Source organism: Xenopus laevis, chromosome 3S (genome assembly GCF_017654675.1).
Source record: "Xenopus laevis strain J_2021 chromosome 3S, Xenopus_laevis_v10.1, whole genome shotgun sequence".
NCBI classification, from domain to species: Eukaryota; Metazoa; Chordata; class Amphibia; order Anura; family Pipidae; genus Xenopus; species Xenopus laevis.
Window position 1 is genome coordinate 125132826 of NC_054376.1, and position 61602 is coordinate 125194427.

Sequence of the window (61602 nt, forward strand, 5' to 3'; positions counted from 1 at the left end):
AAAAACAAAGATTTTAACAATTGTTAACTTTTTCATAAAATTTTCATTTAAAAATGAAAAAAAACTATGAACCTCCAAATTAAATCCAGAGGATTTGAAATCTTCTGAAAACCGCACACTGTACGAACGCTACCATTTTCTGGAAAAAAATCCCCTGGATTTTAACAATCGTTACTATTTAATAAAAATTAATTGTTTTAATGAATTAATTTTCATTTCCACAAAATAAATAAAACTAAAAACTAGAAATATTAAATTCAGAGTGCATCTCCTGAAAACCACAAACTGCATGAACACAAGCAGTTAGCATTTTCTGGAAAAAAAATCCCCTTACATTAAAACATATGTTAGGTTTTTTACCATCAAATTTTCATTATAATTGTTATCCTGTATATTTATTCATACACTTGATGAATTGTATACAAGTTGCATGGAGATTATGAAAATCATTTTATTTCAGGAGACATTTTTTGGGTGGTTCAGAGTTTTTCAAATAAGCATAGCAGTGGGTTTGATTTTTTTCCCTTCGAAATTTTTTTCAAGTGAAATAGCCCCAAAAATAATTAAAGGGATACTGTCATGGGAAAACATGTTTTTTTTAAAACGCATCAGTTAATAGTGCCGTTAATACGTTTTTCAAAAGAGCAAACTGTTTTTTTTTACATTTGAGTTTGAAATCAGACATGGGGCTAGACATATTTTCAGTTTCCCAGGTGCTCCCAGTCATGTGACTTGTGCTCTGAAAAACTTCAGTCACTTTTTACTGCTGTACTGCAAGTTGGAGTGATATTACACCCTCCCTTTCCCACCCAGCAGCCTCACAACAGAACAACAGAACAATGGGAAGGTATCCAGATAACAGCTGCCTGGCAGATATAAGAACAACACTCGATAGTAAAATCCAGGTCCCACTGAGACACATTCAGTTACATTGAGTAGGAGAAACAACAGCCTGCCAGAAAGCAGTTCCATCCTAAAGTGCTGGCCCTTTCTGAAAGCACATGACCAGGCAAAATGACCTGAGATGCACCTACACACCAATATTACAACTAATAAAATACACTTGTTGGGTTAGGAATGAAATTTTACATGGTAAAGTGTATTATTTGCAGTATAAACAGTGTCATTTAGAAATAAAAATGACATCATAAAAATCATGACAGAATCCCTTTAAATGGCTATTATCAGGAAAAGGGCAGTAATAATTCATTGGGGTGTGCTAGGAGTTTGTGGGGGGAAAGCGTGAAACAGGTAAGGGAGCACAGCATTTTTAATATAAAAAAATACACATGTAAATAAATTAAAAATACAATAATTCACAAAGTGCCCACTGCAGCGCCCATAATGAGCCAGGATGAACCCAGAGGCACTGATAGGGCAGCACTACCATAAATCTTGCATAGAAATAGTGGAGCCCCATAGACAATATTTATACTATATATTTATATATATATCTATATATATAGTGTGTCCAGATAAATATATTTCATATTTATGAATAGACGTATGCTTCTATATGAAGGTAAGACAGGCGTGGCATGACATAACCAGGTGTGGCACAGGCTGATGGCATCAAATCCCAGGAGATTACATCATAGGTTGGCCAGTGATGTCACACGCCACGAGAGCATAGAGTGATATCTCAGAGGAGAGGGGGGTGATGTCATGCAGAGGGTGTGTCAGAGACCCGCAGAGCATAGCTTTGGAAAAGTCACCCCTAATCTTCATAGAGCAACACTCTGTTGCTAAGGACAGCCCTGCATATAGTCGTTCTGTTTACCTCTTTAGTATCTAGCGTGTGTGCGGTTAATTTTTTCATACTAATTGACAATTAAGGCACAGCACAAACACACGGACACACAGATACACACAGACACACACAAACATGCCTGTGCAACCCCTGCTACTGAAAAATTCTGCTGGAGGGGGGCAATAAGGCTCAAATCAAGTATCCCAAAAGGGGGCAACTGCTCTTTCTATCCCTTTTTCCACCCTCCAGACATGGAGGAATAAATGAATGGGATCATTATTAGAAGCTCTTTTGCATCCTGATATCATCATGTTACACTGTCAGATTAAGAAGGGTGTTGGCTAGTGGGTGTGGGCACTCGATGGGTGCTGGAAGGTTTCTCAGAACACACCCTAGCCTGGGCATCACTTGGAGCCCCACTTACTCTGATACTTGTAGGGGGTCCCTTAGATTGCTCATTTTCTTTCAATTGTCCATTTGTCGGAGTTAGTGAAGGTACCATGCTCTCAGACTGACCTCTCTGGTTAACAGCTGGAATATTGGCCGGTGCCCATATCTGGACACTTTCTAATTCTCTCCCACCCTTATTACTCTGCGATGAGAACTGTAACTGGTTGCAGTCTGCTGCTTTATTGTTGAGAAAAGCGTTCGGTAGTTGCTTAAGAGCCTTGTCAGTGCTACTCACTGAGGCAATAGTGATCACCTTTGCAGAGGCACTTTCTAGACCACTGACTCTGTCAATAGTTGGTGTAACAGTGGTCACCTTTGTCTGGTCACTCTCTCCTGCAGTTGGTCTGTTAACAGTCGGGGAGGCAATTACTACTCTTTTGTCACCCTTTATTTCACTGAGTCTAGTAACCATTGGGGCTACAATGGCCACTTTTTTTTGCTCTACTTCTGCTCCCCTTGCTTTCTTAGTATCCTGAGCTGAACTGAACATGTCTATCTTCTCCATCTCCTTATGAACCACATTACAAGCATGGCCAGTGGCAGCTCCATGTTTCTGATTATTTTGTGTTTCACTCAGTCTATTAATGTTTGGGTCAATAGTGGTCCCCCTTGTCTGGTCAGTTCCTTCCCTATTGATATTTACAGGTGAAATTGCTCCTTTTAGAGGAGCAGGTTCTTGCACCCCAGCAGTATGGTCAACTTTGGGAGCTTTTGCTAAATTGGCCTTCTCCCCCTTAATACTAATAAGCTTAGAATCTGGTGGTTTAATTGAATCATGCTTTGTACCCTCTGTGCAAAGAATATGCCTATTTACTTTATCAGCCTCCAGCTTACTACTAGTATTTGGGGGTAGTTGAGAAGAAGTGCTTTTAATTGATGGGCACGAAGATGAAGAACCTTTTGGAAGGTCAGTATTTTGCTCCTTGGCCAAATGAGGGAGTTCAGAGAGGTGAATAGAACCATTTTGCATTGGTTCAACATTTAGACCCTCCTTTACAGGATGAAGAGGAGTAATATGGCAGTTCTTTGGGTCTTGGCCCTTTTTAAAGTCAGCATCTAACCATATCCCTTTGAAAGAACCAGGCTGGTCTAGAGTTGTACCTGGAGGGGGACAGTATGTGCTCTTTGTGGAGTCAGCCACAGCAACTTTACTCTTATTTGAGTGGGAATGGTAGATACTAGAGTCTGCTGTGAGGTTAGAGGGAGTAGTTTTGCTCATAGCATGCGTGCTGCTTTTACCTACTGTAGTCAACTCTTCTACCACCTCTAGATACCATTGTTCTCTTGTTCTTCCTTGTTCCTCCTCATAATCCTCTCCTCTCTCTCCCTTTCTTCCCTCTCCCTCTGCTCCCCCATCCTCTCCTTCTCCTCTTCTTCCTTCATGCTCTTGTACTGGACTGAGGGTTTTCACTTGACACCTGCCTACCATAGCAAGGGAAGGGTCACTTTGAGGGGGGAGGACTGCACTCGATGTGGCTGTGGGTTCCTGGGGAGAGAAGGGGGGAGTAGTCCTTGGTCCAACTCCAACCTTAACTGTTGCTTGGACTTTACCCTCACTACATTTCAGACTTTCTGCTAGTGGTGATACTCCTATCACTCCTTCCCCCTCCGGCCTCTCAAAGGTCTCTCCTATCAAATGTTCCCCTCCACAAAGACTGAGTGGAGACTCCTGCCTACCCACTCTTCTTACTGGCTGACTTCTCACACCTAGCGCTTCTGCTAATTCTCCATCTATTGTTCCTCCTCCTCCTGGCTCTTGTTTTCTGGGTGACCCACCACTTCCACCCCCACCTAGTTTCTCCGCAGACTGCACTCTCTTGAGAAGTGGGGATCTAGGAGGCTCTGCACTCTTTGGGCGAGGACGTGACACTGGTGGAGAAGGATGCAGTTTTGGAGGAAAGCTCTGAGTGGTCAGGCTGCTGCCAATGATGTGACCTGGGAGGAGAGGGGGTGAGGCAGCGGCAGTAGGTGAAGGAGTGTGTGCAAGTGGTGAGAGTGGCATATTACCCGCAGATTTACAACGTGCAGAGCGATATTGACGGTGCAGTTTGGGAGATAAACCATGCAAAGTACTGGGTCGAATGTGTGGGGAAGGGGGAGCTGGGGTAGTTGAAGAGGAGGCACAGGAAGAGGTGGAAGGAGGGGGTGGTGGCGCAGGGGAATTAGGGGTACTGGAAGAAGGAGAACTGCCTTGTGAAGAAGCACCTAAAAGAAGATCGTAAAAAAAAAAAAAAATTACCATACAGAATCACCACATTATTAACATCTGCCCAAAGACTTTTTTCCTCTAGCAATCAAGAATGAACCTTTATATGCCTATGGGCAGGGCTGCCATCAGGGGATCACAGGGGGGACAGTTGTCCCGGGCACGCAGGATTTTGTGTCTAAGGGGGGGGGGGCTGGCCATGCTTCACTTACTTGATTAGCTGGGCCCCTATGTCTTCAGCATGCTGCACAGCAGCTCTGTGCACAGAAGATTTTCTCCTATTAAGATTTCCTGTAACCTCATTGGTCCTTTAAGAATAAGTCCTGGTAAATCTGCATTGGGTTTGGATCACCTTATCCAATTCCTGTACAGCTTTACCGGGACTTATTCTTAAAGGGATACTGTCATAGGGAAAAAAAAATTCAAAATGAATCAGTTAATAGTGCTGCTCTAGCAGAATTCTGCACTGAAATCCATTTCTCAAAAGAGCAAACAGATTTTTTTATATTCAATTTTGAAATCTGACATGAAATCTAGACATATTGTCAATTTCCCAGCTGCCCCAAGTCATGTGACTTGTGCTCTGATAAACTTCAATCACTCTTTACTGCTGTATTGCAAGTTGGAGTGATATCATCCCCCTCCCTTTTCCCCCCAGCAGCCAAACAAAAGAACAATGGGAAAGAAACCAGATAGCAGCTCACTAACACAAGATAACAGCTGCTTTGTAGATCTTAAGCTGGCCATAGACGCAAAGATCCGATCATACGAATCAACTTACGATCGGACTTTCCCATTTCCCGACCTGCCACTAACCATTCAGATCAAAGTCTTACCATTCCGATCAAATAAGAAAAGATCACCCAATGTTCTGCCCCTGACAGCAATCGTACGATACTTATGTCTGACAACACTAGTGACAGTCTCCCACTGAAAATCGTACGATCGGCAATACACGCAGAGATATTATCGGCAGGCGACAGAAATTTTCTAACCTGTCCGATCGACCAAACGACCGATCTCCGACGGTCGAAAAATGTCGGGACTCTCCACACATGGTCCGAAAATCATACGAATCCACGATTCGTACGATCGGATTGTTGCGTCTATGGCCAGCTTAAGGGTAAGGCCAGACAAGGAGATTCGGGGAGATTTTGTTGCCTGGCGACTTATCGCCACGTCTTTTGCGCGACTATCTCCCCGAACTGCCTCAGCGTCTTTTCCCCATAGGCTACAGCGCACTCCCCGAATCTCCTCGTCTGGCCTTACCCTAAGAACAACACTCAATAGTAAAAACCCATGTCCCATTGAGACACATTCAGTTACATTGAGAAGGAAAAACAGCAGCCTGCCAGAAAGCATTTCTCTCCTAAAGTGCAGGCAAAAGTCACATGACCAGGGACAGCTGGGAAATTGACAAAATGTCTAGCCCCATGTCAGATTTCAAAATTGAATATAAAAAAATCTGTTTGCTCTTTTGAGAAATGGATTTCAGTGCAGAATTCTGCTGGAGTAGCACTATTAACTGATGTGTTTTCAAAAAAACATGTTTTCCGATGACAGGATCCCTTTCAAGGAAATCTTAATAGGATAAAATCTTCTGTGCACAGAGCTGCTGTGCAGCACGCTGAAAGCAGGGGGGCCCGGCTAACCAAGTAAGTGAAGCATGGCCGGGCCCCCCTTAGACACAAAACCCTGGCAAGCAATTTTTTTAAATATTTGGGGGGATCTGGCCAATTATTTTTTTACTTGCAGGGGGGCCCCTGATCACCAATGGCTTTTTATAACTTGTGGGGGGGCAGGCCTTTTTTACTTGCAGCGGGGCCCCTGATCACCAATGGCTTTTTATAACTTGTGGGAGGGCAGGCCTTTTTTACTTGCAGGGCGGCCCCTGATCATCAATGGCTTTTTAGAACTTGTGGGGGGGTCTAGGCCATCAATTTTATTTTACTTGCAGGGGGGCACCTGATTACCAATGTTTTTTTAAAAAAAACTTTTATGGGGGCCCTTGTGCCAATGTTTTTTTTTTAACTTATAGGGGACCCTGATCACCAATTATTTTTTTTTAACTTGTAGGGGGACCCTGATCACTAATTATTTTTTTTTAACTTATAGGGGGGCCCTGATCACTATTTTTTTTTTTTAACTTGTAGGGGGGCCCTGATCACCAATTATTTTTTTTAACGTGTAGGGGGGGCCCTGATCACCAATTATCTTTTTTTAACTTATAGTGGGGCCCTGATCAACAATTATTTTTTTTAACATGTAGGGGACCCTGATCAACAATTATTTTTTTAACGTGTAGAGGGGCCCTGATCACCAATTATTTTTTTTAACTTATAGGGGGGCCCTGATCACCAATATCTTTTTTAACGTGTAGGGGGCTCTGATCACCAATTATTTTTTTTAACTTGTAGGGGGGCCCTGACCAGCAATTTTTTTTTAAAAAAATTATGGGGGGCCCTGGCACCACAGTTTTTTTTAATTTATAAGGGGGCCTGACCATCAAAAGCTTTTTATAACTTGTGTGTGGGGGGGGCTACCTTTATTAGCACTGATGTCTATGTGGTCTTTTAACTGTAGTGTGGAGTGGGCGGGATCTGGGTGGGACTTAGAAGCTGGGGTGGACGGGGCCCTGAACATTTTGTTGTGATTTCTAATGGCGGCCCTGCCTATGGGATAAGGACTTTACCCCTTCCCTATAGCACTTGGTTACTACATTACCCATTCTACTGACCCCATGCAAACCATGAATAACCCTCTATAGACCATAACTCCACCAATGCACTTGGCACAAGACACCAGTAGAGATCAAACTTACCAAGATAAGCAGAGTCCATGGAGCGGTGGCTGTGGGTAGGGGAGCGGGCCGAGAGGCTGTGAGTGGGCGATCCTGGAAGACTGTCACTTGAGGAGAGAGACCGGCTCAGAGAAGAGAGGGAACGGCTGGTGTGCAGAAGATTGGATTGCTTGGTGATCTTACGGAACAGAGAATTGCGCTTCTTACTGTTAGATGGAAGGGGTGGGAGAACGGAAGATGCAAAGAACAAGGGATTGGTGAGATGAAGAATAAAGATGGATGTCAAGCCATAGGACAGAATACATTTAACCAAAGCCAGATCTCAGTAGTAAAAATGTAGATACCACCAGTCTCCTGCAGCATGACTCATCTGAGCACTTGTGCTCCCTCCTTGCTTTTTCTTACACCCTTTGTTAAGTGCAACATTAACCATAAATGATTAAAGGAACCCAGACATACGATTCTTAGCTACAACTAATATCAGGCTTCACACTGCACCTATTCCCACATTACGGACACCCTATATAACTGGGGTGCTGTCTTCCAGGTCTCCTTCCATTCAACACCCCCTCACCTCTCCTGCCCCTCTCTCCCAGCGCTCCGCTTGTTCCTCCGTGCCATTTTGGATCGATAACTGCTTCTCCTAGCTGGGCCAGTTCGGATCGATGTGTTCTCAAAAGGGGTGGTGGTTACTAACACCTTGTTACCACTCTACAGGAATACAACAGGGGAACATTTCATTCATGGTGTGACTGGACTTACAAATTATTTCTACAGAATGCACATGTGTAATTTAAACTCTAGTCTCCAACAGGATTCTGGGAAAGCTTACCTTTAAAATCAGCTCCACAACTTCAGTGTGGACTAGGCCATGCACTGGCTCCCCGTTAATATGTGTAATGAGGTCCCCAGCACAGAGACCTGCATCATGTGCAGGTCCTCCTTCTTCCACGTGCTAACAACCGAGAGGGAAGAGAAAAAAGGGAGACAACATTAAACAAAGGGGTTAGGCTATTCACTTGTCATCTTTTTTATTTAAAAAATCTACATTTTAATTATAAAGCATTGACAGATCTATTATTACACAAACTTCTGCCAGGAGAGTGTATTTAAATATAAATAATGAGCTCTGTATATAAAAGTATGCTGTGTCTCAGATTTACAGGTCAGGAGGTGTTAATTATTCTCTTACTCACCCAGACAATGTGCTGCACGCTGTACACATCACTTTCCCCCATGTACACTCGGATGGCCCTCAAGGTGAAACCATATTTTTTCCCAGAGCGCTGGATACAAATTGGGGATCGGAGGCTGCTCACTGCCGGTGTGTAATCACGACTCGGGGAGGAATCTCGAGAGGAGGGATTGGATGAGAGTGAGCGGGGGGACATTGGGCTGACCAGAGGGGAGCTGCTGTGCTGTTCAACTGTGGAGGAGATTGTGGGTATGAATTAAGGAATAAATGATGCTTGATTATCTGCCATAGAGACCAGTGTCGGACTGGGGGCCCACCATAAAACCTTAGACCAGGGCCCACTCTCACTACTATTATTCTTCGTCTCCTCAATCAACCTCTATTCTCCTAGTCTGTTTTCATTATATACTATAATCTATTATTCCATCTATTTAGCCTCTTTGTTCTCATAGAAATAGGGAATGACCATGAAATAGGCCAAAAGTTTAGCAGCATGAGGGGCCACTGACAACTTGGCCCACCAGGACTTTTCCTGGTATCCCGGTGGGCCAGTCCAACACTGATCGAGACAACCAGAATAATAAAAGGAGGCAGGACTGGACTGGGAGTCAAAATAGGCCCTGGCATTCCAATACAGAGAGGCCCAATCAGCTCCCCACCAGCCCACTAAATAGTGACTTTCAATGGCATCTTATGGCAGCCCCTCTGGCATTTGCCAGAACCCACAGATTGCCAGTCCGGGCCTAAAAGGAGGTAACATGAAAAATATTCCCTTTAAAGTCATACCTGTAGGTATTATAACAGACAGTGCGGTGGTAGATGCCGACTTGATGACTTTTCCGCCAGTTCTCCTTCGCTCTGTATCCCCGGAAAGGTGTTGGTGTCTGGCTCTGCGCAGGACAATTTCATTCGTGGCACGAGGGGAGGAGTCCGATTCATGGGGGGGCTGAGCGTCGGCAGATTTGTCTACTAGATAGAGGGATGGGGTAAACAGGCAAAAGACAGATTGAGAGGAAATTTGAGGCTTATGAACAATACTGTAACGATGAACAATACTCAGGGCAGCCATCAGGGGGGGACAGGGGGGAGAGTTGTATGGGGGCCCTGAAGGTAAGGGGGGCCCGGCCACGCCACACTTACTTGATTAGCCGGGCCCCCCAGCTGCTGACTTCGGAAAGGCATGGACGTGTAACGGCCCTGGCCACCAATTTTCTCATAATGTGGGGGGGAGCCTGACCACCAATTTTTTTTTCTCATGTGGGGTCCTAGCCACCAATATTTTTTAATGGGGGGGCCCTGGCCACAAATGTTTTTTTTTTATGGGGGGCCCTGACCACCAATATCTTTTTATTTTTTATAAACATGTGGGAACCCTAGCCACCAATATTTTTTGTTTTTTTACTGTGGTGGGGGGCGGACCTGTGGGGTGGGGAGGGCGGAACTGTAGGTGGGGCTTGCGGTGGGTGCAGCCCAGGGGGCCCAGGAAATTTTGTCGTATGGGGCCCTGCGATTTCTGATGACGGTCCTGACAATACTACATTGTCCCCATTCTGCCATGTAACCTCTCACCTGTCTCCAGCTCTCCCAGAGGAATCTTGCTTTGGGTGGGCAGGGACACGCTGCTTCCCCTCACTCTGAACTCCACCTCACCTTCCAGGGGAGAAGTAAAGCGGGTCGAGTCCACCAGGGCAGAAAACCGTCGCCTGGCAGCCAGAGGGGGGCTGGATTCTGCTTCTGCAGCATCTGAGAAATGTTTCCTGCAACAAATGCACCATATATGAACAATCTAGAAAGTCTGAAGAGTAAAACCCATTCTCAGAGCAAGGGCCACCAAACTAGTGCCCCCACCGTACAGCCTTCTATAGGACATGTTACCAGCACAACCATGGAGGGCATATCAATTTAAAAGAGGAACCTGTTTATTTAAAGTGAGGGTCAGTTATCATTCTGTAGGCTCTAGGAGAGCTGGGTCCATCCACCCAAGTTGACTGATGTCTAATTCTGGCCAGTTGGGTACATTGGTCAGGCCAGTATCTTTATTCATCATCAGAATTGGTCCTTGTCTCTCCTCACCTTTGCTAGTCTGTATCTGCCAGTAACTCAATGGGGTTTAGTGGGATCACTGGGAGCAAGAAGGGGATGAAGAATTACACTCTTTCCTTTGATGGCAAAGCTCCTTAGCATATTAAACTTAAAGTGGTAGTTTACCTTTAAATTAACTTTTAGTATGTGTTATTTCCGCAGCTATATGGTCTTATTTACCCAGGCAACAAGGCAATGAGACTGTAATATGAATAGGAAAGGGCCTGAATAGCACAATAAGTAATAAAATGTATTATTAACAATAAAAGTATAACCTCAAAAAGCAATACTGTACTGGCTGTCAGTGACCCCCCCTTTGAAAGCTGGGATAGGGCAGAAGAGGAAGGCAAATAATTAAAAAGCTATAAAGATAGAAAAAATGAAGATCTAATGCAAAGTTGCTAAGAATCGGAAATTCTATAACATCTAAAATTTAGCTTAAAGGTGAGCCATCCCTATAAATGAGAAGGAAAGTGTAAGTGACCATAAGGAGATCCTTTAATTTCTATGTGACTGGACCTCCGGGGTGGGGTTTATCCTGACCACACCAATGTAAAAATAGATCTGCACAAAATGAAATCATGCCCCCCAAGCAGGTTCCCTTGCCACAGTTCTTACATGGGCAAGAAATAAGTGGACTCCAAAGCAGTCACATGACTCACATTTCAGGAGAGACAGTCCTCCAGCAGCGGTCTCGCAGGGTGACACCTCCTAGTGTCTCCCTCTTGGTCGACTTTTCAGCCCTTTCTTGTCGAGGAGGAGTGGGGGGTTTCTGCTCCAGCTGGGACAGCTGCTCCATACTACTATATACCTGCCACAAGCAAGATATGGACACTTACAAGGTAGGTATATTTTATTACAATGGATGATAAATACTACAACTCAATGAACCCACTGGTGATGGCAACAAGGCCCTACATACAGGATTTGAGCCTATCAGATAAAGATGCTGTAGGCTCCATTACATAATTTTTAAAATAAAGCAGAATGATGGTGTCATACACACCAGTCTATGGAGCCCGTGGCCAGAAGGGAGCCATAAAATACTTTGGAGGCCCAAATCTAGCCTAATGCCTCCAGTTGGACATCCCTGATCTAAATTTCTATTCTGACAAAGGCGTAGTGATATCAAACCCAGAGCAGTGTCAGGAGCGCCGGATGGCGATCCCGTATACGGCGGCGTTGGATCCAAAATGGCGGTGCCCATGACCAAAGTGGGTTGACGCCAGTGCGATGATGTCACACGCCTGGCACAAAATTTTAAGATAAAAGCTCTTCCAGGTCACCGGTTCAATGCCCGATTATAGGATTTGTTTGGTTCATTCCTGGGTGCTTTATAATTCTTGTTATATTGATTCCTGGGCTTCTGACCCTGTCTGAACCTTGACCTTGCTACTAATCTGCCTATTGGACTTCTGCCTGGATATTGACTACGAATACGCCTGATCCTATTTGTTCCACAAAACTTGGACTTTAACACCTAAGCTTCCTCCTTGGTCCAGACTACTCCCGCTGGCAGCCAATAGGCCCACTGACAAGCAGTTTGTAGGAAGAAGTCAGCCAATAGGAGCACAAGCATGGGGAGGAGCCACAGAACATCTCTGGTGGGAAAAGCATGCTCCTTCTCTTTCCTAGGGATACGGGGTAGACAGATGGATACTCACGGTGCCTACCTACAAAGGGAGGGACTTACTTTACTAAACCTTGGTGTACAGGATGAAAACTGCCTGATCTCCACCGAGTCTTCATCATTTGTATCATCCTCATCGTAGGAGTTAATGTGCTGATACCGATCTGATCGAGCTGAGGAAAGACAGAGGTATCAGTGATTTCTTAGGCCTATGAAATATTGGGCATTTCAACAGCAATGGCACCAGGGTGGTTGAAATCCACAGGTCTGACTGGCTTTCAGAATTGGTCCCCTCCCTCCTTCTGCAGATTTGGGTCCCCCATGGTCAGCAGCTGCACTTACTGTCAAAGTAACTGGTGTCATCTTCTGCCTCCAAGTGGGGGATAAATTCAGCTTTCTGCCTGAGCAATCCATTCCAGTCCAAATCAGTGAAAAATCTATGAACTTTCACTTCGATCGCTCCCCCTAAATCAGTGACACACGAAGAGTGTAGGATTAATGGAACAGATTGGGGAGGGGGCATTTGTAAATGTGAGGCAGAAGTCCCTCGTAGTACTCTATAAATAGAGCTATTATCTGGGCAAAGCAAGATAATGTAGGGTCTGTTTGCAAAGGCTTACAGGTCTAGACCCACAGCAACCAATCAGATGTTCACTAAATAGCAGACCAGTATAAGTGACCTGTTGCTTGGTTACTATGGGTTACAAGAACTGGGTCTACAGTTAGCCATGGCAGGAGGAGTTGCCCAGAAAATCCTCAGATGTGTTTTTTCTGGGCAAATCCAACTTATAATGCCAGGAAAGAATACACTACCTGTGTCAGAAGTTTTAAGGTCACAGGTATCAGACTTACTGGCCTGTGCTTATTTGGTTCCATTGCTCTTACAGACTGACCTGTTCCAAGCCTTTGCAAGGGGTCTGTCTGCAGGAGGCAGGAGATGAGGTTTTGGGCATCGGTGGGAAGTGCTTCCTCTGCTTCTGGCCAGACAATGTCATCTATAGGATGGGAAGAAATGGAAAGTAGATGTGTAAATGTGACATTAAAATGTGTGGATATTACTGTTGTTAATTTATTATTAAATGAGAAGTCAAATCTAAGTCCAGTGAGCCCAGGGTCATGGGCACTTCCAAGGTTTTAGACTTTTCCTTTAACCCATTTCAGCAACGCAGTTAGATATGAGGTTTGGTAGCAAGATACAGTCAAGGAAGGTGTAGTTATATTAAAGAGTGGGCAGCCTTACCACTGATCACCTGACCAAACAGCTCTTCTGGGGTGTCGCCGAAAAATGGCACGCAACCAACAAGGAACTCATACAGAATTATGCCCATCGCCCACCAGTCCACTGGCTTCCCATAACCTTGCCGAAGGATAACCTCTGGTGCAATGTATTCTGGGGTTCCACAGACCTGCAACACATTTGGAAGCTGTAACTATATAGGACATGGGTCTGTCCCTCCCACTGCAGGGTGATACAGTGACACAGACAGGAGGGAACTATGGGACATGAGTCTGTCCCTCCCACTGCAGGGTGATACAGTGACACAGACAGGAGGGAACTATAGGACATGAGTCTGTCCCTCCCACTGCAGGGTGATACAGTGACACAGACAGGAGGGAACTATGGGACATGAGTCTGTCCCTCCCACTGCAGGGTGATACAGTGACACAGACAGGAGGGAACTATGGGACATGAGTCTGTCCCTCCCACTGCAGGGTGATACAGTGACACAGACAGGAGGGAACTATGGGACATGAGTCTGTCCCTCCCACTGCAGGGTGATACAGTGACACAGACAGGAGGGAACTATGGGACATGAGTCTGTCCCTCCCACTGCAGGGTGATACAGTGATACAGACAGGAGGGAACTATGGGACATGAGTCTGTCCCTCCCACTGCAGGGTGATACAGTCAGGAGGGAACTATGGGACATGAGTCTGTCCCTCCCACTGCAGGGTGATACAGTGACACAGACAGGGGGGAACTATGGGACATGAGTCTGTCCCTCCCACTGCAGGGTGATACAGTGACACAGACAGGAGGGAACTATGGGACATGAGTCTGTTCCTCCCACTGCAGGGTGATACAGTGACACAGACAGGAGGGAACTATGGGACATGAGTCTGTCCCTCCCACTGCAGGGTGATACAGTGACACAGGCAGGAGGGAACTATGGGACACGAGTCTGTCCCTCCCACTGCAGGGTGATACAGTGACACAGACAGGAGGGAACTATGGGACATGAGTCTGTCCCTCCCACTGCAGGGTGATACAGTGACACAGACAGGAGGGAACTATGGGACATGAGTCTGTCCCTCCCACTGCAGGGGTGATACAGTGACACAGACAGGAGGGAACTATGGGACATGAGTCTGTCCCTCCCACTGCAGGGTGATACAGTGACACAGACAGGAGGGAACTATGGGACATGAGTCTGTCCCTCCCACTGCAGGGTGATACAGTGACACAGACAGGAGGGAACTATGGGACATGAGTCTGTCCCTCCCACTGCAGGGTGATACAGTGACACAGGGGCTTAGGTGGAGGAAATAAGGGATCTATAATTTTCTTACCTGCTTGTCCAGGAATTCCCTTGCTTCACTCTCGATGTGTCCTTCATATAGATTAGTGGTGAGGTTCATAAGTCCCATTTTGGACAGGCCAAAATCTGTAAGCTTTATGTGACCCATCGAAGTGATTAGGAGACTAAGAGAAGAGAGTAAATAACAAGGAGACAAAAGTGAGGAGGAAATTTGAAGAAAGGAAAAGTATGCACATGAATGAGTTTATGAATGGAGCGTGAATGTTTGAGTTCTAGAATAAAGGGAAGGGAATGAATGAGCACCAATGAGGGAGTGAAGATATGTGTAAATGAATGCGTGAGTGTGTAGGTGTGTCAGGCAGTAGGTGAGTGAGTGGGTGAGTGAGTGAGTGAGTGAGCATGGGAAGTAGAGTGAAGCAGAGAAGTATAGGACAGTAGCAAAGAGTGAAGGGAAGATCATGTAGAAGTAGAATGGTAGATAAAGGGACATGCAAAGAAAGAAAAGAGAAGTAGATGTGTATCATGACATACTGATAGTGAGAAGAACAGAGGGGAAATAGTACAGCAGGGATAAAGTGCACATCAGATACACAGTCAGATAAAATACAATACTGGGCACTGCAAACACATTCAGTTACACACTGCATTACATACAGAGAGGGCTGCTTACTTGTCTGGTTTCAGATCTCGGTGCACAATCCCATAATTATGTAGGTATTCCAGAGCTAGAATCGTCTCTGCGAAATATAACCGAGCCATTTCCAAAGGGAGAGCACCAATGTGCTTCAGTAGGGTGGCACAGTCACCCCCTGTTAGTGACAGGGAGGGAGTCGGTGGGACAACGGAGCAGAAGAGAGAGGGAGGGAGAGGAAAGGAGGAAGGGGCACCAGAATAAATTAGTGACATGAAATGATTTGGTTGGATAACAGAGCGAGTGAGAAAGGGGAAGACAATAAGGAGAAGTTAGTGGCATGGAAGAAACAGATGGGAAGAGACAAAATGAGAGAACAAGGGAGAATCCAGGAGGAAAGGACATCACATAATACATGAGATGAAAGGAAAGAATTGGAGAAAGTACAGGATAGAAGAAGGGAGAGTGCGGGAGTAATCAGACAATAAATGTGATGGGAGGAATGGGTGTGAAAAGAGAGCAGGGGAGACAAGAGGAGATTAACAAAGGAGGGAGCATAACGATTGGGTGAGATGGAAGGAATGGGTTGGACATTATATCAGGAGAACATAGGGTTAATAAGATGGTGAAAAGTAAAGGAATAGGTGGGATAAGGCAGCATTAAAGAATTTGACAGGAAGGTGCATTAGATAATAAATAGCATAGGAGGAATAAGTGGGACAAGAATTGGGAGATTGAGCAAAATGGGGAGAAAGCAAAGTTGAAAATAAAAGTAGTAATGGAGGAATTAGTTGGAGAAACAACAAAATACATGTGATGCAAATTATGGATAACACCATGAGAGAGAGGGACAGCAAAAAAAAAGAAAGAAGAGAACAGACAGGATACATGACATGGTTATAAGTCATAGTGGGGAAAGAAAAGATGAAGCATTATCAGAAGATACATGACGTGCAGGTTATGAGTGGGAGTAGCAAGAGAGAAGGAGGGAGAGTATAAAGAATGGGGCATAAGATAAAAAGAGCCCAGGAAGGAATGGGTGGGAAAAGAGCAAAAAGAGAAAAAGGAAGATGAAAGCAGAAAGGGGCATCAGGTAACAATTGGCGTAGAAGGAATGGGTAGTGCAAGAGCCAAGAGATAGAGGGAGGGTAAAAATAAATGAACATTTGATAATAAAAAAACAGGGAAGGAATGGGTGGGACAAGAGCAGAGATAGAAGTACGATGAAATAGGGAAAGGGCATTAGATAATTAGCATGGAAGGTGAGGGGTAGAAGGAAGGAGACAGAGCAAAGAAGGACAGAAGAGAAGGACATGGTGAGAACAGAGTGTATAATAAAAAGTGTATAATGGAGAAGCAAGAGGCATTAGGGAATAAATTAGTGACGTGGAAGGTTTTGGTGGGAAGAGATACCAAGAGAGAAGAAAGGAGAGTAAAGAAGAAGGGACATCAGAGAAATAAAGTATAAACAGCTTACAATAAAGAAATCACCATTATCTGAATTAGGGATGCTCAGCCTGCAGCCCTCAAGTTATTGCTAAACAACCGCACCCATCATCTTCCGACTGTCAAGAGTAACAGCCAACAACAGCTGGAGGACTGCAAGCTGGGCACCTAAATGAAGCAGACAAAGCTACACGTGTGCATACATATAAACAGTAGTGAAGCAATGTAAACAGAAGAACATATAAAGTAGGGTGTTATTATACCTACCTTCTACATATTCCATCACCATGCAGAGGTGCCTGCGGGTCTGGAAGGAGCAGAACATGCTGACCACGAAGGGGTTCTGGGCAAAGGTCAGAATGTCTCGTTCCACAAAGGCCTGGTGGACTTGTTTCCTCAGAAGCAAGTTCTGCTTGTTAATCTTTTTCATGGCAAAGCGTTGGCGTGTCTCCCGGTGACGCACCAAATACACCGCTCTAGGGGAAAAGATATAATCTTATTTGGGTAGCACATCTCATAAATCTAAAGCCATGTTGCATCACCAATGGGGGATCCTCACTGACCAAAATCCACTGGTTGAAAATAGCACCTGGAGGTCAATAAGGTCTTCTTCTGGCAGGTCTTGATTATTGGTTTCAATGTAGTAATGATTGGATCAACCTGATTTGGTCCACCTCTTTGGTGGCCATATAAGACAAAGTTCTTATTTGGTGACCTTTCTAAATAAGTGGATCTTCTCAAGTATGGACAATTTCAAGGTTCATATACATTGGGTAAGCAAAATCATCAGCTCATTTGCATGTGTATAGGAACAAGAATAGTGACCCCATCAGATAATTTCCAACTTTTAAATGTATATTAAAATCCGGTTGGTTCACAGTCAATGAGTTTATATTGATCTAATGGCTGGGACAATTTTAGAGAAGGATGTCAAGGTTTTGTCCTGGACCTCTAGTATAACATGAGCTACTCTTCTAATGGAATATATCCCAGGAACCCCATTATGAACTACACAACTGAATATACTGTTTATATTACCCATAGGCTCCATTACTGATGAGCTTTATTGTTTCAAAGTCACTTTCCTCAGGAGGTCTTATGGGTTTAGCAGCTGCCCCACTCTTTGCCTATAAAATTGAAAAGAATGGTGTAAAATGGTGAAAGATGAAATGAGAGGTGGTTACATGGGGAGGAATACAAATATATAGATGGAGAAAAGAAAATTGACCATGGCGGGCTACAAATGATTCTTACCTCTGTGCTGTCCTCGGGTTCTGGGGTATGTGTTTCCACAGTCAGTGGTTCCTCAGGAGCAGCTACCTCTGTTAGGTGGACAAACATCAAACACATGGTCATGTTAGCTTCTTGTCCTTATGTTATGAATCAGTAATATGGAGAGGGGCTCTGTAGGTTACCTGGGAAGGAATCCCTGGTTAATCCCAACTGACTCAGGATGTATTGGGGTATATCTTTTGTCAAGTTTCCTTCCTTCACCTGGTCCTCAGCTACCTCCAGCATGTGATAGAATTCTTCAGGGTTAAATTCCTGCCCACAACATACACAAGTAATGAATATAGTATTGTATTAAACTGAACACTGTATATTTTAAGGAGACAATTCAACTGGCAGAAAGGGAATATGCAAAGGCTCCCCCTCATAACTTTACCAGGTCTCGAAACAGCACCTCTATTTACTTGACAAAACCCAAAAGAAGAGCCTGTACTCTATCTCATTTTTGAGAAAGGCAATAAATAGGGGAAGCTACTGGAAATCCTCTTATGGGGATCCCCTGCTCTCATTCCCATTACAGAGGTGCGGTGGGGTATCAATGAGGTCTTTGTTTAGTTGTATAAAATGCTCTATACATCCACACAAGATGTACATTCTGAGGGTTTCATGGAGTATTTCGACTCTCTCTTCCCCTAATGAGAAACCCAAGAAAGGTGGTGAAGAGCCACTAACTGTAACTGAACATCTTCTTTCCATGGTGGGAAGACAGGGGCTGGATTGCATCCCGATAGACTGGTGAAAGCTCAGTTAAGGAAACCCTGGCCCCTAAACTAGTTCAACTTCATGACATAGCCTTGGAGGCTGGAGCATTACCCCAATCCCTCAGCACTTATAGTTCTGTTACCTAAGAAAGGTGGTGACCCAGCAGACTGTGATGCCTACAGAACTATTAGAACTTACTGCCTCACCAAGGTCATTCTATCTGTAGTGCATCCTGACTGGTCAGACTTTATACCAGGGAAGCAAACTATATTAATATACATAGATTATACACAAACCTTGATCTAGCTTGGATAGGGGCCACCCCAGGGTGGTACTCTACCTAGATATCAAGAAAGCTTTCGATTCTGTTGATTGGAAGTACATGTGGGAAGTGATGATTACTATGGGATTCAGTCCCACATTCAAGCTGTGTTAGGATGATATATATGATAGTCCTGTGGCTGGAATTTGCACAAATAAACTGATAGCCCTTTGCACTAGGTAGAGGTACGAGACCGGGCTGACTGCTATCTTCCTACTTATTTGCACTAGCCATGGACATCTTAGCAACTTTAATAGGCACCAGAGGATGGCAGGGTGGGAGAGCCCCCTCTCCACATCGACCCCATCTGGAATGGAAATGTGTGCAGGTATTTGAGTTATTTTGGAGTGTAGGGTTGATATAAACAAAGACCTGAACACTGATCTCATGAACTGTTCAGGCCTCCCGTTGGGGGTATATCAACCTAATAAAATATTTGTGCTCCCCAAGCTACTCTACATTTTATCTGATCTGCTCCTTCATATAGGACAACAAAGAGCTGTGTATAAGTCTCAAAGCGTTAATGGCTTCTAAGTTGAAGGGATGGCCAACACTCATCCATTTGATGCTGATCATTGGGATGGACTCACCCACTTCTATTTACCTTAACTAATTGGTAGTTATGAGGTTCCTGTACGATACACAGAACATATGTTACACCAGCATGTCCCTCCAGAAGTCACTGAGGGGTACAAGGCTGCAGGCTGAGTTATACAAGAACTCTGAGTATCACTCGTGTATTATAAGGGATAATGTACCCCCTACTGTAAATGATAAGGATATTAGAAGTCACTGAGGGGTTGTTCTGTGACCATATAAAGGCACAAGGCTGCAGGCTGAGTTATACAGGGAACTCTGAGTATCACTCATGTATTATAAGGGTTAATGTACCCCCTACTGTAAATGATAAGGATATTAGACGTCACTGAGGGGTTGTTCTGTGACCATATAAAGGCACAAGGCTGCAGGCTGAGTTATACAGGGAACTCTGAGTATCACTCATGTATTATAAGGGATAATGTACCCCCTACTGTAAATGATAAGGATATTAGAAGTCACTGAGGGGTTCTGTGACCATATAAAGGCACAAGGCTGCAGGCTGAGTTAAACAGGGAACTCTGAGTATCACTCATGTATTATAAGGGATAATGTACCCCCTACTGTTAATGATAAGGATATTAGAAGTCACTGAGGGGTTGTTCTGTGACCATATAAAGGCACAAGGCTGCAGGCTGAGTTAAACAGGGAACTCTGAGTATCACTCATGTATTATAAGAGAGAATGTACCCCCTACTATAAATGATAAGGATATTAGAAGTCACTGAGGGGTTGTTCTGTGACCATATAAAGGCACAAGACTGCAGGCTGAGTTATACAGGGAACTCTGAGTATCATTTATGTATTATAAGGGATAATGTACCCCCTACTGTAAATGATAAGGATATTAGAAGTCACTGAGGGGTTGTTCTGTGACCATATAAAGGCACAAGGCTGCAGGCTGAGTTGTAAAGGGGCCTCTGAGTGTGAATAACTATAGAGGAAGCAGACCCTGCGGCTGCAGAGGGGCCCAGGAGGTATAGGGGCCCCATGAGGCCCTAATATATCTATATATATATATATAGCAATAGAATTCTTAATGAATCAGATAAAATTGAGCATAGGACTGGCCAGATATGGGATGACTTTGACGTAGTTGGCCAGCTTAAATATATTGCAATATATGGACAAACAATCCCTGTTTTGTTTAAAGGGTAAGGCATTTTTCAGTAGCAGTAGCACAAAATGTCTCTGTCTTAAATATATTGATAATGGGTTGAGTGCAGAGGACTCTTGTATTTGACTATATGTATTTTGTGGTCACAGCCTCATTGCACCCCCGCCTAATGGTTTTAAAAACTAGTGGTGAGCACAACTTTCCCTTGTTTGTTATAGTTTATACAGGAGCAGTGACCAGCTCCATGTTGTAGCTCCCACCCTTCCCAGCTATAGTCAAGTGATCCCACTAATAAAAGGGCAGCCAAGTATGGGAGTTTTACTTTGAAAGCAGCAAGTTAAGTTGCAGGTAAAACCAAGTCCCTTTGTAAAATGTATAATGAAGCAATAGAATTCTTAATGAATCAGATAAAATTGAGCGTAGGACTGGCCAGATATGGGATGACTTTGACGTAGTTGGCCAGCTTAAATATATTGCAATATATGGACAAACAATCCCTGTTTTGTTTAAAGGGTAAGGCATTTTTTAGTAGCAGTATGCACAAAATGTCTCTGTCTTAAATATATATATATATATCAATATATATACAGTTTCAATAAATATTAGTAAACCTCTAAACATTTTGGGAGCCTGACCAACAATTTGCGGGGCCCAATAATATCTAGTTAAACCACTTCACTTAGTATGAAGGAGGCCACAAACATCCGCAGTACTGTGCTGCAACTTTTTATTCCAAATTCCACAACAAGTTTCTTTTTCAAGGGTCAAGGGTTTTGAAAAAGGGTCCTTGTCGACTCAACACATGTTGTGGAATTTGGAATAAAGAGTTGCAGCACAGTACTGCGGATGTTTGTGGCCTCCTTCATACTAAGTGAATTGTCGAATAATTGGCCTTTACGGTGTGATCTAACTAAGAAGGTGAGGCCACTTAATAAGAAGTTAAGGGACGTGCTGAGAAAATGACATAAGACTAGTTACACCACTGGTGTGACTCATGTATTACAAAGGGATAATGTACCCCCTACTGTAAATGATAAGGATATTAGAAGTCACTGAGGGGTTGTTCTGTGACCATATAAAGGCACAAGGCTGCAGGCTGAGTTATACAGGGAACTCTGAGTATCACTCATGTATTATAAGGGATAATGTACCCCCTACTGTAAATGATAAGGATATTAGAAGTCACTGAGGGGTTGTTCTGTGACCATATAAAGGCACAAGGCTGCAGGCTGAGTTATACAGGGAACTCTGAGTATCACTCATGTATTATAAGGGATAATGTACCCCCTACTGTAAATGATAAGGATATTAGAAGACACTGAGGGGTTGTTCTGTGACCATATAAAGGCACAAGGCACAAGGCTGAGTTATACAGGGAACTCTGAGTATCACTCATGTATTATAAGGGATAATGTACCCCTACTGAAAATGATAAGGATATTAGAAGTCACTGAGGGGTTGTTCTGTGACCATATAAAGACACAAGGCTGCAGGCTGAGTTATACAGGGAACTCTGAGTATCACTCATGTATTATAAGGGATAATGTACCCCCTACTGTAAATGATAAGGATATTAGAAGTCACTGAGGAGTTGTTCTGTGACCATATAAAGGCACAAGGCTGCAGGCTGAGTTATACAGGGAACTCTGAGTATCACTCATGTATTATAAGGGATAATGTACCCCCTACTGTAAATGATAAGGATATTAGAAGTCACTGAGGGGTTGTTCTGTGACCATATAAAGGCACAAGGCTGCAGGCTGAGTTATACAGGGAACTCTGAGTATCACTCATGTATTATAAGGGATAATGTACCCCCTACTGTAAATGATAAGGATATTAGAAGTCACTGAGGGGTTGTTCTGTGACCATATAAAGGCACAAGGCTGCAGGCTGAGTTATACAGGGAACTCTGAGTATCACTCATGTATTATAAGGGATAATGTACCCCCTACTGTAAATGATAAGGATATTAGAAGTCACTGAGGGGTTATGTGTCTATATACAGGAGTTACAAAGATCAGGGAACTCTGTGTATATTTATAGTTTACTGTTTCTCACCAGGCACTCCAGCAAACGAGCAGGTCGAGAGATGATGATTAAAAGATTCTTCATCAGTTGAGCAATGAAGGCAACTTCTGAGCCCTCAGAAGAACGTTCCACTGCCTGCAAGGGAAGTATAGGGCATGTAGAGAACTATCCAACTACTTTTCTTCTATACAATCCATCAAACCCTCTAAATCTTAACAGTGTGGCTGTCCCGTTGCCTTTAACTACCTTTCTGTTATACAGTACTTCATGTTTTCCAAAGGTTTAGCAGATGAAGGGATCCTAGGCTTAAATAAATATAATTCCCAGATTGTTCCTAGAGAATAATACAAATTCACTGTTGGGAAACCCAATATTTTTAGCTGAATTGTTGGACTACTCAACAACTCAATTATCTATTTAAACTTTAATGTAACCCTTGGTTTGCAGTTTTATTGGCTGCCACATCTCACCTATTACCTGGGTTGACAGGACCCACTTAATCCAAACTGACAACACTGAGCCCACCAAGCCCTTCCATCATGTTCTGTCACAGAAAGTCAGCCATGAACTTCCATAAAATATCAATTGGTACTCCTACAAGACTGAACTTAAAGGACCAGTAACATAAAAAAAATTCAAAAATTTTTTTTTGGATACTATGAAAAAAAACTACCAACACATATTAAGCTTTAAAATCGCAAAGTCTTTTTTTTAGAAATAACTTACCAAATCTCCGCTTGCGCTCCTCATAGGAAAAGGTGACAGGGCGACGATCCATTGTGCAGCGCTCAATTACTTCTCCCTGGCTATTCCCTATAAGGAAGGCAGGCAGGAGAAATCAAGCGCTGCCCAATGGATCACCCGATCGCCTTTTCTGAAGAGGAGCGCAAGCGGAGAATGAGTAAGTTATTTCTCAATAAAGACTTTGCGATTTTAATGTTTAATATGCGTTGGTGTTTTTTTTTACGTAGTATACAAACATTTTTTTTTTATGTTACTGTTCCTTTAAAGAGCTTAAACTCAGTAGGAGTAACAGGGAAATACAAGGACTTCCGTTCCATGGTACCACTTACTACTGAACAACACAATACTTTTTAATACTTCCCACCCCAAGGCAAGCCTTAATTAGGTTATCTTGTGCATTGTCATAGGTTCATCTTCAATGGGATGCTACCCTATATGATATAAGCTGATTGCTCCCCCTTCCTTCTCTACTCACTCTCTCTCTTCCATCCTGTCCCAAAATTCAGTATATCCCTTCACATATACCATTTCCCCTTCTCCCTTACATCATTCAGCAGCTTCTCCAGATTTCCCTGTAGCTGGTAGAAGTGAGCGGTTGTAATCATGCCTTCGATGCTCCTGTTCAGGCAGTCCCTTGCCAGCTCCACGATCTGATGGTGGATAAAGTTGAGGACTCCATCAGCCAGTGGTAGGACATTCTCGGGGGAGAAGGAGGAGATGAACATCCTTAGCCTCTCTTCCATCTGTGCCGTGGCCTGCAGGACACAACCAGAAGTATCCTCTGAATGTGTAGCATTATTGACCAAGTTTTGATTTAGAAAACAATACAGGGTTTATTTACTGACATAGGTGCTAAATAATGTGCTATTGCCAGCAACAACCATTAGCTCTTGCCTAGAAGCCCCATAAGTCTTAGGGACATCTTGTGAGCATCTTACCTTGGGAAACCTCTCTTTATATACATGGTTCATCATCACAATCTCGTTGTCATAGGAGGAGGGGGATCGGCCAGGACTGCAAGGGTAGAACAAAGACAATTCAATGTCTGATGGAGCAGGACATTCTGTTGTACTACCTGAAAATGACAAACTGAAGGAACAATCCCCAGTGTGTGTGACACTGACAGACTGAGAGGACCACCTCTTGATGTGACACTGACAGACTGAGAGGACCACCTCTTTATGTGACACTAACAGACTGAGAGGACCACCTCTTGATGTGACACTGACAGACTGAGAGGACCACCTCTTGATGTGACACTGACAGACTGAGAGGACCACCTCTTGATGTGACACTGACAGACTGAGAGGACCACCTCTTGATGTGACACTGACAGACTGAGAGGACCACCTCTTGATGTGACACTGACAGACTGGGGGAACAGTAATCATCTTCTTTGTATATGACATTGTCTAGGAGAACCCACTCCTGTGTGCATGGGTGACAGTTTAAAACTGACAGATTGGTGGAACTGGACTTCCAGGCCACAAACCGACCTTAAGCTGCGGGATCGCGGTCTGACCGCCGGAGACCTGCGCCCCTCATCATCGGGGATACTTTCTGTGCTGCCAAAATGTTTGGAGAGAAAGTGCAGCTCATCCAGTGTGGGCTGGAATGGGAGCTGGTGCAGACGTTCCTGAGAGGAGGAGGAGGACTACAAAGGAGAAAAGACAAGAAGAAAGTAGTAAATATTAATATCACATGATGATGGAGCTTCCTTCTTTCACTTCCCATGTAACGTTACTCACCGACACTGTGGAACTTGGAGTATTTGTCCCATAGCCAGACGATGGGAGGGAGGCCAAGGACCAGCGACGGCCATCTGTTCTGCTGGAAAAGATGGCTTCCGTTTAGCCATACCCCACATTGGCATTCTTACATAGAGCCATGCATAGGTTTTACATTTACAGGATAAGACATCATGAAAGACAAGTTTACTGTGACCATCAAACATGGAATTAAAGTCGATAGAGAAATCTGGAATTGAATTAAGAGACAAGAGGGGGTATGTAGGAATATTTGGTGCCCTTTCCATATAGGAACCATTCCTGGGGGGGGGTAGTTTACCTGAACAGATTTATTTTATATATGCGAAAATACAACTAATTTGGAAAGTCCCCAGTTTCCTGAGTACCCCAATACCAAATATGCTTCGTTTTATAGAAATGTCTGATTTGTATTGATCAAAAACTCCCAGCAGAACACTATGAAACATACAAAGCCCCACTCCTGAAATCAGCATACTTTCGATTTCCACTAACACTGTTTGCCTCAGAAAATCCATATATTTTTGGAAAGTGCACATTCCAATGCAAACATTTGTAAATATGTCTTTCTTCTCTAAACTGCTGCCATTCTTTACTAAAGTTGCCATTTTTTATAAAAATGTATGAAAATTCTGAAAAATCATCTCAAACCCACAGCAATTAAACCTTTAAAATAAGTGAATGTAAAATTGATGAGGGTTATATTCTAAGCACTTTTGTCTTTTACATTCATTATTTATTTTGTTTTGATTCCAAGATATTAAGGGATACGTGTACTGTTAATATGAATGAATTTTGTTACAACAGCGCCACCTGCTGGTCAGTTTCCCACCAGTCTGACCACCAAGTAGTCAAGGAAGTTGTCAGGAGAAAGAAAGAGGCTGCTCTGATGTTCTTCTGCTTAGGAAAGATGTGAGAAAGGTTTCTACTTTTTTTCTAAGTAAAAGAACATCAAAGCAGCCTCTTTGAATGAACAGTTTGATCCCGAATATTCCTAGGTTTACCAAAGTATGTTTGTGTAGCGACTCCATAATGAAAATTGTATAAATGGGTGTAAATCGAGGTGCATTGCCCGTGTAATTGAGCCCCAGCAGAATTGCACAGATACAGGCCAAGTGTCGGAGCCATAAGTTCAGCTCACAGACAGATTATTATAGAATATAGATGTACAGTAGTGAGTGCAGCCACATAAAGCAGCTCCTACATTCATTCCCAAGACAGCAGGATCACTTAGCCTGGGCCAGACGTTCTAGAAAGCAACATTCAATGGGCAATAGAAAGCTCCACTAATAAAAAGGCTGAAGGAGTTGATGAAATGCCAGTGGCAAATCTTGCAGTGCGTCAGCAGTTTGGGAAACACGGCGTTATGAAATGGAAACGATTGATCTGTATTCCGACAGCCAGCAGAGCCAACACTCATGTTACCAATCACTTTGGCGATGTTGGCATAGTTCTACAGTCCTGTACTACAACACAACATGGAATAGGAACTGCCAGGGGTACAAGGTGGATATAGGAGAGGCAGAGGCCCCAACAACAAATCTTTAAAGGGGAACTATCTTGTGCTGATTGTAAAGATTTCTTGACTGCAACAATGTCAAAATCTACCTAACTACACTACATGGCCAAAAGTATGTAGAAACCCTAATTATTGGAATTGTCTATTAAAGCCACAGCCATCACCGCCAACACAAATGCCATTACATCATACAATTCTGTGCTTCCTGCTTTGTAGCAACAGTTTCCTGTTTGAGCATAATAATGACTCCATGAACAAAGCCAGACCCATGGAGAATGAGTTTTCTACGATGGGAGAGGATGAACATGACTGAACCGGTCTGGACGGTAGAGCAACTCAAGTCTGTCCAGGGAATGCTTGGGTGCCAAAGAAAATTAGTTCCTCAGACAATGTCTATAAAGATTCTATTTCATCCAGGTCATGATATACAGTATATACTACTTTTTGTAATGAAGGATATACCAAAACCCAGAACTAACACCAAGGTCCCGGTCACGGCTCAAGCTTCTGTCTATAACAGCCACCTTTCGCTTTGGGAGGAGTCCTCTTTTACTCGGATGCCACCAGGTCTTAATGTGAGAGGACCAAGGGGAGCGTTCTGGACAGGCTAGGGATTCAAACATCTACTAGAGGGATGGGGAAAAGGAAGAGTAAGCATGGAACAAGCCGGGTCAGTACCAGACAGGCAAAGAGGTGAGAAGTCAGGCACCAGAAGCATAGTCGGAGTCACAGGTCGAGGTCAATACTAAACAGACTGAGCGGTATAAAATCAGAAACCAGAAGCGTAATCAGGATAAACAGGCTGGGGTCAAACCCAGGGCCGGGCCAAGGTATTTTGGCACCCTTGGCAAGAGCTTCAATCAGTGCCCCCCACCCGGTCCTACATTACCATTTCCCACCTTACCATTCATATTGCCCCCTGTACCTGTGCCAGTAGCCATTATGTTGCCCCATTTACCTGTGCCAACACCTCATATTCATATTGATCCCATTTGTACCTGTGCCAACACCTATCATATTACCCACATTTGTACCTGTGCCAATGGCAGTCAATCCCTCAGATTGCCCCCAAGCCCCCAATCTGTACCTGTGCCAGCATAAGACAAAACATCCATCATATTGTTACCCCCAGTCTGTAATTATGCCAGCAGCAGCCCAAAAAAACCCATCACATTGCCTCTAATTTGTACCTGTGCCAGCAGAAGCCAAAAATCCATCATATTGCCCCAAACATCTGTGTACCTGTTCCAGCACCTATCATATAACCTCCATTTGTACCTGTGCTAGCAGCAGCCACTCCCTCATATTGCCCCCAATCTGTACCTGTGCCAGCAGCAGCCAGAAAATCCACAATATTGCCCCCAAATATATACTTGTGCAAGCAGGAGCCAAAAATCCATCATATTGCCCCCAAATACTTATCTGTGCCAGCAGCTGCCAAGAGGGAGGTGGGGAGTGCCCGCAGTTCAAGTCACGGGTAAGAGGTTTATAAAATTGAAAAGCAAAGCAGGGTTAAAAAAAGAAAACAAAATCCCCTTAGAAGTGTGCCCCCCCATCATGATTGCACACTAGGCGGGCGCCTACTCTGCCTACCCCTAGTTCTGGCCCTGGTCAAACCAATCAGTAACGCTGTACAGAAACAAGATCCAGACGAATGGTCATCAATAGGCTAGGGTGCGGGCAGCAATACAACACAGGTCAGGGACAGGTAAGGGTCAGAGAAAAGATCAGACTTGAATAAGTACAATTGCACTGCACAATTGACCGCCATTGACCGCGATGACGTCAGATGCGAACCTGCCGAATTAAGCCAAAAAGGCACAAGCGGCGCAAACCCGGAAGAGGCAGACAGCGTGCGTGAGGAGCAGCAAGCAGGAGGGGGCAGCAGCTACCAGGTATTCTCACATTTGTCTTGAAAATGTTTCATCACTCATCTGAGTAGCTCCTTCAGTTCAACCTGGTTAAACTCATCCGAATGGCTTCTTCAATTTAACAAACGTCATTTAGTTGCCTTTCACTTAATTCAACTAGATACTGCTCCTCAGCCAAGTTCCCCAGACTAAGAAACTGGCACAACTCAGTGATTTTAGCTTTAGTCTTTGCGGTGGGGGCCAGTAATATCTAACAACCTCACTGCACTCCCTGAGGGTTGAAGCTACCCTCCCACTGTGCCACATAATTGCTGCAGCACTTGGCTGAGACGTTTCAGATGATACCAATTAGTTTTATTGGTAGGGGACTGCAGTACTTTACACAAGGTCACATCAATTAGTTACACTAGTCCAGTGCCACAAAATGGTGCAGTAGTTGAAGAAGTGCCAGATTTTAAATTTTTGAGCTACAAAATCCTCACGGATATTTTCTGTAGCTGTCCATGCTACGGGCCAAGAGACATCATAACATCAACAATAGTCTGTCCTGCAGAAGAACCGCTTAGGAACTGTGTCTCTGTAGAAAGCTATTGAGAAGACCTCAGACTTCAACAAGAACAAAGGAGTCAGTATTGGATGGAATAAATGCAGACTGCTCACTAAAAGGACTAATGGCACCAATACCTTGACCACATAAAGTCACAACATGACTCACCAGAGAAAAAAAGGCTTGAGTTTAGGAAAAATTAAATGTCAGAGGAAAATACAATTTACGTCATCATTGAGGTAATTAATAGAAATTAGGAGAAGGTTGGTGGGTTGGTTTGTGACAAACTGGCCCTGGAGAATTAATGTCCATATGGTCATAAAGAATCGAAGGCAGCAGAAAAATGAATATTGAGCAGCATGAACTGTAAGAAACACAGCTCAGGTTCATGAAGCCAGGGGTGAACCTCAGAATCGGGTTCTTAACATTGGCTCTAGAAAGACTCCATCTATGATTGGTCCATGGTAAAGTGACAACAATTATAATTACAGAGATCTGTTTAGAAACGGTTTTGTCCCTGGAAGTTACCTAGGAGCCCAGGTACATTATATGGCCAAAAGTATGTGATTTTGCAAAAGGAATTCGCTATTAAAGGATAAGTAAACCTTAGAAAATAAGTGAATGTAAAATTGATGATTGTGCTATTCTAAGCACTTTTGTATTTTACATTCATTATTTATTTTCATCCTATATATTAAGGGATACATGTACTGTTAATATGAATGAATTTTGTTACAACAGCGCCACCTGCTGGTCAGTTTCCCACCAGTCTGACCACCAAGTAGTCAAGGAAGTTGTCAGGAGAAAGAAAGAGGCTGCTCTGATGTTATTCTGCTTAGGAAAAGATGTGAGAAAGGTTTGTACTTTTTTTTCTAAGTAAATAACAAAAGTAAATACAAGTATACTAAGTAAATTACAAAAGTGCTTAGAATAGCACAATAGCACAATCATCAATTTTATATTCCTAAGGAACAGACCAGAGTGGCCCTTTCTGTGATAAATGTATTGTCTTTTATTGGACATTTGATTGATTCTATATAAAGTATTAATTTAATTGCACCAAAGGCAGTGCCATCATATTAAGAAGAGACTCATAGCAAGGTTGCGGCAAATTACTAGAAATTATTAATTTTTATGTACAGGAATAGGATCCGTTGTCTGGAAACCCATTATCCAGAAAGCTCTGAATTACGGAAAGGCTGTTTCAGCTGTTAAAAGGTATTTTGCTTTAAACCAATAGCCTTCTGTAATAATTTATGTGGAATACAAACTATACAGGAAGTAAAATGTAAGGTTAGAATTAGTGATGCAATATCGCTTTTTGTGACTTCAGCATGTATTTTTGCTGGCATTGTGCTGTAAGATTCATATTGCTTATTAATAATTTCCTTGTACTTGATCCCAACTAAGATATAATTAATACTTATTGGAAGAAAAAAACAGCCTATTGGGTTTATTTAATGTTTACATGATTTTCAAGTAGACTTAAAGGATAAGAAAACCTTTAAAATAAGTGATTGTAAAATTGATGAGGGGGCTATTCTAATCACTTTTGTCATTAACATTCATTATTTATTTTCTTTTAATTCCAAGATATTAAGGGATACGTGTACTGTTAATATGAATGAATTTTGTTACAACAGCACCACCTGCTGGTCAGTTTCCCACCAGTCTGACCAGCAAGTAGTCAAGGAAGTTGTCAGGAGAAAGAAAGAGGCTGCTCTGATGTTCTTCTGCTTAGGAAAGATGTGAGTAAGGTTTCTAATTCTTTTTCTAAGCAGAAGAACATCAGAGAAGCCTCTTACTTACCAATATATTTTGAAATTGTATATGAATTAGGGCCTCATGGGCCCCTATAATTCCAGGGCCCACTGCAGCCGCAGGATTTGAACCCTAGGAATCAATATTCATACAAAATCCAGGACCTCATCCGGCATTTGACCTTGGAATCCTTTGCAACCAGCTGTCTCTTAACACCAGAAGCCGCTGAATGAATATGAAATATGAATATGGGGATGGGAAATGGGAAATGGGATCAGGGCTATAAAGGGGATATTTGAGTCAATCGATGACAGTCACACGGGTCACAGATCATTCAATATGCGATTAAGATTTAAATGAATTGCAGAAAAAGAAATAAAGGGCCTGGAGGGTCAGAATCGGCAGCTTATATTGGCATGAGACCATAAAAATATGTAAGAAGTAGACACATAAATACATACATGCATACATACGTAACGTACCTGCGTGATGATGCAAATGAGAAGTGAGCAGCGGCGCTGGGGGAGAAATTCCTGGGACTGTCCATAGGACTTCCACCTACAGAGGAAACAGCAATCATGTTAGTGCGGTCCACCCAATGGTAGGAATTGGCCGCACTGCAGCGATAAAGTGTCCACTTACCTATATGCCCCGGCAGGGGAGAGTGGGGCCGGGGGAGAGTGGGGGAACTGCTGCTTGTTAGGATTAAGCTTTTTCTGTTGCTGCTTCTGCAACTGTGAATGAAAAGGCAGGCGAGTTACTTATAATAACAATACCGACCCTGCCAACTCTTGCACCATCAGCAGGGGAAAAGGCCTGGCAGTAGAAGAGTGGGGTGCAGCAATAGATATGGCAGAGCGTGTCCTTTGGGGAACAGCAATTCACCTGAGAGACAGCAAGAGACTGACACTGACTGGGATTTACTCTAGTACACACAAAATAATGCAGTATATGCATGCAATCTACACCCTGAACAATGCAAAAACCTACAGTACAATCAGCGCTACACATACAGTACAGTCAGTCTTACCCATACAGTACAATCAGCCCTACCAATACAGTACAATCAGTCTTACCCATACAATAAAATCAGTCCTACCCATACAGTACAATCAGCCCTACCAATACAGTACAATCAGTCCTAACATACAGTATGATCAGCCCTACCAATACAGTACATTCAGTCTTACCCATACAGTACAATCAGTCCTATCCATACAGTACAATCAGTCCTATCCATACCATACAATCAGCCCTTCCCATACAGTACAGTCATCACTACCCGTATAGCACAGTCAGTCCTACCCATACAGTACAATCAGTCCTACCCATACCATACAATCAGCCCTTCCCATACAGTACAATCAGCACTACCCATACAGTACAGTCAGTCCTACCCATACAGTACAGTCAGTCCTACCCATACAGAACATTCAGTCCTACCCATACAGTACAGTCAGTCCTACCCATACAGTACAGTCAGCACTACCCATACAGAACATTCAGTCCTACCCATACAGTACAGTCAGTCCTACCCGTACAGTACAGTCAGCACTACCCATACAGAACATTCAGTCCTACCCATACCATACAATCAGCCCTTCCCATACAGTACAATCAGCACTACCCATACAGTACAGTCAGTCCTACCCATACAGTACAGTCAGTCCTACCCATACAGAACATTCAGTCCTACCCATACAGTACAGTCAGTCCTACCCATACAGTACAGTCAGCACTACCCATACAGTACAGTCAGTCCTACCCATACAGAACATTCAGTCCTACCCATACAGTACAGTCAGTCCTACCCATACAGTACAGTCAGCACTACCCATACAGAACATTCAGTCCTACCCATACAGTACACTCAGCCCTAGTAATGTAATCAGACATATCCATACAGAGCACAGAAAACTACCTATACAAGACATTTAGATACAGATCTGACTAAAATCCTGAGACTAAAACCTTGCCTAAATAAGCATATTAAATATTCACCCATATCATCCATAAAAATCCAAAACCGGTCCACCGTGCCCAGTCTGTGCCACCAACTATTCCTTGATTCATCTGGTAACCCTGTAACCCATCTCAACTCAGACAAAGCAACTGAAATTCCAGTAAATCTACTACATAAGGCCCAGTCCCACTGACTCCTTCACAGCCTGTCATTAAACCCAACATTGTGCCAAAATGTGCCACCTTGTCCATTACTGGTCCTGCATTATTTGCCTCCCAACCTGCCTATCATATCAGTTATAGTATTGCCTGCAAGGCTTTTCCCAAATTGTCTTCTGTCCCTTTACACCTGTGATACAACAAGACAGAGGATTCATATTCTAAAAGTACAGCAAATAAGAGACTGCCGAGACCTATGTGATCAGTAGGAAGAATCCTTACAATGATAACAGGAGATCCTACTGAATAATTCATCATAGACAATACATTATGAATGGGTGGTAATGCCTGATTAATCGGATTAAGGCCCTGGGTCACCCAATGAGAGAAAATGTATCATATATATATTATATATATTTTTGGTATCCAGAGAAACAAGAACCAATGAATTGGCTTGATTATATGGTGTTACGAGAAGCAGCAAACTGGATCAGGGCGTGCGGCTGATGTGATATAATAAGATTTCAATAAAGCTTTTGATACTGCTCCAAATACGGATTTGTCCATAAAATGAGGCCACTGGGACTGAGGGAGAAGTCTTTGTACTTGAGGAGAAATAGGGGAGGAGAATTCCTATATAAGTAACATTTACAACTAAAGAGATCGGTACCAGACCCAGCCCATTCCATGAAACTCTAAATAGTTTTAATCTCTGGGGTGTAATACTGATACCTACATATAGCACTGAGGCAAATGCTCGGGACCCCAACCTAGCTCATAACCAGGTTACTGATATATAGAAACATTGGGGTGTCACCCTGCTATAGTTCATGGGGTACCCAGGGTACAAATAATCACTTACCCCAAATCTCCCCCTAACTGACCTTCAGACTGGGCCCCCTTAGCTCATAACAAGGTTACAGATATATAGAAACATTGGGGTGTCACCCTGCTATAGTTCCAGGGGTACCCAGGGCACAAATAAGCACTCACCCCAAATCTCCTCCTAACTGACCTTCAGTCTGGGCCCCCTTAGCTCATAACAAGGTTACAGATATATAGAAACATTGGGGTAACAGTTACCCTGCTATAGTTCCAGGGGTACCCAGGGTACAAATAATCACTCACCCCAAATCTCCCCCTAACTGACCTTCAGACTGGGCCCCCTTAGCTCATAACAAGGTTACAGATATATAGAAACATTGGGGTGTCACCCTGCTATAGTTCCAGGGGTACCCAGGGCACAAATAAGCACTCACCCCAAATCCCCCCTAACTGACCTTCAGACTGGGCCCCCTTAGCTCATAACAAGGTTACTGATATATAGAAACATTGGGGTAACAGTCACCCTGCAATAGTTCCAGGGGTACCCAGGGTACAAATAAGCACTCACCCCAAATCTCCCCCTAACTGACCTTCAGACTGGGCCCCCTTAGCTCATAACAAGGTTACAGATATATAGAAACATTGGGGTGTCACCCTGCTATAGTTCCAGGGGTACCCAGGACACAAATAAGCACTCACCCCAAATCTCCCCCTAACTGACCTTCAGACTGGGCCCCCTTAGCTCATAACAAGGTTACAGATATATAGAAACATTGGGGTGTCACCCTGCTATAGTTCCAGGGGTACCCAGGGCACAAATAATCACTCACCCGAAATCTCCCCCTAACTGGCCTTCAGACTGCGCCCCCTTAGCTCATAACAAGGTTACAGATATATAGAAATATTGGGGTAACAGTCACCCTGCTATAGTTCCAGGGGTACCCAGGGCACAAATAATAACTCACCCCAAATCTCCCCCTAACTGGCCTTCAGACTGGGCCCCCTTAGCTCATAACAAAGTTACAGATATGTATATTAATAGAAGGATGGAAGGTCACATCACACAAGCTCATAATAAGGGGTACCAGTTTTAACAAGGCAATAATGGTAAAGCTTTACCATCTTTGTTTTTCCATCCCCTCGTTCAGCCCAGAGAGGGTTTTGGAAAGGGTGCAATGGATCATTTATGAAAGCTAGCGGACGCTCTGTGTATTTATGTATATGTCTGTGTATATATATGTATGTGTATTTATGTATATGACATTGGACTGGTTCTTAATGGCTTTGCGCCTCTATTTATCAGCACATAGAGAACATGGAGGGCTATGGGCAGGCAGACAATAACTGGAACACTGCCTTGACGGCCCCTGGAGGCATTTAATTATTGTTTGTAGAGAGGAATGCTCCAGGCAGGTTTATATGTGTCGGGTGCTGAAGGAGACGGCCTGGGAGATTATTTTGTTTTGTCAGGTAAATTCCAGCCTGATATTTTTATCGCTTCTGAGCCCAAACCCTGAGCCTTTTATCAGCCATTAGTGGAGCAATTACGCGTCCAACTGGCACTTAACTTTCCTCATCTGCAGCAACACAGCAGCACATTCAGCAGGGTCATTCCCTGCCCCTGGGTCTGGCCTTGGGCTTTTACTGCTATCTGGTTACTAGGTTTTGTTCATAGCAACCGAAAAGTGGTTTAGAAAGATATATTGTTTTCTGAGGCAGCCTTTGAAAACAACAGTGGGGAGTTGTAGTTTAACTGCAGGAGGCTTGACACTTGCCTGAATGCTTTCTTTTCTATTTTTATCTTCTTCCCTCTGACATTGAGACCATTGTGCTCTTTTAATTTAATAATACAAAAGTAACAAACATCATTTTGGGTTACTTACAATCTACACAACATACTAAAACCTTTTTCTTCTGGTTAACCTTTCCATTAACCCTACCCACCGGCCAGAATTAATATTTCTTGTTTTTAACCATGCTTGCGGCGTAAGCTCGAATGACTCTCCAGCATGTCGAATCCAATGTAAAGTAATAATTAAATACGTTTGCTGCTCAAAGGAATCATGAGTCATTTGCTGCGGCTGCATTGTGAGATGAAGAGCTCACGCTCATATAACGACACTCACGGCAGGGCTTTTACACTTGCTCACAGCAAACCCATATATCAAATATATATATATATATATATATATATATATATATATATATATATATATATATATATATATAATGTCCTTGGTAGCTGCGGCAAGTTTGACATCCCATTTGAACCAACCACAATGCAGCCATGTTGTTTAACCCTTTCCTCCCCCAAAACAAATCAGTTACCTCTTGGTGCGGCGGAACATGGCTGGTTATCTTCGGGGGTCGAGGACGGAGCCGTGGGGGACAAGGACATAGACGAAAGAGGGTCACTGAACCAGAGAGGGGATAGAAAGGAAAGATGGAGAGTTGGTGCAGAATTGGAGAGGAGAGAAAAAGACAAATAGAGATGGGGGAGAATAGAGAAGGGTTGGATGAAATGGAGTAGAAAAGGAGAAATTAGGGAGTTTGGGAGGGGGCAGAAAGGGTGGGAAGGTATTAAGAGGCAGAGGAAGGACAGGCGGAGTGAGGAAGGTGATGGGAGTAGAGGAGCATTTCAGGTACAGGGAGTTGGGGGGAGAGGACAGGTGGAGGTGGGAGCAAAATCTCCCTGGTAGGAGCAACGGAGAGAAAAGAGAGAGAAATGGATGGAGAGAGTGAGTGAGAGAGAGAGACAAAGGCAGCGATGAGGAGAGAGACAGGGAGAAGCAATGAAAGGCAGGAGGGAGAGGCGCACAGACAAGGAGGGAAGACTCAGGGGGTTTAGAGGGAAGGGCACAGAGACAGACACAGAGACAGACACAGACACAGAGAGAACAACGGGGATAATGGGCAAGTGAATGGCAGCTGAGGAGCGGTATCTGCAGACAGGAGGGGGAGCAGACTGGAGAGAGAAAGGAGAGGTGTGTGTCTGCGGCTTTGAGTCTCTATATCCCAAGTGTGCGCCTGTGTGTGTGTGTCTTTGGCGTTGTGTTACTGTGTATCCATCAGGCACCAACACTATGTGTCAGCCCTCTCTATGTATATCTATCTTATTGTACTTTATTGTGTGTATATGAATTACTGTACTCTGTATTGCAGCTATAGTGTTGTACTGTACAGGTATATTAGTGTATTCTGTGTGTATTCTGTTCTACTCAATGCTGAGTGTGACATTGAATGGAAGTGTGAGTGCTCATGTGCTGCTGTACAGAGGTGTCCGTCTGTGACAATTGTGTGTTCCGGCCGTATAAACACATGTCCTGTTTGTCTTTACTCTCATTCAGTTTAGGGCTTCACCGTCCCTTTATTCAACATCCCAAAGCTTCGAGGCCCTAGTTCCACTGTAATACAGGCAGGGGATTCTGGTGTCGGCCCCATCAGCACACGCACACACACACACACACACACACTAGCAGAATGACACAATGTACAATCATGGAATAATGACACGGATCCACTAGGTGCCCCCTACCCCTCACCAACCCTCCTCCATTACCAGATTTAGTCGTTTTTAGGAACCTTTTTTTTTTTTCAATATAGGCATCTGACATCACTAGGGTTGCCACCTTTACAGGACATTTTTACCGGCCGTGGTGGGGACGGGCACAACAAAAGAGCTGTGATGCAAAAGGGGGTGGAGCCACGGGGTTGTGACACAAACAGGGGCGGGGCCATGTCGCACGATGGCCAGAATACTGGCCCCTGCCTTGGCAAGTGTTTTACTGGTAAAATACCAGCTGGGTGGCAACCCTAGACATCACCCCCCCCCCGATGCTGCCACCCTAGCAGGCCTGGACTGGCAATCTGTGGGTTCTGGCAAATGCAATAGACACTCACTATTTATTGGGCTGCTGGGGGGCTGCTTGGACCTGTGTGTACTTGGAATGCCAGGGACTAATGTGAATCCCAGTTAGGATCTGCACCCTAGGCACAGGCATACGGGCTAAATACGGTCCTGCTTGTGGGACATGGTGCAGAGCTCTACTCAGGGTTGGACTGGGCCAGTGGGACGCCGGGACAAAAATGGTGGGACGGCCCAGACCTGCTCCCCCAGCTGCATGCGCAAGACGACGGTGGGAGTTTGGAGTTCTAAAGGGGGCCCCGGGGACTGACGGGAGGGCCCTTCATTTTGCAGCCCCTTTGGGTCCCCAAGGCTCAAGTCCAACCCTGGCTGTGCCCCGGTGTAGAGTCCTACACAGAATAGGGTTGCCACCTTTATGTCTGGCTGAGAGGGGGGGCGGGGTCCGTGACATCAATGGGTGTGTCTGTGATGTCAGTGGGCTGACCTGTGACATCAGTGGGCAGGGCTTTGACGCAGCAATCAGCGATTGGCTGATCACCGTGTCAATCAAGGGACCTCCCCTAAAGTCCACACCTCAAAAATGGAGGAGACCGAGGAAAAAAAGCTTAAACAGAGGCAAGAATGGTGGGTAGGGTTGCCACCTTTTTAAAAAAATTTTACCGGCTGCTAGGGGGCGGGGAAACAAAGGGGCGGGGTGTGATGGCAAAAGGGGCGGTATGTGATGGCAAAGGGGCGGTATGTGATGGCAAAGGGGCAGGGCCACGCCACGGAAACCACGGACGCTAGAAGAGGCAAAAGAAAAGGTAAGTTGCAGGGGATTGGGGGCGATTGGGGGCAGGCCGAGGGCTCCTTTTAATCGTATTACAAATTTACCGGCAGCTACAATACCGGTAAATTTGTAATACCGGCCCCGGCCTTGGCAGGTATTTTACCGGCTAGGCCGGTAAAATACCGGTCGGGTGGCAACCCTAATGGTGGGCGAGATCTGTTTGGTGCGGCCCTGGTCTCATTTCATGTGTGATCGTTCTGGTTTGTTTGCCTTTAAAGGGGTTGTTCGCCTTTAATTAACTGTCAGTATGATGTAGAGAGGGATATTCTGAGACAACTTGCAATTGGTTTTTATTTTTTATTATTTGTGTTTTTTGCACACCTCCCAACATTTTGGAAACAGAAAGAGGGACAAAAAGATTTGCCGTGTGGAGTGTGGTGGCCACGCCCATTTCTGTGGACACGCCCCCCTAATTACCATGTTCATTTTACAAAATTTGGCAGGTTATTAAAGTTTCAGCACATTTCTGTGGTTTTTATGTGTTATTACAGTTTTGCTAATGAAGGTGAATTGCCCTTTAAGATGCAAGTCACAGTTTCCCCAAGAGACCTGCTTATCTTAAATTGCTACAATTGTTTCTTTGCTTATCTTAAATAGTTACAATTGTTTTTTTTTGTGTAGATACCCTGAGGTTTGGATACTTTTAAATCAGGCAGCTATGTCCCTTGCTGGGTCCACATTAGTTCATGGAGATTGTCCACTAGGTGGCACTGTTTGATAATATAAAGGGGGTAGCGCCATATGCTTAAGATTTTAATTTGAGTAACAGGGAGTAGTGATGATATAACATGGTGTATCATTTCCTTTATACAAGATTGATACCATGACGTTGTTCCTTCCCATATTGAGCTTTTTCCAGTTTTGGAATAGACCCATAGTCTTTGATTTTCTTGTAAAGTCTGAAAAATGGCACAGTTGGCACCTATAGTGATGGGCGAATAAATTTGCCAGCCACAAATTTGCAGCCAATCTCTGCATTTCACCGCCGGCGAATACGTTTGCGAAACTGTCAAGAAAATTCACGGCGAAAAATCCACCGCGTCAAAAGAATTTGGGCGCGTCAGAAAAGTCACGCGTATAAAAATTGTCGCGTGTCAAAATTATTCGGACGCTCATTGACTTTAATGCATTTGGACACAACAGGCGCGTATAAAAATTGTCGCGGGCATTGAAATTGACGTGAGTCAAAATAATTTTGACACCCATTGACTTCAATGCGTTTCACCGATTTTTCGCCATTTCGCGGGAGAAATTCGCCCATCACTGACCACCCATTCTTGTACAAGGAATATATATATATATATATATAATCGATACAAAAAAGCCGCACTCCTAGGTCTTATTTAAATGGAAAAATAAAAATATTTATTGATTCAACGTTTCGGCAACAACACACGTGCCGTCTTCAGGAAGACGGCACGTGTGTTGTTGCCGAAACGTTGAATCAATAAATATTTTTACATTTCCTTTTTGACCTGCACCCAGGCGGTTGGCCATTGGGTTAAGAGTGCACTGGATAGGGGATTCTTATATATATATATATATATATATATATATATATATATATATATATATATATATATATATATATATGTATATGTATATGTATATGTATATGTATATGTATATGTATATGTATATGTATATGTATATATTAGAAAAAGAGTGGAGAAATCCCACTTAAAGTGATACCAACACGTTCCTACTTGTAATACTGTGTCTGCTTCTACAGATTTAGACACGTGAGGTTCCCCCCATGAATAAATCACTCATACCTTTAACACAATGTCGCTACTGCACACACATCAGACACACATACCAATAAAACACACTCTTCTCAAACACTGGAACATAAAACAAAGAGCATCTCTTTGCACACAGTATAACTGCACCCTCTTGTGGCTGGAAGTGATATTGCAACAAATTGCTTCTCGCACCCTATCTCATTAGATGCTCCCACTATTGTTAGCCCCAGGTCTGGAGGTGTTAAATCTATTTAGAGGGGGTTTCAAGCTCTTAGGTCAGCACTTCTTCCCCTCTCTCCCACCCCATGGCCTTCAGGTACTTACCCGCTGCTCTTCCTCGGCAGGGGCAGATCCTTCTGAAACAAATGAAAGAGATCAAGAGAAAAGCCAAAGAGCAGAACATCAAGAAGATCAATTACTCCCATGTGGCCTATAAGCTGTGTTTGAACTACGACTCCCAGAATTCTCTTTCCACCAGCCAATGGCAATTAAGGGATGCTGGGAGTTGTAGTTCAGCAAATGTCATTTCACATTACAGACATCAACAATACAGGCTCAATACCAACAGTATCAATAATGTCAAGCGGAATCTCTGCACTCATTGGTGGAACTTAACACAAAACACTGATTATTTGCAAAATTGTTCAGATTATAACAATAACAAACAAAACAGTAGTCACATTTTTATTCCTCTGCAGAGCTGAAGATAAATGCAATCCATTAGCCATTACAAACACTGCTTATTATTTTCTGGCTACTAGAGGATATCTCTGCCTTCTGACTTCTAATATCCTTGTAATTTACAGTAGGGGGTACACTAACCCTTATAATACATGAGTGATACTCAGAGTTCCCTGTATAACTCAGCCTGCAGCCTTGTGTCTTTATATGGTCACAGAACAACCCCTCAGTGACTTCTAATATCCTTATCATTTACAGTAGGGGGTACATTATCCCTTATAATACATGAGTGATACTCAGAGTTCCCTGTATAACTCAGCCTGCAGCCTTGTGTCTTTATATGGTCACAGAACAACCCCTCAGTGACTTCTAATATCCTTATCATTTACAGTAGGGGGTACATTATCCCTTATAATACATGAGGGATACTCAGAGTTCCCTGTATAACTCAGCCTGCAGCCTTGTGCCTTTATATGGTCACAGAACAACCCCTCAGTGACTTCTAATATCCTTATCATTTACAGTAGGGGGTACATTACCCCTTATAATACATGAGTGATACTCAGAGTTCCCTGTATAACTCAGCCTGCAGCCTTGTGCCTTTATATGGTCACAGAACAACCCCTCAGTGACTTCTAATATCCTTATCATTTACAGTAGGGGGTACATTATCCCTTATAATACATGAGTGATACTCGGAGTTCCCTGTATAACTCAGCCTGCAGCCTTGTGCCTTTATATGGTCAGAGAACAACCCCTCAGTGACTTCTAATATCCTTATCATTTACAGTAGGGGGTACAGTATCCCTTATAATACATGAGTGATACTCAGAGTTCCCTGTATAACTCAGCCTGCAGCCTTGTGCCTTTATATGGTCACAGAACAACCCCTCAGTGACTTCTAATATCCTTATCATTTACAGTAGGGGGTACATTACCCCTTATAATACATGAGTGATACTCAGAGTTCCCTGTATAACTCAGCCTGCAGCCTTGTGCCTTTATATGGTCACAGAACAACCCCTCAGTGACTTCTAATATCCTTATCATTTACAGTAGGGGGTACATTATCCCTTATAATACATGAGTGATACTTGGAGTTCCCTGTATAACTCAGCCTGCAGCCTTGTGCCTTTATATGGTCACAGAACAACCCCTCAGTGACTTCTAATATCCTTATCATTTACAGTAGGGGGTACAGTATCCCTTATAATACATGAGTGATACTCAGAGTTCCCTGTATAACTCAGCCTGCAGCCTTGTGCCTTTATATGGTCACAAATGTCAGAGACAGGCAGCATTAATGTGGAAAGAGATAAATCACTGTACTTTGCTTATTATCTTTTCTTGCACTGGGAGAGCAATTACAAATAAATTATTTATTCCTGCCCCTCCCCTAGTGACTGTACAGATTGTTCGGAGAAATGCACAAAGAAACATTGCCCTACTGGTGCTGTTTAATAAAAACAGTGGAAAAAGGAGATTGTTGGAAAGCAAAGGCAAGGCCCTGAGCTATTAGTAATTATATGGGACTGGCGGCTGGACAGAGCAGTACAGAGTAAAGGGGATACAAACACAAAGCAGAGCAGTTTACACATGAACAAGAAGCACAGACACACTCTCACAATCGCATAGTGTTCAGGAGCTTACAATCACCAAACAATAAGGTTCAGCCCAATGATTGAAAGCAGGATTTGTCTCGCTCTTTATATTCCCTGCACTGCTGCTTCTCACTCCTGCAACATTGTAGCAGAGGCCAGCTTATTAACTGACTTAAAGCAGAACTGACAGCCGCTACAATATGTGGAGATAATGAGTTGGATACAGGTATCGGCCTGAACCCGAAGAAAAGGACCAATGGAAAGGGCTGTCAGGGAATTCTGGGAATTGTAGTTCAGCAAGAGATGAATAGCAGCGGATTGCTGACAGCAAGACGAAGGGGAGGGAACTATTCGAATATTCCCCAATTCCCAAATCTCAGAGGTTGGTTACTACGGAGACCACAGAGAAGGATGGAAAATGGTTGAATACGTAAAAGCGACAATGAGGTCAGGCCCCCCAGAATGCTTTGCAGCTGCCCCACTGCTGACATCACCTGGCTCCCAGAATGCACTGCACACTATTACTGGAGTCTACGATTCTCGGCACATGCAGGGTTAAAGCAGGATGTGGCAGCACCTGGAATGCAGAAGGTCTGGTTTCATTGGGTTTTCCCCCCTCTCCCTTTATAATGATTGTTATCTGCACTGCTGATTGCCATCTCTCTATTTGCCCTTGTTTAGCTGCTCTCTCCCTAAGCGCATCTCATTAGCTGGATGATCTTACACTGCTGGGCAGCTTGGGGCCTTCTCCTCCCCAACATGAACATGAGAGAGCAGTGAGTCTGGCTGGCTGTTTATAGTCTCTGCACTGCTGGTTCTGACTCCTGAAACAATGTAAACGACTTGAGGGAGAAGTGACTTCATATCACACAGCACTGCCATCAGCTATAGAGTGACACCCGAGACACCACTAATCTCCACTCCCTTGTGTAGAATGTCACACCTGTAACACAAACCAACATGACATGACAACTCCAACTGCCACCTGTCTCACTGTCATACCCCTTCCTTCTTGCCCCACATCACATCTCTGTGGCCTAATATCAAACAATGGGTTAGACTACCAGGCTTTGTGCCATTTCCCCCATTCTGAAGGAGGCCTTGCCCTCCTGCAAGCCCTTATCTTATTGCCCCCAGATAGTTGTCTCTGTAGCCTAAAGGCCCACAACATTACTACATGTAATTCCACTGAGTATGAATATAGTATTTAGCATAGGTAACAGATACACCACTCTGGGACTAGAGCGTCACCTACTGTATATTGTAAAGATCTCATATAAAGGCACAAGGCTGCAGGCTGAGTTATACAGGGAACTCTGAGTATCACTCATGTATTATAAGGGTTAGTGTACCCCCTACTGTAAATGATAAGGATATTAGAAGTCACTGAGGGGTTGTTCTGTGACCATATAAAGGCACAAGGCTGCAGGCTGAGTTATACAGGGAACTCTGAGTATCACTCATGTATTATAAGGGATAATGTACCCCCTACTGTAAATGATAAGGATATTAGAAGTCACTGAGGGGTTGTTCTGTGACCATATAAAGGCACAAGGCTGCAGGCTGAGTTATACAAGGAACTCTGAGTATCACTCATGTATTATAAGGGATAATGTACCCCCCTACTGTAAATGATAAGGATATTAGAAGTCACTGAGGGGTTGTTCTGTGACCATATAAAGGCACAAGGCTGCAGGCTGAGTTATACAGGGAACTCTGAGTATCACTCATGTATTATAAGGGATAATGTACCCCTACTGTAAATGATAAGGATATTAGAAGTCACTGAGGGGTTGTTCTGTGACCATATAAAGGCACAAGGCTGCAGGCTGAGTTATACAGGGAACTCTGAGTATCACTCATGTATTATAAGGGATAATGTACCCCCTACTGTAAATGATAAGGATATTAGAAGTCACTGAGGGGTTGTTCTGTGACCATATAAAGGCACAAGGCTGCAGGCTGAGTTATACAAGGAACTCTGAGTATCACTCATGTATTATAAGGGATAATGTACCCCCCTACTGTAAATGATAAGGATATTAGAAGTCACTGAGGGGTTGTTCTGTGACCATATAAAGGCACAAGGCTGCAGGCTGAGTTATACAGGGAACTCTGAGTATCACTCATGTATTATAAGGGATAATGTATCCCCTACTGTAAATGATAAGGATATTAGAAGTCACTGAGGGGTTGTTCTGTGACCATATAAAGGCACAAGGCTGCAGGCTGAGTTATACAGGGAACTCTGAGTATCACTCATGTATTATAAGGGATAATGTACCCCTACTGTAAATGATAAGGATATTAGAAGTCACTGAGGGGTTGTTCTGTGACCATATAAAGACACAAGGCTGCAGGCTGAGTTATACAGGGAACTCTGAGTATCACTCATGTATTATAAGGGATAATGTACCCCCGACTGTAAATGATAAGGATATTAGAAGTCACTGAGGGGTTGTTCTGTGACCATATAAAGGCACAAGGCTGCAGGCTGAGTTATACAGGGAACTCTGAGTATCACTCATGTTTTATAAGGGATAATGTTACTTTAAAAGTACAGTGGTTTGCTTGTTCTGCCTCTCTATTGTTCTTGCATCTTCCACTCTCACGTCTCCCCCAGCAGCAATAAATGTAAATAATGGAGTGCAATTCAAGCAGCACAGCAGTGAGCACATACATGGTATTATTATATTACACATTTCTTTCAAGGGTAAGTAAAGGCCTTCTATTTCTTTTAATAACCCTCTGATTAATAGAACCCAAACATGAGCCTGCGCCTGTTGCACTGGGTGAGTTTTTGGCTGTACAGACATACACACTCTCCAACCTCTCGCTACGGGGTCTTATTTCACCCCCTGTACTCATATAAGGCTGTATGGTGGCCTAACCAGGACATATTTCCAGCAGTACAGCAGTCACAAACAATGAGAAGCGTGGCCAAGCCGAGCGTCACGTGACAACGCCTGCTACATGTGTCGGCTGCGTGCCAGTGAGTCTGGGTATAAGGGAATATGAATTGTGTGGGAGTTATTGAGAAGCAGAATCAACAGTATATTGTGATATATGTCATAATATTCAGCTGAAACAACCCCAAAAGGGCTGCTTCTTCCTTGTCTGTTATTCTCCCTGATTGCATGGTAAGTGTCTGTAAGAGAGCCGCACTCTTGGCTGTGATTTTGAAAATAACATTAAACTTACACACTGGGTTTACTTCCCCTTTAATACACAAAGACTCATTTTAAGCTTTTATATAGTCCATATGCCTCCAGAATCCATGTCTGCACAGGAACTGTCATATGGGGAGTGTAACGTTTGGTGGAGGTCTGGGGCTGGGGCTGTTTCCATGGTTTGGGCCCCTGGTTCCAGTAAAACCTTAAGGGCAGAGACTCACGAGGAAACTTCGGGCGACTTCGGAAAACGCATCCCGCTGGTGATTTTCATTCTAGCCAGCGGGAAAGGCAGTTTGGGGAGATTAGTCGCCTGAAGAAGAGGAGCTTTGTCACTGGGTGACTAATCTCCCCGAATCTGACCTTGTGTCTCTGCCCTAAGTCTACAGGGTTTAACGACATTCCTGTCAATTCTTTGCTTTCTACTTTGTGGCACCAGTTTGGGGGAAGGCTCTTTCCAGTTTCTGCACAATAATTCCCCCCAGTATTGTAACTATCAGCTGCGCACCCCTCTAAAAGCGATTTTCACTGCGGCCCCTGGTGCAGTCGCACCCCCTATAGTTCCGCTACTGAGGCCCCCCATGCACAAAGCCAGGTCCCTACAGAATAGTTTTGCTGAGATGGGAGGGGAACGACTTTACTGGACAGAGCCCGGATCTCAGCCCAACTGAACTAGTCATGTACTGACCAACCTGGGTCGGGCGGGTTGAGACTGAATTTTGTGGGTCATGGGCGGGTTCAGGTTCACTATAGCAACTTCTGCTTCCGGCAGCCTCCATGCCACACCCACTTTTTGTGATGTCAGAGGTGGGCGGGGCGGGCTTGGGTCTATAATAGAAGTGCCAGTCAGGTTTGGGTCAGGCAGTTTGGGAGAGTGGGTGGGGTTCAACAAAAAAGTAAATAAACTGAACCCCTATGGGATGAATTGTCTGTGAGCCAGGCCTCATCACCAAAATCAGTGGCCAACTCTTACTGGCACAGGTTCCCACTCCTCCATACTCCACACTGGGGGCCACAACTGTCTCCCCCATGAGCCAGATCCAAGTGAAAGATCCAGAGACCTACCCGGAGGCCTTTCTTGTACTGGAGACTGTGCTGAGACCCTCCCAGAGCCTCCTGCAAACCCACCATCCTCAGCAGTCAGACTCTTCATCCCTTTCTCATTCCCTTTTTTTAAAGGATAAGTAAACCTTTAAAATGAGTGAAGGTAAAATGGATGAGGGGGCTATTCTAAGCACTTTTGTCATTTACATTCATGATTTATGTACTTTTGATTGCAAGATATTAAGGGATACATGTACTGTTAATATGAATGAATTTTGTTACAACAGCGCAGGGCCGGAACTAGGGGTAGGCAGAGTAGGCGGCTGCCTAGGGCGCCATTACTAAGGGGCACACTTTTAATTGGATTTTTATTTTTTTTATTTTTTTTAGTCTTTTTTTTTTTCCGTTATGCTTATTTAATAATTTATTTATGGCCGGGCACCGGGCGGAAATCATCCCCTCCCCACCCTCTTGCTGGCAAGTAATGGCTTCTAGTCCTGCCTGAAACCATGAGCAGATTTTACCAAACCTCCCTGCTACATAAAAAAAAAGAAGCATGAAAAGGGGATGTTAAAAAATATGTCTTACTGAGCGGTGTGGCTTATACATGGAGGGGGAAGCTGTGTGGATTCTATCTGGCCGATACTTCCATAAATAAAATGCAGGCAAAGGAGGTGACGTCATGCTTAAAAAGGGATACTGTCATAGGTAAAAAAAAAAAATTTCAAAACGCATCAGTTAATAGTGCTGCTCCAGTAGAATTCTGCACTGAAATCCATTTCTCAAAAGAGCAAACAGATTTTTTTATATTCAATTTTAAAATCTGACATGGGATAAACATATTGTCAATTTCCCAGCTGCCCCTGGTCATGTGACTTGTGCCTGCACTTTAGGAGAGAAATGCTTTCTGGCAGGCTGATGTTTTTCCTTCTCATTGTAACTGAATGTGTCTCAGTGGGACATGGGTTTTTTACTATTGAGTGTGTTCTTAGATCTACAAGGCAGCTGTTATCTTGTGTTAGGGAGCTGCTATCTGGTTACCTTCCCATTGTTCTTTTCTTTGGCTGCTGGGGGAAAAAGGGAGGGGGTGATATCACTCTAACTTGCAGTACAGCAGTAAAGAGTGATTGAAGTTTATCAGAGCACAAGTCACATGACTGGGGGCAGCTGGGAAATTGACAATATGTCTAGCCCCATGTCAGATTTCAAAATTGAATATAAAAAAATCTGTTTGCTCTTTTGAGAAATGGATTTCAGTGCAGAATTCTGCTGGAGCAGCACTATTAACTGATTCATTTTGGGAAAAAAAATTTTTTCCCATCACAGTATCCCTTTGAGTCTTCTTAGAATACGGAAACATTACTAAACGCGCTAAGTATCCCCTGCAGACCAAACCTTGCCCCTCTCTTTGCTGCAAAATGGTATGTCCGTGCCTGGAATGTGTCTATTTTTTATTTATTTTTAGGTGCACTGGGCCAGATGGGCTGTAAGAAAGTGGCAGCAACACAGTAGGGGCAGGTGGCACGGCTTAAGCTATTCACACTTGTTTTTTAGGCTTAAAACTTAATTAAATTTTTACTTGCAGGTTAGAAAAAAGGCACCATATGAGGGGCAATAATTAAAAAAATAAAGATTAAATCAATAAATGCTTATAATAATAAGCTTTCTACAATTTAAAATTGAACCTAAAAGTAAACTTCCCCTTTATCGTCCACATCGTTCATGTGATTTAAGTGGCCGAGTGACACAGCAATTAACCATTCATTTGGCAATCGTTAAAGGTTCACCTTTAAGTTAACTATTAGTATGGTATCGAATGGGCGATTTTAAGCAACTTTTAAATTGTCTTCATTAAGTTTTTTAGTTGTTTGTTTTGACTTTCAAATGGGGGTCACTGACCCCATGTAAAAAAAAAACAGATGCTCTGTAAGGCTACAAATGTATTGTTATTACTACTTCTTATTACTTATATTTCTATTCATATTCCAGTCTCTTATTCAAATCAGTGCATGGTTACTAGGGTAATTTGGACCCTAGCAACCAGATGGCTGAAATTGCAAGCTAAATAACTCAAAAACCCCAAATAATAAAAAATGAAAACCAATTGCAAGTTGTCTCAGAATATCCCTCTCTACTGAAAGGTGAACAACCCCTGTAAAGGGGATCTAACCCCCCCAAAAAAATGGCACTTCTAAGCATTTTTTACTTTAACCTTATTTTTCTATTTCTAGTGGCTTCTGAGTCATTTGGGTTTTTAAGACCAATACCAGTGAGTTTGTTAACACATTGTCAGTAACACTAGGGCATGTAGTAACACTAGGCAATGCTGTCCTGCTGTTGGTGAATAAAGGCAATTTTTAACTTTATCCTGGAGTGCTGCCCATTTCGTTTCTGATTCCAGTAACACTAGGGTTAACTGAATAAAGAAAGTGCAAAATAGGCAGTTAGGGTCCCTGACACTCAAAGAAAGCTTTACAGAGCTGCTGAAGTCGTCTGTTATTAGTAGTTAAACTGTATAAACTGCTAAAATCCGAAAAAAATACTTGACCAGTAAGTTCAATTACTTTTTTTTGGAGTTCTAAGTCAGCCCAAGTATAGCCACCTTTAGCCTCTCCAGACAATAAAATCACCCTCCGCTTATATCTGCCTCCTGCGCCTGCGTTGGACATGCATCAATGACGTCGCAGGTAGACGGAGAGGGGGAGGCAGAGAACTGGCGGCCTGGGTAGGTGCGTTGTTGTGGTCACGCTCTGTCTCATCCACCTGAGTCTTGCATACGCCGTTCAGCTGAGCCTGCCCTGAACTGAAGGAAGATTTTCTTCTAGTAGTCTGTGAGTGGTTCCAGGTTTGCTGCTGGCACAGTTACATAAATTGGGGGCAATAGCATTAGCCAATATGATGTGATATGATTTATTTTTGTCTGCTGCGCCTTCTGGCACAGGTAACGCTTGGGGGCAATATGTTGGCTGCTGGGCTTGTGTGCCAGGTACAGGGGGCAGTTTGATGGATGGCTACTGGCACAGGTTCTGGGGGCAGACGGAGGGGGGCACAAATTGAAGCTCTTGCCTAGGGTGCCAAACTACCTTGGTCCATCCCTGCAACAGCACCACCTGCTGGTCAGTTTCCCACCAGTCTGACCAGCAAGTAGTCAAGGAAGGTGTCAGGAGAAAGAAAGAGGCTGCTCTGATGTTCTTCTGCTTAGGAAAGATGTGAGAAAGGTTTCTAATTCTTTTCCTAAGCAGAAATCAAAGCCTGTCATTGATTTAACTAGGGGGACACATAGGAATGGTAAGCTAAGGCACCGCAAACAATACAAGAGGTGAATGAGAAGCAGGCCACTATTGAAAGGGCATAAACCCCCAGATAAAAGTTTGTCTAATAAATACAATTATTACAAATATTGACTGGTTGAGTGTAAATGTAAGAGCAGTGTCTGCCTGTCCCGTTCTGTTCTCTGCACTGCTGGTTCTGACTTTTGAAACAATGCAGCGGAAGCCATCAGAACCACAGAGAGGTAGGGAAGGTAATGTAGGGATTGGCGGTTTTGGCTTGAGGAGAGCTGGATTCTACTACATTGTTTCAGCAGAGTCAGAAGCAGAGTCAGAAGCAGAGTCAGAAGCAGAGTCAGAAGCAGAGTCAGAAGCAGAGTCAGAGGAATAGTCATAAGCAGAGTCAGAAGAAGAGTCAGAAGAAGAGTCAGAAGCAGAGTCAGAAGCAGAGTCGGAAGCAGAGACGGAAGCAGAGACGGAAGCAGAGACGGAAGCAGAGTCAGAAGCAGAGTCAGAAGCAGAGTCAGAAGCAGAGTCAGAAGAAGAGTCAGAAGCAGAGTCAGAAGAAGAGACATAAGCAGAATCAGAAGAAGAGTCAGAAGCAGAGTCAGAAGAAGAGTCAGAAGCAGGGTCAGAAGAAGAGTCAGAGGAATAGTCATAAGCACAGTCAGAAGAAGAGTCAGAAGAGTCAGAAGAAGAATCAGAAGCAGAGTCAGAAGAAGAGTCAGAAGTAGAGACGGAAGCAGAGTCAGAAGCAGAGACGGAAGCAGAGACGGAAGCAGAGACGGAAGCAGAGACGGAAGCAGAGACAGAAGCAGAGTCAGAAGCAGAGTCAGAAGAAGAGTCAGGAGAAGAGTCAGAAGCAGAGACAGAAGAAGAGTCAGAAGAAGAGTCAGAAGCAGAGACAGAAGCAGAGTCAGAAGAAGAGTCAGAAGCAGAGACATAAGCAGAATCAGAAGCAGAGTCAGAAGCAGAGTCAGAAGCAGAGTCAGAAGCAGAGTCAGAAGAAGAGTCAGAAGCAGAGACAGAAGTAGAGTCAGAAGCAGAGACAGAAGAGTCAGAAGCAGAGACAGAAGCCGAGTCAGAAGAAGAGTCAGAAGCAGAGACAGAAGCAGAATCAGAAGAAGAGTCAGAAGAAGAGTCAGAAGCAGAGACAGAAGCAGAGTCAGAAGAAGAGACAGAAGCAGAAACAGAAGCAGAGAACAGGAAGGGACAGACATGACTTTGTAACCAGGGAAAATGTGGAAGTTGCTTTCAGCTACATTTTCCTCATTAAACATAAAAGCTCAAAGCTCACAGCAAATTCATTTTATGGCCCCCAACATAGCCACAAGTTGCCCTTTTTTACCAATATATATTGAAATTGCTCATTAATTAGGGCCTCATGGGGCCCCTATACCTCCTGGGCCCCCCTGCAGCCGCAGGGTCTGCTTCCTCTGTAGTTACGCCCCTGCAGGTCAATCTCATTTTGGGGGCCAGCAGATTTTTGCCCCAAGTTGTTTGAAATTGAAAATGTCACCGGAAAATGTGATTATGCTTAAAAGGGAGGGGAGACTTGGGTACAGAGCCTAAAATCTGGTAACTCCCGACTTCATTGCATGCTGGGTATTGTAGTCTTACAAAAAACTTGGTAGTTGGCAAATTATTAAATAAAAACAACATTACCCAACATGCAATGGGCACATTAGGGCAAGAAAAAAAACTTTGACTGGTTTCCAAAGTACAAACCCGCCAACAGCCCAAAAAGTAGCCCAAATTTGTACCTTGGCTAGTTTGTACTTTCAAAACCCACCTGGGCTTTAAATTAGTAGCCCAATTGGCTGGAAACATGCCAACCTGGCAACCCTGACACACACACACACACACACACACACACACTAGCCTCTGCATACCCACCAATATATTATAGATACACTGAGAGCCAGAGATCCTAACAACTGAGCCAGCACTTACACTATGATACACTATGATACACCATGATACACTATGATACACCATGATACACCATGATACACCATGATACACCATGATACACTATGATACACCATGATACACCATGATACACCATGATACACCATGATACACCATGATACACCATGATACACCATGATACACCATGATACACTATGATACACCATGATACACTATGATACACCATGATACACCATGATACACCATGATACACCATGATACACCATGATACACCCTGATACACCATGATACACCATGATACACCATGATACACCATGATACACCATGATACACCATGATACACCATGATACACCATGATACACCCTGATACACCCTGATACACCCTGATACACCATGATACACTATGATACACCATGATACACCATGATACACTATGATACACCATGATACACCATGATACACTATGATACACTATGATAGGGGACATCTGCTATAACAACACGACCACACACATGACCTGCAATAATATATATATATATATATAGGGGCCAATAGGAGGAGGAATAGTGATGGAATATGATGAACAGGTGAGGGGTGAGGACAGGGAGGAGCTATAATTTTAGGGAGGGTCATGGAGCAATAGGAGGAGTTATAGGGTGGGTCATATGGAGCAATAGGAGGAGTTATACGGAGGGTTATATGGAGCAATAGGAGGAGTTATAGGGAGGGTTATATGGAGAAATGGGAGGAGTTATAGGGAGGGGTTATATGGAGCAATAGGAGGAATTATAGGGAGGGGTTATAGGGAGGGTTATATGGAGCAATAGGAGGAGTTATAGGGAGGGTTATATGGAGCAATAGGAGGAGTTATAGGGAGGGTTATATGGAACAATAGGAGGAGTTATAGGGAGGGTTATATGGAGCAATAGGGGGAGTTATAGGGAGGGATTATATGGAGCAATAGGAGGAGTTATAGGGAGGGTTATATGGAGCAATAGGAGGAGTTATAGGGAGGGTTATATGGAGCAATAGGAGGAGTTATAGGGAGGGTTATATGGAGCAATAAGAGGAGTTATAGGGAGGGTTATATGGAGCAATAGGAGGAGTTATAGGGAGGGTTATATGGAGCAATAGGAGGAGTTATAGGGAGGGTTATATGGAGCAATAGGAGGAGTTATAGGGAGGGTTATATGGAGCAATAGGAGGAGTTATAGGGAGGGTTATATGGAGCAATAGGAGGAGTTATAGGGAGGGTTATATGGAGTAATGGGAGGAGTTATAGGGAGGGTTATATGGAGTAATAGGAGGAGTTATAAGGAGGGGTTGCATTGAGCAATGACATTTTAGTGGCATATTTATCAAAAGGTTGAATTCTCATTTTCACCCATTGATAAATATGCCCCTAAAAAGTCCATCCAAAAGCAACAGAGAGGATTAGAATTTAGATCTGGTGAGCCATAATGAGCTCTTACTTGTAAAAGCAATTCCAATTCTTCATTTTATTTATAGATTTGCTCTGTAATAATAAGACAGTACCTTGTACTTATATATATATATATATATATATATATAGAGAGAGAGAGAGAGAGAGAGAGAGAGAGAGAGAGGAAGAGAGACATACACACAAGGGCCAGGAAAGATGCCACTATAAGGAATTGTTAGTACAGAGGGTTAAATAAAGAATTAGGCCCAGTGGGTGTGAAAGAGGCAGGTCCAATGGAGCAACATCAGGTGCAACAGGGAAGGTTACGGGGAGCAAGACCAATCGCAATTAAAGCGAGCAAGAAGTGTTACCTGTAGGGATTGCATGCAGCAGTGGGTGGAGCTACAGGGAGGGGTTATACTGGGTGACAGCACTGATACCCTGAATTCTCATACATTCATATATTGAGCCATAAACACGGAGGCATCTTATGTATAAATAGGAGCAATACTGCAAGGTGTGAGCAGAAGGACAAAGAGAGCCCGGGAGCCATAGCAGTACAGCCCAGAACATGCCAGTCACTCCCAGCAAGGAGCCATTGTGCTACATATAAACACAGGGACAGTAGTAAATATGTGAAATACAGGAAGATAGAGGTGCGAGTGCCTTACCTGCAGCCTCCTACGTCTAATAATGGCAGAATCATCCATGTCCTATAGAGAGTGCAGAGCAGAGAGAATGACTGGAGGGGGAGAGAGAAACAGGAGGGCAGGGGGGAAGGAGGAGACTACAGGGATATTGGGGAGGGTTAGAGGCAGTCGCTTAGATTTAGATGCATCATGAGAAGGGCTCGGCTACCTCTTACTGGTGGGGGGGGAGGAATAGACCAAGTGATAGGGGCTGACCAGAATGACAAGGGGATTAATGAGAGAGACAATGATCTGAGGGTGAGAGGAGAGACAATTACATTAGGGGGCTACATGGGAATCGCACACAGACCAATAAAAAGAAGGTCACAGCAGGTGGAAACTGGGGGGCAGGAAAAGATACAGAACCAGCTGATTAAGGGGTGTGTTATTCATTATTAAGGGGTGCAGTTCTCTGCCCAGCATGTATGAAGATTGGTGAGTCTCTCTCTTCTTCTGTATAGAGCTTACACTCTAATATACAGAGGGACACATATACAACAATACAGGAAGAGAAAACCATTGGTGAGTCTGTGTCTGTCATCAATGTCTCTCTCTTCCCCCACGACCTGCAGTCTAATCTGTCTCACTGACATCTATTAAGTGTCTCCTGGAGTATGGATTGGAGGGAGAGCATCACTCAAGCAATATATATATATATATATATATATATATATATATATATATATATATATATATATATATATATATATATATATATATATATATATATATATATATATATATATATATATATATACCCTTTTTCAGGGTAGCACCCAGGTATGTAATTTATTCACTATTATTTGGAGTCACTAATTGATGGTGTGCGCTAGGACTTTGAATATATATATATATATATATATATATATATATATATATATATATATATATATATATATATATATATATATATATATATATATTAGCTGTACAGGGAAAGCCTCTGGGTCACATTACTCATATGTCAATATGAACTGGGATCAAAAAGGTCCTGCCCTCTATAGGTTACACTTTACACAGGGACACAGAGACAGGAAACCATTGAAAGAAGGGAATCCTGCCCTGCAGAGCTTACACTCTAATATACAGAGGGACACAGGTACAATACAGAGACAGGGAACCATTGAAAGAATTCTGCCCTGCAGAGCTTACACTCTAATATACAGAGAGACACAGGTACAATACAGAGACAGGGAACCATTGAAAGAATTCTGCCCTGCAGAGCTTACACTCTAATATACAGAGGGACACAGATACAATACAGGAAGAGTTAACCATTGGGAGAAGGGAGTACTGGCTTGCAGAGCTTACACTCTAATATTTACAGGGGCAAAGATACAATACAAGGAGAATGAACCATTAGGAGAAGAGAATCCTGCCCTGCAGAGCTTACACTCTAATATACAGAGGAACCCAGATACAACACAGGGAGAGGGAACCATTGGTAGAAGAGAATCCTGTCCTGCAGAGCTTACACTCTAATATACAGAGGGACACATATACAATACAGAGACAGGAAACCATTGGGAGAAGGGGATCATGCTCTGCAGAGCTTACACTCTAATATACAGAGGAACCCAGATACAATACAGGGAGAGTGAACCATTGAGAGAAGGGGGGCCTGTCCTGCAAAGCTTACACTCTAATATACAGAGGGACACACATATGGCAGAGAGAGATATCTCTGTGCTTTAGAGTTTGCATTGCAATTTACAAGCCAGAGAAATACTAAAAACAAAATGAACTATAAGGGTTAGTTACCCTTAGAGTATCACATGATCCCCAAGGCCATCCAATCCCCTTCCCCTAGTGTAAACACAATATATCTCTCGGGTGCAGAATCTCCTACAAGAAATATCTGGCTGAGTGATTATTATGTTGCTGCTGCTGCTGCTGACTTGGCATTTTATTGGTATGATCCCTAGATCTGGCTAATACGCAGATGTGACTATTAGTCATCCCGTGAGTGCTGTGCGCATTGTTTCTCAATCAGGCATATTAGTCAAAGGGTGAATATATAGTTCCCACAGGGCTTTTTAACCATTTGGAAGGGGCATATTTATCCAAGGGCTGAAATAAACATGCCCCCAAATTTCAATACAGGTGAACAGAATACTGTGGGGTTCCCCTCTGGCAAACACTATGTTCACTCATACTCTGATATCTACATATTAGCTGAATGGTTGTATTTAGTAATATGAGTGTGAATTGCCATACTGCTATTACTGCTAAGGGCTAATATATCCTCATATTTCCATGCAAAATATTCTCACAGTCTTGCATACTTTATAGTATCTCTCTATAAGGCTATGATACTGTGACTATGTGGGCTGTACCTGCTTATGTACAGGGAATACCTACACTGCCATAGTTTTATGGGATCTCTCTGTACAGACTATGAGCAAACTTAGGGGACTGTTCCTGCTGAATTGTGCTTAAGGGATCGGATCCTCACATGACCAGGGGCAGCTGGGAAATTGACAATATGTCTAGCCCCATGTCAGATTTCAAAATTGAATATAAAAAAATCTGTTTGCTCTTTTGAGAAATGGATTTCAGTGCAGAATTCTGCTGGAGCAGCACTATTAACTGATGTGTTTTGGAAAAAAAAATTCCCCATGACAGTATCCCTTTAGTACAGGGAATACCTATGCTGCCATAGTTTTATGGGATCTCTCTGTACAGACTCATTCAAAATATTGGACAAAAAAAATCAAATGACAGAAAAATACAATATTTTTATTATGAATTAGTAATTGAGGCAAAACAATCCCAATATATTGCAGGGGTGGGAAATTCCTAGAACATCAACCATAATTGTAATGAATGACATCCCTTTAAATAGCAACTCATTCCCTGATATGTTTAATAGAATGTTGGAAGTTTCTGTTTATGACAGCTAGAGGGCAGCAGCAGGTTATACATTAGCAATGCATTTCTTTGTTTATAGCTGTGTGTCAGTTTCTCTTCAGTGGTCTGGGAGAAGCCTGTCTGCCTGCAGTATATACTGTATATCCCGGTGTCTCAGTACAGTCGGGACAGTACTTGCAGTATATACTGTATTATCCCGGTGTCTCAGTACAGTCGGGACAATGCTTGCAGTATATACTGTATTATCCCGGTGTCTCAGTACAGTCGGAACAATGCTTGCAGTATATACTGTATATCCCGGTGTCTCAATACAGTCGGGACAATGCTTGCAGTATATACTGTATATCCCGGTGTCTCAGTACAGTCGGGACAATGCTTGCAGTATATACTGTATTATCCCGGTGTCTCAGTACAGTCGGGACAATGCTTGCAGTATATACTGTATATCCCAGTGTCTCAATACAGTCGGGACAATGCTTGCAGTATATACTGTATATCCCGGTGTCTCAATACAGTCGGGACAATGCTTGCAGTATATACTGTATATCCCGGTGTCTCAGTACAGTCGGGACAATGCTTGCAGTATATACTGTATATCCCGGTGTCCTCAATACAGTCGGGACAATGATTGCAGTATATACTGTAATATCCCGGTGTCTCAATACAGTCGGGACAATGCCTTGCAGTATATACTGTATATCCCGGTGTCTCAATACAGTCGGGACAATGCTTGCAGTTTATACTGTATATCCCGGTTCTCAGTACAGTCGGGACAATGCTTGCAGTATATACTGTATATCCCGGTGTCTCAGTACAGTCGGGACAATGCTTGCAGTATGTACTGTATATCCCGGTGTCTCAGTACAGTCGGGACAATGTTGCAGTATATACTGTATATCCCGGTGTCTCAGTACAGTCGGGACAATGCTTGCAGTATATACTGTATATCCCGGTGTCTCAGTACAGTCGGGACAATGCTTGCAGTATATACTGTATATCCCGGTGTCTCAGTACAGTCGGGACAATGCTTGCAGTATATACTGTATTATCCCGGTGTCTCAGTACAGTCGGGACAATGCTTGCAGTATATACTGTATATCCCAGTGTCTCAATACAGTCGGGACAATGCTTGCAGTATATACTGTATATCCCGGTGTCTCAATACAGTCGGGACAATGCTTGCAGTATATACTGTATATCCCGGTGTCTCAGTACAGTCGGGACAATGCTTGCAGTATATACTGTATATCCCGGTGTCTCAATACAGTCGGGACAATGATTGCAGTATATACTGTATATCCCGGTGTCTCAATACAGTCGGGACAATGCTTGCAGTATATACTGTATATCCCGGTGTCTCAATACAGTCGGGACAATGCTTGCAGTTTATACTGTATATCCCGGTGTCTCAGTACAGTCGGGACAATGCTTGCAGTATATACTGTATATCCCGGTGTCTCAGTACAGTCGGGACAATGCTTGCAGTATGTACTGTATATCCCGGTGTCTCAGTACAGTCGGGACAATGTTGCAGTATATACTGTATATCCCGGTGTCTCAGTACAGTCGGGACAATGTTGCAGTATATACTGTATATCCCGGTGTCTCAATACAGTCGGGACAATGCTTGCAGTATATACTGTATATCCCGGTGTCTCAGTACAGTCGGGACAATGTTGCAGTATATACTGTATATCCCGGTGTCTCAATACAGTCGGGACAATGCTTGCAGTATATACTGTATATCCCGGTGTCTCAATACAGTCGGGACAATGCTTGCAGTTTATACTGTATATCCCGGTGTCTCAGTACAGTCGGGACAATGCTTGCAGTATATACTGTATATCCCGGTGTCTCAGTACAGTCGGGACAATGCTTGCAGTATATACTGTATATCCCGGTGTCTCAGTACAGTCGGGACAATGCTTGCAGTATATACTGTATATCCCGGTGTCTCAGTACAGTCGGGACAATGCTTGCAGTATATACTGTATATCCCGGTGTCTCAGTACAGTCGGGACAATGCTTGCAGTATATACTGTATATCCCGGTGTCTCAGTACAGTCGGGACAATGCTTGCAGTATATACTGTATATCCCGGTGTCTCAGTACAGTCGGGACAATGCTTGCAGTATATACTGTATATCCCGGTGTCTCAGTACAGTCGGGACAATGCTTGCAGTATATACTGTATATCCCGGTGTCTCAGTACAGTCGGGACAATGCTTACAGTATATACTGTATATCCCGGTGTCTCAGTACAGTCGGGACAATGCTTGCAGTATATACTGTATATCCCGGTGTCTCAGTACAGTCGGGACAATGCTTGCAGTATATACTGTATATCCCGGTGTCTCAGTACAGTCGGGACAATGCTTGCAGTATATACTGTATATCCAGGTGTCTCAGTACAGTCGGGACAATGCTTGCAGTATATACTGTATATCCCGGTGTCTCAATACAGTCGGGACAATGCTTGCAGTTTATACTGTATATCCCGGTTCTCAGTACAGTCGGGACAATGCTTGCAGTATATACTGTATATCCCGGTGTCTCAGTACAGTCGGGACAATGCTTGCAGTATGTACTGTATATCCCGGTGTCTCAGTACAGTCGGGACAATGTTGCAGTATATACTGTATATCCCGGTGTCTCAGTACAGTCGGGACAATGCTTGCAGTATATACTGTATATCCCGGTGTCTCAGTACAGTCGGGACAATGCTTGCAGTATATACTGTATATCCCGGTGTCTCAGTACAGTCGGGACAATGCTTGCAGTATATACTGTATTATCCCGGTGTCTCAGTACAGTCGGGACAATGCTTGCAGTATATACTGTATATCCCAGTGTCTCAATACAGTCGGGACAATGCTTGCAGTATATACTGTATATCCCGGTGTCTCAATACAGTCGGGACAATGCTTGCAGTATATACTGTATATCCCGGTGTCTCAGTACAGTCGGGACAATGCTTGCAGTATATACTGTATATCCCGGTGTCTCAATACAGTCGGGACAATGATTGCAGTATATACTGTATATCCCGGTGTCTCAATACAGTCGGGACAATGCTTGCAGTATATACTGTATATCCCGGTGTCTCAATACAGTCGGGACAATGCTTGCAGTTTATACTGTATATCCCGGTGTCTCAGTACAGTCGGGACAATGCTTGCAGTATATACTGTATATCCCGGTGTCTCAGTACAGTCGGGACAATGCTTGCAGTATGTACTGTATATCCCGGTGTCTCAGTACAGTCGGGACAATGTTGCAGTATATACTGTATATCCCGGTGTCTCAGTACAGTCGGGACAATGTTGCAGTATATACTGTATATCCCGGTGTCTCAATACAGTCGGGACAATGCTTGCAGTATATACTGTATATCCCGGTGTCTCAGTACAGTCGGGACAATGTTGCAGTATATACTGTATATCCCGGTGTCTCAATACAGTCGGGACAATGCTTGCAGTATATACTGTATATCCGGTGTCTCAATACAGTCGGGACAATGCTTGCAGTTTATACTGTATATCCCGGTGTCTCAGTACAGTCGGGACAATGCTTGCAGTATATACTGTATATCCCGGTGTCTCAGTACAGTCGGGACAATGCTTGCAGTATATACTGTATATCCCGGTGTCTCAGTACAGTCGGGACAATGCTTGCAGTATATACTGTATATCCCGGTGTCTCAGTACAGTCGGGACAATGCTTGCAGTATATACTGTATATCCCGGTGTCTCAGTACAGTCGGGACAATGCTTGCAGTATATACTGTATATCCCGGTGTCTCAGTACAGTCGGGACAATGCTTGCAGTATATACTGTATATCCCGGTGTCTCAGTACAGTCGGGACAATGCTTGCAGTATATACTGTATATCCCGGTGTCTCAGTACAGTCGGGACAATGCTTGCAGTATATACTGTATATCCCGGTGTCTCAGTACAGTCGGGACAATGCTTACAGTAACTTATATCCGGTGTCTCAGCAGTCGGGACAATGCTTGCAGTATATACTGTATATCCCGGTGTCTCAGTACAGTCGGGACAATGCTTGCAGTATATACTGTATATCCCGGTGTCTCAGTACAGTCGGGACAATGCTTGCAGTATATACTGTATATCCAGGTGTCTCAGTACAGTCGGGACAATGCTTGCAGTATATACTGTAATCCCGGTGTCTCAGTACAGTCGGGACAATGCTTGCAGTATATACTGTATATCCCGGTGTCTCAGTACAGTCGGGACAATGCTTGCAGTATATACTGTATATCCCGGTGTCTCAGTACAGTCGGGACAATGCTTGCAGTATATACTGTATATCCCGGTGTCTCAGTACAGTCGGGACAATGCTTGCAGTATATACTGTATATCCCGGTGTCTCAGTACAGTCGGGACAATGCTTGCAGTATATACTGTATATCCCGGTGTCTCAGTACAGTCGGGACAATGCTTGCAGTATATACTGTATATCCCGGTGTCTCAGTACAGTCGGGACAATGCTTGCAGTATACACTGTATGAGCCCTG

At 43.5% G+C, this 61602-nt stretch overlaps 1 protein-coding gene across 6 annotated transcripts; it reads right to left on the minus strand.

The window, feature by feature from the left end:
* Positions 1 to 1296: 1296 nt before the first annotated feature.
* Positions 1297 to 54305, minus strand: LOC108703406 (microtubule-associated serine/threonine-protein kinase 1-like). 6 transcript variants are annotated; one of them, XM_041588907.1, is made up of 27 exons: positions 54175 to 54305; positions 40707 to 40735; positions 31640 to 31731; positions 31480 to 31555; positions 25282 to 25363; positions 25030 to 25187; positions 24472 to 24547; positions 24079 to 24288; positions 22820 to 22924; positions 18146 to 18275; positions 17985 to 18052; positions 17769 to 17857; positions 16998 to 17206; positions 15324 to 15462; positions 14685 to 14817; positions 13354 to 13519; positions 13007 to 13108; positions 12456 to 12578; positions 12177 to 12286; positions 11146 to 11294; positions 9971 to 10158; positions 9188 to 9370; positions 8403 to 8632; positions 8039 to 8161; positions 7781 to 7917; positions 7228 to 7412; positions 1297 to 4405 (listed from the first exon to the last, which is right to left on the minus strand). In XM_041588907.1, the coding sequence occupies exons 1-27, from the start codon at positions 54211 to 54213 to the stop codon at positions 2076 to 2078; spliced, it is 5661 nt and encodes a 1886-aa protein (XP_041444841.1). In that variant the 5' UTR covers positions 54214 to 54305; the 3' UTR covers positions 1297 to 2075. The 6 variants fall into 6 exon arrangements, with proteins under 6 accessions (XP_041444841.1, XP_041444840.1, XP_041444842.1 ...); XM_041588906.1 differs by having other exon boundaries at positions 25282 to 25360; positions 40707 to 40738; positions 54175 to 54277; XM_041588908.1 differs by having other exon boundaries at positions 9188 to 9367; positions 40707 to 40738; positions 54175 to 54277.
* Positions 54306 to 61602: the final 7297 nt, after the last annotated feature.

Bases quoted from the DNA above. Each gene is read 5' to 3' on its own strand.
- LOC108703406 (XM_041588904.1), bottom strand. From the start codon at position 54,213: ATGGATGATTCTGCCATTATTAGACGTAGGAGGCTGCAG. The intron at 25,364-31,479 runs GTACGTTACGTA...CATCTTTTCCAG, and splicing joins TCATTTGCATCATCACGCAG to CAGAACAGATGGCCGTCGCT. The intron at 8,633-9,187 runs GTATGACTTTAA...TCTCCTCCACAG, and splicing joins GTCTGTTATAATACCTACAG to TTGAACAGCACAGCAGCTCC.